The sequence below is a fragment of the Alligator mississippiensis genome, chromosome 1 (assembly GCF_030867095.1).
Source record: "Alligator mississippiensis isolate rAllMis1 chromosome 1, rAllMis1, whole genome shotgun sequence".
NCBI lineage: Eukaryota > Metazoa > Chordata > Crocodylia > Alligatoridae > Alligator > Alligator mississippiensis.
Genome location: NC_081824.1, coordinates 1,665,530 through 1,734,829, shown reverse-complemented (window position 1 = coordinate 1,734,829; position 69,300 = coordinate 1,665,530). Strand labels below are relative to the sequence as shown.

The 69,300-nt window shown below is 57.0% G+C and overlaps 3 protein-coding genes, 1 long non-coding RNA gene and 1 other non-coding gene across 5 annotated transcripts; all 5 read right to left on the bottom strand.

Moving 5' to 3' along the window:
* Positions 1-5,082: 5,082 nt before the first annotated feature.
* TRNAG-CCC (transfer RNA glycine (anticodon CCC)) lies at positions 5,083-5,153 on the bottom strand. Its single transcript has one exon. It is a non-coding gene; the product is annotated as a tRNA-Gly (tRNA).
* A 25,708-nt stretch (positions 5,154-30,861) lies between these two features.
* LOC132250367 (major histocompatibility complex class I-related gene protein-like) lies at positions 30,862-36,724 on the bottom strand. Its single transcript, XM_059727167.1, has 8 exons — positions 36,588-36,724; positions 36,334-36,417; positions 35,559-35,783; positions 34,396-34,659; positions 32,980-33,252; positions 32,293-32,586; positions 32,033-32,119; positions 30,862-31,564 (listed from the first exon to the last, which is right to left on the bottom strand). The coding sequence occupies exons 1-8, from the start codon at positions 36,637-36,639 to the stop codon at positions 31,548-31,550; spliced, it is 1,296 nt and encodes a 431-aa protein (XP_059583150.1). The 5' UTR covers positions 36,640-36,724; the 3' UTR covers positions 30,862-31,547.
* A 7,603-nt stretch (positions 36,725-44,327) lies between these two features.
* Positions 44,328-47,529, bottom strand: LOC132250366 (class I histocompatibility antigen, F10 alpha chain-like). Its single transcript, XM_059727162.1, has 4 exons — positions 47,514-47,529; positions 47,068-47,322; positions 45,764-45,914; positions 44,328-44,364 (listed from the first exon to the last, which is right to left on the bottom strand). The coding sequence occupies exons 1-4, from the start codon at positions 47,527-47,529 to the stop codon at positions 44,328-44,330; spliced, it is 459 nt and encodes a 152-aa protein (XP_059583145.1).
* A 3,871-nt stretch (positions 47,530-51,400) lies between these two features.
* Positions 51,401-52,657, bottom strand: LOC132250738 (uncharacterized). Its single transcript, XR_009462325.1, has 2 exons — positions 51,742-52,657; positions 51,401-51,598 (listed from the first exon to the last, which is right to left on the bottom strand). It is a non-coding gene; the product is annotated as an uncharacterized LOC132250738 (long non-coding RNA).
* A 3,541-nt stretch (positions 52,658-56,198) lies between these two features.
* Positions 56,199-58,010, bottom strand: LOC132250733 (BPTI/Kunitz domain-containing protein-like). The gene is made up of 3 exons (XM_059727854.1): positions 57,919-58,010; positions 57,116-57,592; positions 56,199-56,392 (listed from the first exon to the last, which is right to left on the bottom strand). The coding sequence occupies exons 1-3, from the start codon at positions 58,001-58,003 to the stop codon at positions 56,376-56,378; spliced, it is 579 nt and encodes a 192-aa protein (XP_059583837.1). The 5' UTR covers positions 58,004-58,010; the 3' UTR covers positions 56,199-56,375.
* Between the last annotated feature and the right edge of the window lie 11,290 nt (positions 58,011-69,300).

Sequence of the window (69,300 nt, the reverse complement as noted above, 5' to 3'; positions counted from 1 at the left end):
CGCGTCCCCCCGGGACACTGCTGTGCCCACAGGCATCCCGATGTCTCCTGCCTCAAGACACGCCCCAGCTGCTCCCGTCAGTGTGGACGTGGGAGCCTGGCACGTGGAGAGGCCGGGGGTCCCTGTCTCTGCCGGCCAGCACTGCGGTCAGCGCCGCTCGGGGACCCTGGCACCAACCGCAGCCACACAGACCTCTGTGTTTGTGTGTGTGTGTGTGTGTGTGTGTGTATGTGTGTGTGTGTGTGTGTGTGTATGTGCGTGGTGGAGGGTGGGAGTGGTGTGTGTATGGTTGGTGTGTGTGTGTCTGTGTACGTATGGTGGGGGTGAAGGTGTGTATGGTGGGTGCGTGTATGTGTATGGTGGGGGTGGGGGGTGTGCATGGTGGGATGCGGGGGTGGGTGAGTGTGTATCCTAGAATCAAAGGGCCGGATGGGACCTGCAAGATCATCAAGTCCGGTCCCCTGTGTGGCAGGCCAGTAGGGGGCGCTCCTGTGTTGAGCCGCCCACCTCCCTGCGCCCGCCCACCGTCCAGGCTCCGAGTGCCCCCCTGGGGTGCCTCCCGTCCGGCCGACCCCTTCCCTGGAGCACACCCGCTAGCCTGGGGTCCCGCTGCCACCGTCCCAGGCTCTGGACTCACTTCTGGCTCTGCGCACCTTGGAGAACACAGGCCTGATCGTCCAATGGGTCCTAGACCCAATACAGGCACTTGGGGCATTTCCCCAAGTCAGGGGCTTATTAGGAAGTCTCCCTTAGTCCACAGACCTAAGGGGCCTCCTCGGCATAATTTAGACCCACCCCTCAATAAGTCTCCCACACCGGTCACAAGGAGAACTTCATTGATTCAGGGGGTAGGGCGGAAACAGGGTAAAAGGTAGAGCAGTATGATAGAAATCTTACAGGAATATCAGAGGAATCCCATAGAGCAAACCAGGGTGGCTGAGGTAGCCGTTTAAACGCATCTGAGTTACTGAAGCTGAATATCTAATTGGCTCTCGAGTAGCTTACAACAAACAGGGCTAATTTGTTTCCATACTGCAGCTTTTTCATGAGCAGACTGATGCATCTACACTTACTATGCTGGCTGTTTGCTCATCTGTGTATTCTAGGAAAACATAGGCAGTTACACTGCATTGTCTCCAGTGAGCAAATGTACCCAAAAGACATGTGCACACAGCAATGCCCTCAGGGGTGTCCTGTGTCACAGAGAGAAGGTAGGTGACAGGATGTCTGCACTGCTTTACTGGCAGTCCTGGGGGCACCTTCTCAAGCTTGCTCCATCCACCACTCGCTTGTGCTCCTACTTCACACATGCCAGATCTGGAAATGAGGCGGCATAGCCAAAATGATGACATCCTCTCCCCTTCCTGCTGCTCTCAACAATGCCAGAGACAGATCTCAAGAGTGGTGAAAGGATTGCTGTTCACCTTGCTTCACTTAATTTCCAGGTTTGGTTTGTGCAGAGGGAGAGTGGGTGAGTGGGGTATTGATGAGAACAACATCCATGGGAGTACAGGGAAGATGAAATAGACTTACCTAGAGAGGCCAGTTAATACAGTTACATAGAAGTTGTTGGAAATCTGATCAATCCCACCAAATTAATGCCAAATTCTAGTTAAATAAGAAAATTATATGACAACCTAGATCACTAACAAGGATTACATATGGCAGGTTGTCAAGCATCACAACGCTGGTGAACTCTCCCAGATGGATGTTTGCCAGGATATCATGTTAAGTCTCCCAGTCAAGTGGACCCACATGCTCTTGAGCTTCCTTTGGCCTAAGGAATCTGCAGCAGTTTTCCTTTCCTTAGATCCTGGCACATTTTGTGGGCACAAGCTTCTCTCTCTCTCTTTACCTTTTGTCAGTAGTAGGGCTTCATAATCCAGTTGCCTTAAATTCTCAGAACCTGTGCTGTTTCCCGAGATACCTTGGTAGCTGAAGTTAACTTTGTCTCAGGGTATAAACAGACATTGACTTTGGAATGGGATCAGCTGTGCCAGGCTGTGTCCTGGCACAGAATGTGTCCCCTGTCACCTAGGGCCATTGTCCCTGAGGGTCAGATCCCTGCTGCTTCAGGGACCTAATCCTGCAGGACAGCATGCTTCATTGGCAGATGTGCACCCTGAGTCAGGGTGTAACAGCCTGATATGCATGTTGCAGGAGTCCCCTGCAGGGGGATTCCTGGGACATGCAATAAGCAAATAGATGTCCTTCCCTATTAGGCACCATACACTGTGACGATCTTTGGTCACAGCAATATTTTTGGGCATGTGGAGCATGACAAGGGGCTAGAACATCTGTTTGCACTCTCAGAGAAAAGGATGCAAGGATACACGGTTGGGGTATCCTATCGTGTATGTGCATATGTCGACATGCACTTTGCACAGGATTCTAAAACACCACTGTCCTTTACTTAGATGTGACAAAGGAAAGACCACACAAACGAGTAAACCCTACACGTGCTTCTGTGCCTGAGTTTCTTCTCTCTCTCTCTCTCTCTCTCTCTCCATGATCGTCTCTTGGAGAAACTGGCCAATTGTCGCCTTGGGTTCCCCACGATCCACTGGCTGGAAAATTGGCTCCGGGGTCGGACCCAGAGGGTAGTAATTGATGGAAGTCACTCATCGTGGTGTCCTGTGACCAGTGGGGTCCCCCAGGGCTCTGTCCTTGGACCCATACTGTTCAACATCTTCATTAATGATGTGGACACTGGAGTCAGAAGCGGACTGGCCAAGTTCGCCGATGACACCAAACTTTGGGGCAAAGCATCCACGCCAGAAGACAGGCGGGTGATCCAGGCTGACCTGGACAGGCTCAGCAAGTGGGCGGATGAGAATCTGATGGTGTTCAACGCCGATAAATGCAAGGTTCTCCACCTTGGGAAGAAAAACCCGCAGCATCCTTATAGGCTTGGCAGTGCTATGTTGGCTAGCACTATGGAAGAAAGAGACTTGGGGGTCATCATTGACCACAACATGAACATGAGCCTGCAGTGCGATGCTGCGGCTAGTAAAGCGACCAAAACGCTGGCTTGCATCCATAGATGCTTCTCAAGCAAATCCCGGGACGTCATTCTCCCCTTGTACTCAGCCTTAGTGAGGCCGCAGCTGCAGTACTGCATCCAGTTTTGGGCTCCACAATTCAAAAAGGATGTGGAGAAGCTTGAGAGAGTCCAGAGAAGAGCCACGCGCATGATCAGAGGTCAGGGAAGCAGACCCTACGATGACAGGCTGAGAGCCCTGGGGCTCTTTAGCCTGGAAAAGCGCAGGCTCAGGGGTGATCTGATGGCCACCTACAAGTTTATCAGGGGTGACCACCAGTATCTAGGGGAACGTTTGTTCACCAGAGCGCCCCAAGGGATGACGAGGACGAATGGTCACAAACTACTACAAGACCGTTTCAGGCTGGACATAAGGAAGAATTTCTTTCCTGTCCGAGCCCCCAAGGTCTGGAACAGCCTGCCACCGGAGGTGGTTCAAGCCCCTTCATTGAACACCTTCAAGATGAAACTGGATGCTTATCTTGCTGGGATCCTATGACCCCAGCTGACGTCCTGCCCTTTGGGCGGGGGGCTGGACTCGATGATCTTCCGAGGTCCCTTCCAGCCCGAATGTCTATGAAATCTATGAAATCATCCAGAGGTGGTTGTTGTTTCTTCTGGAGGCAGGGCACTCTTGGAGCATGCGGTGATGAGGAGAGAGCCAGGCTCAGATTCACCTGGATGACCGCATGGCTAATGGCTCCTTCTTCCTGGCCCGGGCCTTTTTATAACCTCACTGACCTCAGCAGCCCAGTCCAATCGAAGCTGCCAGTGCTGGCCACAAGCTGACCAATCTAAAAAAGCATCACTGGTTACCTGGGCCCGCGCAGGGCCGGGCTTTTTTTTTTTCCGCCCCCTCCCCAAGTTACCAGGCTTTTGTCATGTAGACAGGGAGGGAGATCCCCGCCCTGAGGGATTCAACACCAGCCTCTCACGCTGGCAGAGACAGATCTCTGGAGAGGGGCACCGACGGTGGCATTTCTGCCACACCCTGCCGCGGGCAGGACACTATTGGGCTCAGACGAGCTTGACAAGGGGCCGGTCCAGCCTCACCCTGATCACCTCCAGGGATGGTGACTGCACCACCTCTGCGGGGAGTGTGGTCCAGATTCTGGTGACCCTTACAGGGAAAGGGTGCCATGAGATTATTTTTTAATGGTGCCTGTGGCGGACCAGTAGCAGGCGCTCCTGCGTTGAGCCGCCCACCTCCCTGCGCCCGCCCACCTTCCCGGCTCCAAGTGCCTCCCTGGAGTGCCTCCAGTCCGGCCGACCCCTTCCCTGGAGCACACCCGCTAGCCTGGGGGTCCCGCTGCCACCATCCAAGGCTCTGGACTCACTTCTGGCTCTGCGCGACACATCAAGGGTGCATGCAGGTGCATGTGCACATGCACCCCCTGAGAAAAGCGCCATGGCAGTCACTGCTCGCCATGCCCCCCCTCACTGCTGACACTGCTAATGGCATCTGAAATTTAGGATTTAATGTCCAGGGTGCTGGTCTTCCCAGGAGAAATCCAGCTTTGAACTTCACCCTCATTTCCTCCTCCCCTTTCCTTACTGCCAACTGCATTTCTGAATGGACACTGGACCCTTTTTGTCAAGACTGAAATAAAATTAAGGCATTAAATATATGGGGTTTCTCTTGGTTGCACTATTCATTTTCCTTGCTGGGCAAGGCATGGGGTGAAGGCTTCATTTTTGTTCAGCTTCTTTCTATTTGTAGCATCCTCTCAGTGCAGATGAAATAATCTAGAAGAGTAATTTGCAGCCAGGGTGATTGGGCACTTTGGAGGGCCATGAGATTTTATTAATGGTGCCACACACTATTAGCACTGCTCACTGTGTATATATCCATACATGATTCATAAGATAAATCCGGAAGTTTCAAAAAGGAATCAGTAATGTCAGAATATGCTGTGTTGTTCTGCCTTTTCTGAGATCTTTGCATTAGAAGAAGTTTTTTTGAAGTCAAGAAATCAGTGCAAGTTACCAACAACAAATATCTGTGTCAAGAACATTGCGTGACAGCACTAACAAGGAGCTTCTGCACTGGCTGGGAATTGAACCCAGGTCTCCTGCATGGGAGGCAGGAATTCTACCATTGAACCACCAATGCTTGAAAAGCTATGGAAGTAGGAGCAGGACTTGTCCAAGTCCTGAAAAAGAAAAGGTAAAGTTCTCCATTCCCGCCATTCTGGTTCACTCCAATGACAAGCAGACTCAAGATTTTGGGTGATCTTCACTCTCATGATCCAAAGCTGATCAAGCATCACTGGCCACAACTGAAAGAAAAGGCCTGCAGTAGAAAAAAGAGGAAACGCTATAACCGTGGGGACGTGATTGGGCTACCTTTTGTGTGTTTGTTTCTTTGTCTTGGCTGCCACGAGGACCCCAAATCCCTTTCTGAGCTCCTGCTCTCCACGTGACTCCCTCATGCTCACGCACCCATGGCATATCACCTTCACAAAAATGCATGGATTTCCAGAGTTGGGGGAGTTGATCCACCCAGGTGCAGCAGGGCAGGATGGGGTGCTGACCCAGCACAGAGGTGTGGAGGGGTGGGAGAGGGCAATTAATCCTCTCTGACCCGGACGTGTCCATTTCAAGCCCACTGCTGAGGATGCCAGGCAGAATGGGCGGACTGGCGGGATCCCATGGGGCCTGGCTGAGGACCCAGCAGGCAGGCCAGGCTCAGGCGAGGGGATGTGATGGGGCCATGGCAGGTGGGGAGCAGCATCTGGCTGCTGATGCTCAGTGTTGCTGCCAGTGGGGCAGGGGGAAACTGAGTCTGTGGCTGCCCCAGCCCCACTGTGTGCCCGGGGTGGTGGGACTGGCTGCATGTGCCACCGCTTGGACTGCCCCCAGTCTGTGGGCTGGAAAGCATCATGCTGTGGGCCAGATCCAGGACACAGGCTGTATTTTGCACACCCCTGCAATGTGGGGAAGAGCAAAGGAGAGGGAACTTCAAGAGAGAGCCAAGCCAAGCCAGGTCACCTCTTTCCAAAAGAGCTGGTGCTGCAAGAAACACAAGCCAGAGGCTCTGCCAAGACTTGAACTCAGATTACTGGATTCAGAGTCCAGGGTGCCGGCTGTTACACCACAGAACCAGTACAAGAAAAGCCTCACAGATGCATGGAGAAGGCTTGCCAGAAGCCACCTGCCCAGGGCAGCCACTCGCCTCAGGTGAGGCAGTCCAACCCAAATCCACTCCTCCGACTGGGCAAGGCTTCAGAAAGAGGACATCTAGCCATCCATGGAAGGGGAGGAACGGGGAAGTGTGGAGCTCCTTCCCTTGCCCTTAAGCAGTAATCACAGGCCCCAGGCTTCATGTGTGGTTTAGGGTTAAGCAAAGCTGTGCTTTAAAAATTTGTTCTGGGTTTGATTCCTACCCCATGCTGTTCCACTCCCCTTTCTAAACTCCAGCACCCTCCTCCTGTCTTTAGCTTCCCTTCCATACATGTAGGTCATGAATTCCTCAGAAACCACCCAGGAAATCCAATGTCTATAATGTTAACAGCACCAAGTGGGAGCCTGACAATGCCTTGGGCCCCTTTGAGTCCCAGAAGTAGAGACACCCGTCCAGATTCAAGATGGGAGCTTCTCCCTGCCCTCCGAGCTGCCTGTAGAGGGGAGCCACCTCATGCTCAGGAAAGCAGTTTGGGACGCTGCCAAGAGCCTGCGAGGGGCAGGGTTGGCCAGGGATACGCTCGCAGGTGGGAGAGACCCTGTCCTGTGCGGCCCTTTGCGCAGGTGCCCCGAAAGATGAACAAGTGCATGACGGCGGTCTGCAGCTTCCTGTCTCCGGCTTTCCTGGCTGCATCCCGCATCCTGGGAGAGACAGCGGGACTGTTCCCCTGTGCAGACACCCCCGGGGTGTGAAATGACAACGCCTCCCACAACCCATTGCCATCCCCAAGCGCAGTGTGGAGCTGAGGAAGGCTCCTAGCTGACAACTCGGGCCGTGTCCCCATCTGTGGAGGTGAGATACTGGGGGTCAGGAGTGAGGGGCATTAGCGGGGCTGGGGGTGGGGAGTGAGGGGCACGGGGGAGTGGGGGACTGTGGGACGGGGGGACGGGGCACTGCTAGTGCCAGGGGTTGCAGGTTGAAGTGAGCAGGGCCAGGGGGCCGTGTCCTGTGGGGTGGGAGTGAGACCTGCCTGGGCTCACAGAGGACGTGGGCAGGGAGATCCCCTGTGCCAAGCAGAGCCAGGAAACCCCCCGGGCCCTGGGCTCTGACCACAAGACGGGGTGTTTGTAGTACCGACAAGGGCTGCAGCTCCTCTGCCCCGGACCGGGCAGCGCGGCCCCCCAAAGAGGACCCCCACAATGAGACTCTACGACTGAGACACTTTCTTGACCCTGCTTCCCCCACCATTGCAGACCGGTGTACGAGTTTGGGTGTGTCTATCTTCTTTCTCTCTCAGCATCGCGAACCCCTGCAAGGTCTACATGCAGCAGAGCTGAGCTGCAAGGAGGGAAGAGCGAGGTGCCCGTGAGCAGAGCGCCGGGAAGGGAAGGGAAGGGAAGGGAAGGGAAGGGAAGGGAGCGGGCGGGTGCCCCGCAGGGGCCGAGCTGGCCGGAGGAAGCAGCTGCACAGGAACCCCGGCAGGTGCTGAAGCACTCCAAAAGCAAGAGTTGAGCATTATAGGTTATTCAAATTATAATATTGAAGCTGCTGCCCTCAAGAGATTTGCAACCTTTCCCTTCTCCCGAAGGAAAATGCCCTTTCTTGTCAGCGCGGCGCCTGCGGCCCAGGACCGAGCTGGTGAAAGGCTCACATCGTCCGGTCCCACTGTACCAGCACGCTAGGAATAGCTCAGAGGCCTGATCCAGCAGAGCACGGGGGCACCAGGACACGTGCACTGAACATGCACGATGCACACATACCCTGAGGGACTTGCCCACGATCTGTAGCAAAGCAGGGAATACGAGCCCGGGTCACTCTGGGTTATTGCCTTGAACACCGGGTCCCCCTTCCTCACACAAAGTCCCACAAGCTTTCATTACACATGCTCCTTTCGTAGCACATTACAAATTGTCTCTTAAAAATTGGAACAATAACACAGAAATTGAAGCAGATGCTCTCCTTTTCTTCTGCAAAATGTTTTCAGGCTTTCATAAACACCCAGGATCTAAAACTTAAAATATTTTGGTCTTTTGGCATTTTTTGATGAAAAAAAAAATCCATGTCGTTTTTTAAAATATTTTTTTTCAAAGATTTTTACAGGAACATTATTTCCCAAGCATTTCTACTTGCTACTTTATCTGTATTGAATTTTATATTTAACAACCAAATTGACTCCATACTAATGTTCCCTTGCATTGATCTACAGTCCAGCACGTGGATATATAATCAAGCAACAAAATCTTTTCTTAATCAGAGTGACCACAAAACTATTGTAATGATTCTCCAAACTACATCTAACTGGTAGTACAAACCCATTTCATGCATTGCATCCTTGCTTTCCCTCCCTGCAGAGCAGAGCTGTGCTAGGAAAGACGGCAGCGATGACTGAGCAGAGGAGCCGAGACAGGTACTATCAGATGTGTTTGGAAGTTTCTGCTTTAAAATTCCTTAGCAGTTAATAGAAATTGGTTTTCATCCTAGCCAATTCAAAGAAAAAGCCTTCAATAGTTTAATTTTTAAAAAAGCAAAATTTGTGCAACTATCTTTTAGGCAGACAAGGTACTTTGGGTAAGTCTGATATCTTTTATTAGACCAACTCAAAGAGTTGGAAAAATTGTTCTTAGCAAGCTTCCGGGTTTCAGTGCCCTTCGTGGGGCTGAGGAAGCGCAGTCGAGGGGATCTCCAGGTCAGACCCAAGCACACGCATGTGTCAAAACCCAGGCAGCGGAGAGAAAGGACGAGTGAGACCTGGCAGTGCCTCGGCCTCTTTCCTTCCTGCCGCCCTCTCAAAGCTTGGCGCGGCTTTGCTCGCCCTTCTCCTGCTTGTTCACACGGTGGCATCAGAGCTTCACGGGCCACGGGTAGGAGACGTGGGCGCCCGCCCGTGCCACCCACTCCATGCTCGGGTACCCAAAGCCTTTTGGAAAGCGAAGAGCTGAGTTTATTTGGAGAAGTGAGACCCTGTTTGACTTCACCTCCCCCTCCCCGTGGCCTGCCCGCTGCCAGCTCAATCCCTGCCAGGGAGGGACTGGGGCTGGCTCTCCCCCTCCTCTCTGCCCAGCTCCTACCAGTGTCTGACTTGTCAGATACAGACCCCCTGCCACCCCCTGTCACATAATAGAGATGCTTCCCCCACCCTCGTCGGGGGTGAGGAGTAGGATGAGTGACCTGGGGCCCCGATCCCGCAATCAGATCCATGCAGGATGGGTGCGCTGGAGCCCCATCGCACACTCAAACACAGCTGCCTTGCACCCGCAACGGGCTGCGTGCAGACGTGGCCGCAGCACGTGGAAGTAGCCGTCACTGCAGCAATGCAGCACGCAGGCACCAACGGGTCAGGGAAGGGGTCACAAATCCCTATCCCCTCCTCCCTCCTCTGTCTGGGCCTCCAACTCGGCACCTGCATCCACCTGCCCCTTTCCAGCAGCCGCACGACTCACCCAGCTTCACCCTTCCCTGCACGTCCGGCCATCGCCCCGGTGCCGCCATGCCTCTCGCAGCGTCCGGCCCTGGCAGGCTCAGCCCCTTGCGCCCACCTTGCACCTGTTCTCGCACTCCAGGCGGGTCTTAAAGTTGTTAGCATTGCCCTGGCAGCCACCGTAAGTGAACTGTTGGCAAGTTCTGGTGACCCAGTGGTAGTAATAGTGCAGGATGTTCACCTTGCAGGGGCCAGTGTCTGGGGTTAGGGTTAGGGTTAGGGTTAGGGTTAGGGTTTCTTGCAACTGTCTGTGGCAGCGGCGTAGTAACACTGGTGGATGTAGGCCAAGCAGTTGCCGCTGTCCGGGGGAAGCCTGCAGACACCTGCAGCCCAGAGCAGAGACGGGAGGTGAGAAGCAGCACCCCTCGCCCTGCCCTGGCTGGCTCTCCCCGCTTCATGGCACTAGCATAGGATGTGCATGTTGCAGAGCCAAGGTCTCTAGGGAGCGGGCAGACATCGCAGCACCAGGCCAGCCGGGCTATATACTGTCACCCAGCCCTGGAGTCAGGAGGGCCTTGCACAATGCCCCAGCTTGGCCCCTGCCCCTCCCAGGGGCACCAGGAAGGTTGGGAAACAGCCCTGGGCCTCTGTGCAACAGGATCGGACCTGACTAATGGCTGGCACGTGGGGCTCGCAGGCTCCCTGCTCTGCCCCTTCCAGCAGGGCTGGTCCCAGGCAGCACCTAGATCACTTCCCCCAGGCTGCGCCCACCCCGGGGGCTCTTGGGTTCGTGCTGAAGGACTAAAGGAGCCCGGGGCAGGGAAAACACCAGCTCTCTGCTCCCCCCCCCGCACGCAGCCTGGCTGCTGGAGACCGTGGGCTCAGCACCCCGCCAGGGCCTGACCAGCTGCCCAGGGGCTGCGGGCTATTACTACCTGGGGTTGCTGCATTCAGGCTCCATGTGCTGCACATGAATAAACCCCAAAGCATTCTGGCCTGAAGTTTTTAGCTCCTGGGTACATGTTCAAACAGCATGCCCAGGAGCAAAAAACATTGGAGTAATAATCCCTGGAGTTTATTAGAGAGCATTAATTGCATGCGTAGACGTGCCCCGAGTGTTATATGGGAGGTGGAGCAGCCACCGCTGCAGAAGAGCGACAGTGCAAAGGAAACAGCGGAGCCGGAGGGAGTGGGGGCGAAGGCATGACCCGTGGCACGGGGCAGGTGGGCTGCAAACAGCACAGCCCGTCCCGGGCAGGGAGGACGCAGCAGCATCCCCTGCTTCTCGGTCTGCTCAGACCTGCCTCCAGGATCGAGTCTGTGACAGGAAGACTCCCCGATCCCTGCTGCTGCGGAGAGCCCTTGCTCCTGGCCCTGCGTGTGAGACAGGATCAAGCCCGCAGCCCTGGGGTGACTGAGCTCAGACTGGCAGCACAAGTGCGGGTGTCAGCAAATAGGGGTGACCCCTGGTCAGCAGCCCTGGGGGGGCCGGTCGCAGCTGTGAATGCGCTGGGGGTAGGTGGTGACAGCAAAGGGGCTGGATGGAGGGGACATGGCAGAGGACCCCAGCACTGCAGCCAGGGGTGAGGCTCCCCTTCTCCCGCTGCCCAATACCCAGCTCCTGCCTCAGACACCCCCAGCCCTGGGTGGTGTCAGGCAGCTGCTCCGTGCAGCTTTCCCGCATGCCCCGGGGGCAGGAAGGGCTCTGCCAGCTGCTGATGGCTGAATCCAGCCAGGCCCAGGGCAAGGCAGAGCCCCCAGCACAAGTGGGGCGATGTGGAGGGAGCCCCAAGCCTGCGGGGATGGGCTGCCCGGGCACGGGAGCTAGGAGCAGGAAGCTGCCTGCAACACCGGGCGCTTTCCCCATCACCTCTTGTGTCAGGTCCCCGCGCCCCGTGGCCCACAGCAAAGGGGACAGTTGCCCCATCAGGGAACCACCAACGGCCTCGGGATGGGCTGGGGAGCTCCTGGCCCAGGGGGAAGTGAAGCCAGCGGAGAAGTGCCGCAGCCAGGTGGGCATGCCAGCCCCCAGCCCACAGCCCCCAGCACAGGGTGGGTATTTGGGGCAGGATAGGGCTGCAGCCCAGGCAGCTCAGGCGCCCTCCCCGCTGTGCTCACCTTGCTGCCCACTGATCCCAAGACCCATCCTCACTGGGGGACCAGTCCCCATTGTCCCCGCAGATGAACAGGTCGCCCGTGCGGGTGGCGTCATTGCAGTAGCCCAGGGCTGGCAGGCAAGGCAGGGGCCGGGGTCCTGAGGAGCCTGCAGACGCCTGCAGCCCAGAGCACAGTGAGGACGGGGCTGGAGGGCAGCCTTGCCCTCCCCGCTGCCCGCAGCTGCTGCTGGGCACACGTCACTGGCCAGGCCGACTCTGCGGCCAGGGATCCCCCCGCGGCACAGACACGAGGGGCTGCTCACAGGGGCACAACCAGGATGCAGCCGATCAGGGCTCAACCCCCAAGGGTCACAGCCCGGGGGCAGGAGCAGGCCTGCAGACACGTGCAGCAGCAGGACGGTGCTCTGCAGCCTGTCCTTAGGATGCAGCAATGTCCTCCTTGCTGAGGGCATGTGCCCCCCCACCCAGGGATTTCTGCATTGGGCGCAGAGAGCAGGAGGGGATGGATTTGGTCACTCTGAGCTCTGCATCCAGTGCTTCAGATGGGCAGGACACAGCGCGCTGCCCCCAGCCCCACCTGGGGCATCTCAGCACCGCTGATATCCTGCTCCACAGGAGCCAGGACATTGCCCCGGGGTGCCTAGCTGCCGTCCCCGCTCTGCTCCATGCTGCACACGGGAGCCGCCGGTGCCACTTGTGGCTCCCATGCCACCACTTGGTCCCCTGAGCCAGGGCAGCCCTGGGGTTGCCAGGGGCTCAGAGACACATACTATGTTCCAGGAAAGCCTGGGCAGTGCCCTGAGAGATGCCCCGGGATGCCAGGGACCTGCATTCATAAGTGCAAACATGATGGTGACCGCCCCGAAGGGAAGAAGTGCTGCAGCACTGGCTGCGGCAAGGTCTGCATGATGCCCGTTCAAGGTGAGGGGCAGCTCCATGCTGGGAGGTCGCAGAGGGATCCCCGGGTCCTGCCCCAGCACAGCCACGTCCGGCCGGCAAGGCGCATGGGGACTCCGTGCGGGCAGGAGGGAGGAAGCAGAGCTGAATGGCGAGGAGCCAGGGCCCGTGTGAGAGATGCCGGGAGCAACGCTGAAGCCCAGCTCTCCCACCCCGGGCTCTGCCCCGTGCATGGGGCATCCTCTGCCCAGGCTGGACTCCGGCTCTGTGCTTTGCTCCCTCACCTCTGAATAAACGCGCTCTGTATGAACCTGCCCGGCCTCGTGCCCCTGCCTCACAGCTCCTGCCCCACATGCAGGTCCTTCTCCCAGGGCGGGGGCTGGAGCTGCCTGGGCCAGACCCCCCGTTGCACCCGGGGACATCACTGCACCAGGAGAGAGATGTCCCCTGCATGGGACCGTCAAGTTGTCATTTGACCAGGATCTTCCAGACAGCAGGAAGGGCCCGCGCCTGCCTCTGCGAGCAGCTCACGATCCAGCACAGCTCAGTAGACAAGCACTGCAGTCTGGCCTTGCCCGTTCATATTTCTCTGCTGCCCTCCCGGTCCATCCGCGATGCACCCCAATGCAGGGAATCCTGGGGGTTACCTGACAGCCACACTAAGCCCGTGATTCTCAACCAGGGCTTGTGAGATCCTCTCAAGGGTGTTGCAGGGGTTTGGACGCTTTCAGGACTGTTAGATGTGCAAATGCCTACACGTGATGCCCAAGATGCAGGAGGAATCCACTGTGTCCAAACCATCCTGTGCTGCTGGGGGCTTTCTTGGTTCTTTGCAATGGGAGAATTGCTTCAGGATTTTTCTGATCAAGCAACAAGTGAAAGCTCAGAGCTGGCATTTTTCAAGGGAAAGGGAAAGGGCGGCCTTGAGTCTAGCAAGGTTGAGACCTACTGCTCTAGACAACCCATGTGGCATCCATGTACTTCTTGGTCTCTGGAAACTGGGCGAGCTTCCAGTGCCCAGGGATCTTGCTCTGCCCGGGGATCTTTGATCCAAACAGCTTATGCATCTCCTATCTGCAAACTATAGAGATGCTCGTGGTGGTGAGAGCGCTGCTTTGACAGTGCCGAACATCCTCAAATTGGCTTCAAATTCCCCCTGCACCTTGCAAATGCTTGCCCTCGTTTCTCATCCTCAGCTTTCACGAGGCTGTGAGATCCGTGGAGGGTTTTCAAGCCATGCAATGGGCTGGATTATTCTCCACCACAGGGCATGGGCAGTGTGCTTCTGTGAGGCATTGCCATTTCCTGGATGAAATCGTGGATTGGCGTGTTAGCGGCATTTGCAGGTATTATCAGGTGTAACCTGACAGGGGTCACGATGTGAATGCTTCTGCCATGGCCCCCAAAGACAAGGTGAGCACCCAGAACCACATTCGATATAAGCTCGCCAACTGGAAATGGGGATCCAGCCCGTGAACCCCCACACTGCTCTGGCTCGCAGGTTCTCCTCTGCTGAGCACGCATGTGCTGTGTGGGAGACATCCGTACATGTAAGTGCCTTGACCCCGTCCGGAATGACGACTGCCGATGCATCGAGGACGGCTGAAGCCTGCCAGCCCCGACGGTGTGACCCTGCTGCCTGGCACTGCAGGTCTTAGAGGGGGCTGTGGAGCGGTGGGGCATAACCCCACTCCATTTGGGGGCTTGGCAATTCTTCCCCAAGCGGGTTGTGCTGGGGGAGCAGGGGCAGACTTCAGGCCTGCCCAGGCGAAAGGCTTTCCCCATAACCGGGAGCTTTGCGGGGTCCTGGCTGCAGTGTTTGTAGCCCTGGAGTGAGACCATCGGCTCGTAGAGAAGTCCGGGTGGGAGGGACCTCCAGAAGAAGGCAGGGTAGAGCCCTTCAGAGCCAACGAAGCCTGACCTGATTTCAGCTTCCCGCCCGAGGCAGGACCGCAGTGTGGCAGGCCAGTAGGGGGCGCTCCTGCGTGGAGCCGCCCACTTCCCTGCGCCCGACCACCTTCCCGGCTCCGAGTGCCTCCCTGGGGTGCCTCCCGTCCGGCCGACCCCTTCCCTGGAGCACACCCGCTAGCCTGCGGGTCCCGCTGCCACCGTCCAAGGCTCTGGACTCAATCCTGGCTCTGCGCACCTTGGAGAGCACAGATCTGATCGCCCAATGGGTACTAGACCCAATACAGGCACTTGGGGCACATTCCCAAGTCAGGGGCTTAATAGGAAAGTCTCCCTTAGTCCGCAGACCTAAGAGGCCTCCTCGGCATAATTTAGACCCACCCCTCAATAAGTCTCCCACACCGGTCACAAGGAGAGCTTTATTGGTTACAGGGGGTAGGGTGAAAACAGGGTAAAAGGTAGAGCAGTATCATAGGAATATCAGAGGGATCCCATAGAGCAAACCAGGGTGACTGATGTGACCTTTTGATCACGCATCCGAGTTACTGTAAGCTAAATATCTAGTCGGATCTCACTCACTCTTACTCTTACTCTTACTCTTACTCTTACTCTTACTCTTACTCTTACTCACTCGCATCGTCCAGAGGTGGTTGGAGTTTCCTCTGGAGGCAGGGCACTCTTGGAGCATGCGGTGATGAGGAAAGAGCCAGTTTCAGATGGTGAAGCTCCTCTCCCAGGTTCAGATTCACCTGGGTGACTGCATGGTTAATGGCTCCTTCTTCCTGGATTGAACCTTTAAATAACCTTTCTGACCTCAGCAGCCCGGTCCAATCGAAGCTGCCAGTACTGGCCACCAGCCAACCAAATTTAAAAGCATCACTGCTACCTGGGCAGGTGAGTGGGGCTTTCCCTCCCCCCCCCCCCGCACCCAGGTGACCAGAGAATCCACATCCGAGGCACCAGGCTTTTGTCATGTCCGCAGGGACGAAGATCCCCCTACCTGATGGATTCAACACCAGCCTCTCACACTGGCAGAGACAGATCTCTGGAGAGGGGCACAGACGGTGGCATTTCTACCACACGCAGCATCATAGGATCCCTGAGCCGTGGGCCTGGAAGGGACCTGAGGAGCTCACATCGAGTGCAACCCCTGTCCAAACCACCCCGGACAAACCCATGGCCAACCACAGTCACCCCCACCACAACCACAAGACATCACATCAGCCACATGCCAAACCAGGCGCACAGGAGCAGGGAGGGGAGCTGTAGCCCACGCCAGGGAACCAGCAGCCTGCATCGCCAGCAGTGAGTTTGCAGCAGTCTAGACCTGGGAAGGCCGGGTCTGTGCGTGCATCGCTGCTGCCCTCTCCCGTGCACACCCAGCGCTGCAAGCCAGCGGCTCCTGCACCCTTTGCAACCCCCAGGCTCCCAGGGTTGTTCCCCCTCCGCCAGGTGTCAGGGACGGGGCAAGGGGTCGGTGCCTGCTGAAGGCACAGAGAGGTGCTGGGGCCGTCAGTGCAGGGGACACGGAGTCCAGGTCAGCGTGGGAACGGAGACGGGACTCCCTGCCGCCCCTCCTGTGCTCCCACCAGCCCCAATTTCCAACCCCAATCTCTGGAGGGGGCTGGGAGTGGGAGGCAATGCTGGTCCCCGTCTCTGCATGGAGGCTTGGCAGCCCGTCAGCAGGACACCGCACACATACAGGGCCTGCCGCCATCCCCAGGGCACCGGGGCAGCCCTTTGCCCCACAGCCAGGCCGACCCGACGGTCCAGACCCAGAGCCAACACCCGCACGGTGCACACAGACCCCCAGGCTCCTGGCCCCAGCAGGGAGGTCTGGGGCTCACACCGACCTGCAGGCACACGGTGACGTTCCAAGGGCCTCGTCCCCCTCATCTCAGGGCGTCTGTGAGGACAGCCCTGGCGCCCAGCACCAAAGTCCTTGCCCACCTGCTTCTTACAACCTCCTGGCTCCCGGGGGCTGTGTTTCCTGTCCCGGGTCCCAGCTGTAGGTAGCCCTGCCTTTGCTTGCGCGCTGGGCAGGGCCGTGTTACGGAGTGCTGTGTTCCACCCCAGACAGGGCTGCAGGACTGTTTCGGGAGGAGGCTGTACAGCGGTGTGGGACTCTGGGCAGTGGGGGAAGGCATCTCTGCAGCCCTCATCTGGTGCCCGTGCTAGGGCAGCGCTCAGAACGAGGCACTGGCTGGACCGCACAGGGACAGGATCAGACCTGTGTGTCATAAGCACTATACTGCTCACAGGAGATTCCCCAAGAGCACAGGAGGGGTCCCTGCAGAGGCCATGGGGAGGGGGAGGCTGCTGGGAGCCCAGCAGCCAGGGCCCCTCCACATCCACCCAGAATCCCCCGCCAATCTGAACCCCACCTGGAGAAGGCTGGTCCCTTCATGAGTCTGGTCCTTTAGAAAATCCCCTGATGGCAGCCAGAGATGAGAGCGCCCTGCCCCAGGGAAAACCAGGCCCCAAGGACATGGCTGGTCCAGGCTGTGTGACCTCTCCTCCCTCAGCTTTGATTTGTGCCTCAGTTTCCCCACCTGTGGGATGGGAACAAGAAGCCTCCCTGACCCCGCCTTCCCCCACCCACAGGACACGGACGTGTGTGGAGAGAAGAAGCGGCTGCTGAGAGCGCGATGCAGGCTGGCTCTGGTTCTTAGACCCAGCATGGCACGGGCACAGCTCTCCTGGGGTGCAACCTCCCTCCAGCATGCACCTCTGAGCCCCCAGCCACGGACGAGGCGCTGCCCAGAGCCCCCTCTAGCCCAAGGGCAGCCAGTGTGGGGCCCACGGGGGCAGCAGCGCCAGCCCAGCCCAGCGCGGGCAGGGAGTGCAGGAGAGGGCTCCGTCCATCAGGGACTATAGCTCCTGGACTTGCGGGAGGACATGAGGCTGTCAGAGCCCCCCTTCGGCATGGGCACGGCAGGGGAAGGAGATGGGGCAAAGGGGCCCATGCAGCCCCACACGGCCCTGATCCTGTCGCTTCCCCTGCCCCAAAGGCAGCCTTTCATCCTGCCACTCCCCCATTCCCCCATCCTCACCCCCCCACCCACCATCCCCCTGCCCCATTCCTCCATAGCTAAAGCTCCCTCTATCTATCTATCTACTTCCCCCTTGGTCTCCTGCTGCCCATCACTGGTGTCTGCCCACCTCCCCACACAAAGTTATTGCCGCGAGCCCACCCTGGACAGGCATCCTGGACTAATCGGGTCCCTCTCGTGCTCTGGGTAAGATCTCAGGGCAGGAGACAGACCAATTCAATTGCTCTCACATGACAGCTGGCCCTGGCGAGTGGGAACTCCCACCCCCCGGACCAAGGGACTCCTGCCTGCCCGGTGCTGGCCACCGAGGACACCGCAGACCCAGGCTGGGCAGCCCATCGTGTTGCCCCTCCTTGTCACTAGGGATAAAGGATAGTAAGGACAACCCCTAACCCTGCTGTCCTGGGCTCTGGGCACCCCTGCATAGGGCATTTCCCCATGGCAAAAGCTCGTTGCGGAGCAAACCGAGACGGCTGGAGAGGGCATGGAGGGCCAGGTAGTGAATGGCACCTGCTTCCCTGAACCCTCTTCTGCTACCTTCAAAGCTGGGTAAAAGCAGAGGGGACACACACATGCTCCCCAGACAGACTGGGGTCCTGCGCCCCAGCACCATGCTCCCTCTTTCCCATGCTCTTTGCTGCCACCAGCCCCAGGGACACAGCAGACTCATTACCAAGACCCATTTAGTGTAGGGGTTGGTGACCATTAAAGGAAGCAGGGGTGTTCCTGATCCCCCATGCAGCACCCTAGCCCTCCCAGGCCTGTATTGCAACCTCTGCCATGGGCCTGGTGCAGCTGGACCTGCTTTGATGGAAAGTCACACTTGGCCCCGGGGCCATGGGCACCGTTCATCTCAGCCCAGAAACAGTCCTGCCTACGTGCAGGGGGACCCCAGGATGGATGCTCATTCTTCCAGACACGGTCAGTGCAATCCCAGTGAGACGCAGGAAAGCTCCTGTCCCCAGCCCCCTCTTCCAGTGTCCCCTTCTCCCAGCTGATGGTATCCCGGCTTCAAAGTCAGGAGGGAGTCCAGTCCCAGACCTTGCTCGCTGTCCCCATCCCAGCCCAGATGGACCTGCCTGACCCATCCTTGGGAAGCTCCAGGGACGACTTTCCCCCACTTTCCAAGGTGTCTTGGAAGAAGTCTCTTCCCTTTCCTGCAGCAGACCTTGCACATGAGAGTTTGGCCCCGCTTGAAGTCAAGAGGAGAGCTATGCCTGTGATTTCCGTGTGTAGCAGGCTTGTCTTTCGGAGTTTGGGTTCAGTCCCAGGCTTGAAATTTGGCTGTTTTAATTGGTGGAGCCCATCCACCAATCAGGAGGCAGCAAGAGGACTTTAGTCACGCCCCTTTCCTGCGGGCAGGGGGAGAGGAATTCTTCCCTCTCCCAGGACCTGATTGAAGACTGCAATACTCGGGTCTGGAAGACTTCAGGGGCGGGGCCATGGAGCATATTAAAGGAGCTGTGCCCACAGCATGAGAGGGACACATCTGGGACACTGGAGAGAGAAGAGTGGGGCTGGGAAGCGAAGCGAAGCGCCCCTGAAGACTTCCATCTACGGGGAACGGCAGATGGCTCCAGCAGCTGGGCTCTTGGTGTGCAGCACGGCACACGGCATCCAGACCCTGGGAGCTGTGTGAGGTGACTCGGCTCTGCAACCTCTGGCTTGTGGCCAGAGACACGTTGCACAGGACAGTGCATGGAGTAGGACCTTTGGAGAGCTTGGGCGGCTCAGGTCCTCAACCCCTGGAACGAGGCCCAGAGCTCGGTGCAGGATGTGCTGCATGGAGGGTCCAGGAGCAGACTGAGCCTGGTATTGCACAAGGCAGCCCAGGCCGCCGACCCATGGCAAAAGGTTGAGTCCAGAGAGCCAGACGGTGATTGGACTACTGGGCCAGCAGGCAGGGCTGAGCCAGAGGCCCCAGAAGCCCTGCATAGCGGAGCCCTGTTCCAGGGGACAGCGACCTCCCCTAAGCCCACTGCTGGCGAGAGCGCGCCGTAAGTGGTGTGATGTCATGCCTGGTGTTTTGTGAGCTCTCATGTTGTGAATGAGTAGATGAGCAGAGTCCTAGGGCTCTGCTGGGACCCCTGTTGCTATTATTTCACCTGTTGTTTCTTTGTATTGATTTGTGGCTTATTTATTGCTCACCCATACCTGTCTATAGTTGGTCTGTTGGTGATCTATGTTTATTCTGGGTTTATCTGTTTCAGATCAGATACTTACCTGGGACTTCCCTGCATCTGGAGCACTGGTATAAGGTTTTGTGGCATTTACCCAGAGGGTGTAGTTTATGTTATTTGTTCAGATATCTTCTATGTACTGTACATACGTTTGTAGCCATGTTCCTTTCCCTTGTGATACCTTAATGTAAATATGTGTGTAAAGTCCCCTGACTGTCCTGGCCTGGCTGTATGGGGACGGAGGGAAACCGCGCTCTGCATTCCCCCGCAGCACACCTGCCAGCTATCAGTCCCCTTCACCTGGAGAAGGGCAGTTTATACCCGAGTTAGCTGTGCTACACGACATGGCTTCAGCATTCAGATGGGGTGGTTTATTATGCCTGACATTGGTAACCTGTCTAAACAGACCAGGAAAAGGTAGAATCACAGCAGCCAACAAGGCACGAGACAAGTACGAGGGAGAGAAGTGATCTGTTCCATTTCTGGATCTCTGCATTAACTGCTGTATTGAGTTCACTGGAAGACATTGAAGAAGGGAGCTTAGTTGTCCTTCTCCAGAGGAAACATTGGCATTGCCCTCAATCCCAGCAGGGTCTGATATATGGAGAGATGAGAAACAAAAGGACACAGGAGGTTCACTGTCCTGTTAGTACAAGAGCAATTTCAGGAAGCACAAAAGTGAGAGCCCATTAGCCATAAAGAAAGCAAATGTAAAGGGGCTCACAGTGCAGACACCTGCTTCCAAAGGGTGAAATGAAGAGGTCAAAAGCAAGAACCTGACATATTTCCATAGAAAATCTCGAACAGACCTGGAAGTAGAAGGGAGGAGGCCCAATACTCCATTTTCATCGCTGCACCACTCGTCCTCCCAGAGCTGGACTCTAACCACTGGACCCTGCCGCTTCCCAGGCTCGGCTCTAGAGCTCACGGGCTCGAGTCCACTTACTTGGTGTTTAAGTGACTAACTACCAAAGAGAAACTCTTAGTCAAACATTTTGCTATACGTATAAGCGGCGAACTGCACAGACGTTGCTCTAACCACAACTACCCACCTAATAGACATTTAAGTAACAGCAGATTTTTTTTTATTCTAAGTCGACTCAGACAGACTCAGAACTGGTTTCACATTTTCACACTAAACATATTTTCCACATACGTAGGCCCAGAATGACAGGCCCAGAATTTTTATCAACTTTTTTGTTCCTTTTTATTTACAACAGGCCTGACCTACTACTACACTTCCTTCCTGCAGCACTGGCACTTCTGTCCTAAGTTGTTTGCAGAAATTAGACATGTACCCTCCAGTATAAAACCAGCTCCAAGACCTGTAATGAAGTTATCAAGAATCATGTACGTATGGTTATATATTTTAAAGGCCTATTTGTGCTGGGGTTGTCATGGGAGACTTCAACTACCCAGACATCTCGTGGGAAGAGCGCTCAGCTAAATCCGAGCGGTCGCAAAGCTTCCTCTCGTGCGTGGATGAGCTCTGTCTGACACAAGAAGTCTAAGGACCAATGAGAGGTAAAGCGTTGCTTGACACGGTACTGGCAACTGGGGACTGTGGCAGAAATGCCACCGTCTGTGCCCCTCTCCAGAAATCTATCTCTGCCAGCGTGAGAGGCTAGTGTTCAATTCCTTGGGATCCCCCTTCCTCGGGAGGCAGATCTTCCCCCCCCGCCACCAACATGACAAAAGCCTGGTGCCTGGGAGGCGGATGCTCTGGTCACCGGGGGCGGGGGGAGGGAAAAGCCCTGCTCACCTGCCCAGGTAGCCAGTGATGCTTTTTTAGATTGGTTGGCTTGTGGCCAGCACTGGCAGCTTCGATTGGACCGGGCTGCTGAGGTCAGAGAGGTTATTTAAAGGCCTGGTTCAGGAAGAAGGGCAGCCATTAGCCATGCGGTCATCCAGGTGAATCTAAAACTGGCTTTCTCCTCATCACCGCATGCTCCAAGAGTGCCCTGCCTCCAGAGGAAACTCCAACCACCTCTGGATGATGCGAGTGAGTAAGCTACTCGAGATCCGACTAGATATTTAGCTTCAGTAACTCAGATACGTGTTTAAACGGCTACCTCAGCCACCCTGGTTTGCTCTATGGGATTCCTCTGATATTCCTCTGATATTTCTATGATACTGCTCTACCTTTTACCCTGTTTTCACCCTACCCCCTGTAATCAATAAAGTTCTCCATGTGGCCTATGTGGGAGGTTTATTGTGGGGTGGGTCTAAATTATGCCAAGGAGGCCCCTTTAGGTCTGCGGACTAAGGGAGACGTTTCCTAGTAAGCCCCAGACTTGGGGAAGTGCCCCAAGTGCCTGTATTGGGTCTAGTACCCATTGGACGATCAGATCTGTGCTCTCCAAGGTGTGCAGAGCCAGAATTGGGTCCAGAGCCCTGGATGGTGCCAGTGGGAACCCCAGGCCAGCGGGTTTGCTCCACATTTGGTGGTTAGATCTTAGAGATTCTTGGCCTTTCTGTCTGCTAGAGAGAGGTGAACTTAAAAACATAGACCACCTTCCCAGCAACACACTCCTAGCCACCATGGACGTTACCAGCCTATATACTAACATCCCACACCAGGATGGCATCCAAGCCTGCCGTACATATGTACAGGAACAAGATGACAACCCAGAATACAGACCCAAAGATATTACTGAGCTTATACACTTCATCCTCACACACAACAATTTCACTTTTAATAACCAACACTTCCTCCAGATGATGGGAACAGCTATGGGCACCAGAATGACCCCGCGGTATGCCAATCTTTTTATGAGCCACCTGGAAGAAGACTTCCTCAAGAACGGCATCATCAAACCCTTGCTATACTTAAGATACATCGATGACATCTTCATCATTTGGACTGAAAACCTGCAATCTCGGATTGAGTTCCACCAGAAATTCAACAGTCACCATCCCTCCATCCGACTTTCTCTAGAATACTCCAGCACCAGCATCTCCTTTTTAGACACAATAATCAGTATCCAGAAGGGTAAAATACAGACCACGTTATACAAGAAACCTACAGACCAACATACATATCTGCACAGAACCAGCAATCACCCAAAACACACCAAAAAAGCTGTGCTATACAGCCAAGCCCTCAGATACCACCGCATTTGCACTGAAGAGCACATCCGGGATCTCACCTCACCAATCTTAAAAAGGCTTTCACCCAGCAAGGACACTCCTCCAGAGAGGTAGATTGCACGGTTGAAAGAGCCACCCGGATACCACGTGAAGAACTGCTGCAGTACAGAAGAAAACCCCCCACAAATCGCACACCGCTGGTTATGACCTATCACCCCTCCCTTGAACCTGTACGGAAAATCCTCAAACAACTGCTACCCATACTAGACAGAGACTCTATTCTTAAAAAGATCTTCCCAGAGCCACCCATCCTAGCCTTCAAACAAGCACCGAACCTCGCCAACCTCATCACCAGAAGCAAACTTCCTCAAGCCCAGACACGCCAAAAGGATCCAGACTGTGCCAGGACAAGAAATGCAAACCCTGCCAACACATCTTCACCACCCCTGCTATTACTACACCCCACAACAGAGCCATCAGCACCCTAGGATCTTACAGCTGCACCTCCAGAAATGTGATATACCTCATCCAATGCACCAAATGCCCTGATGGAAGATATGTAGGAGGGACCAGACAACAACTGCGCACCAGCATGAATGCACACCGATCATCCATCAAAGACAGAAACACCGAATTACCGGTGGGGGCACATTTTTCACAGGAGGGCCACTCTCTCTCCAATCTCTCAGTCCTGATCCTCAAGGGAAACTTACACAACTTCCCAGAGATGAGCCTATGAGCTCTATTTCATCAACCTCCTGGATACTAGAGATCACAGACTAAACATAGACACTGGATTTTTTATACATTATAATCTGCCTGACACCTGACTCTCCAGCCCAGCCCAGCCCAGCCCCTGGCTTCTTCACTTTTCATCCCATCCCGGACGAGCACACACCGACTGCTGAAACCTCCTTAGCCTGACGAAGGGTTTTTTAACCTGAAAGCTTGCTTAATAACTACTCTCCAACCATTTGGGTTGGTGGAATAAAAGATATCAAATTCACCCAAGCAACCTTGTCTGCCCATGTCCTTAGACCAACACAGCTACAACCTAAACCCCTGTAACATCTTTTGATTTTTTTTTGCTTATATGGCTGTGGGTTTTATACTTACTATATAACATAGCAAATACTTGCACAGTCCAGTTAAATGATATTTGTTTTGCTTTGATTTCAAAATAAATAACGTAGCTGTGTCCCTAGGCCCTCGGCATATTGGCAAAGCTTCTACTATCTTTTTAACTGGATAAAGAATACCTGTTCTATTATATATAATGATTTGCCCCACCATCTGCACCCCTTGCTTCAAAATCCTAGATCCATCATATTGAGATGTGTCTCATTCACTCCTCCCCCGCTATCCACAAATCCCTATAGGCTATTCCTTATTATCGTCTTACCTGTTAGAGTCTGGGTGCTTAGATATAGGTGCGCTGAAGACTTGCTCCACTATCTTCATATGTATCAAGATAGGTAGGGACCTACTGAATTCACGGCAGAAGTGGGGTGCGCTGTGGCTCCTTTAATCTTCCAGGTTTCCCCTTTCCCTCCTGCTCATTGGTGGAGGGTAGGGTGGGCCAGTGGGGGGAGCTCCTCATTGAGCCTCCCACCTCACTACGCCTGTCCACCTTCCAGACTCCACGTGTCTCTCCAGGGGCTCCTAAGCCCTGACAGACCCCCTTTCGAGCTCCACCACAGAGTCCGGGGGTAACGTGTGCTGCCACCACCCCGAGATGGGACTGTCTGGGGCCTGTGTCCTTGAGGAAACACAGGTCTAAGAGTCCTATGGGTACTCGACTCCATACAAGAACATGGGGCACTTCCCCAAGTCAGGAGTCAAAAAGGATAGTCTCCCTTAGTCCGCAGACCCAAGGGGCCTCCTAGGCATAATTAAACCCACCCCTCAATAAGTCTCCTACACCAGTCACAAAGGAGAACATTATTGGTTACAGAGGATCGGGATAGAATAGGGTCCAGGGGAGAGCAATACCAGAGAAATCCCATAGACCAAACTCCTGTGGCGGGGGTAGCCTTTGATCTCGCATCTGAGTTACTGCAAGTTATATATCTAGTTGGATCTCAGTTACCTTACTCACAAGTATCATCCAGAGGCTGTGGGGGATTCCCTCTGGAGGCAAGCAGTTCCTTGATCATGAGTTTTGAGAGAGAGAGCAAGTTTCAGATGGTACAGCTCTTCTTTGTTCCTGAGTATCCCTCATGGCTGCTGCCCCCGTCCTCCTGGGCAGTCCTTAACTTATATAGCCCTTGTGACCTCATATATCTGGTCCAATGGGTTGGCTGTGAGCCAACCAATTTGAAATGCATTACTAGTTGCTGGGCAGACTCTAGCCCACCAGAAAGGAAGCCCCTCACGCAGGTATGTGATGCCAGTCACGGAGGCAGAGGGAGCAGGTTTCCCCCCTCCCTCAGGAACGTATCCAGCTCAGGTTACCCAAAGAGATAAGGTAAGGATGTCTCTCTCTGCTAGGCCCATCCTAATCACAGTTGTCACAGAGCAGAGTTTTGGGGGAGAAGCAAATGTGGCTTTCTGCCACAGGGGGTCTGTAGTAGACTCCCACCATTGTGTCCCCTGTGCCGTGTTCCCCATGGATTTTAACCCAGATGGTCTCCAATCGCCCACCCTAGGTGCCAATGTCAGCTTGCAGAGACACGTATCTTTCCTTGACATAGAGAGCGACACCCCCACCCCTTCTGTCCACTCAATCTGTCCTCCACAGCTTATAGCCATCTGTAACTGTGGTCCAGTTTCTCGTGATGGCTGCCAAACTTTGTATCCTTCTATGACCAGGTAACTAACCATCTGGAGGAGGGACTTGAGTTGATGTCATTTACTTGGACTTCAGTAAAGCTTTGATTATGTTTCCCACATGATTCTCTTGACTCAATTGGAGGCTCCTGGGCTGGACAAGTCTACAGGGAGGTGGGTGGACTGTGGCAGAAGGCCACCTCTGTCTCTCCCCAAAAACTCTTCTTTGTGAGATCTTGGTTAGTATGGGCCCTGCAGGTGGTACACACCCTACCCTATCTCTTTAGGTAACCTGCGCTGGATACATTCCTGAGGGAGAGGGGAAACCCGCTCCCTCTGCCTACATCACTGGCATCTCATACCGGGGTGAGGGGCTTGGGCTCCCTAGGACTCTAGAAACCCTGCCAGTCAGGCGTCCCCGATCAGTGCTGTCCAAGAGGTACTGGGAAGGACCCTGGTATACATTCCTTGGGCTCCTCGAGATCCACAGGCCCACTTATCCAGGTCAACACCTAATTAATCCTTTTCACTGAGCTGTATCTTCCTTCTTAATGATTTCCGGATGTTCCAGCCAATTTATAGCTTCTGAACGGTACTGATAACTTACAGCCACTCAGATTCTTTTTACTTCAACTGTCCTTAGACTGACCAATAGCAGTACAAGCCTTGCATTCCTTTTGATACGGTTAATTTTAACTGCTCCACAGGGCCTTACTACTTCAAGGCTTTGCTAAATTTACTAGGCCTTACTTTATACAAGGCCTTATTACATCTTAAAATTTAATTAGGCTCTTAGCAACAAGATATACCTTGATAGCTAAACAAATACAGAAAAACACTTGGCTTAATCTTCATAGAGCCTTCAGCAAGCACTTTTATCACACAGACATAGTTTTCAGTTGTCAAAAAGCAACCAGAAGGACTGCTCACCTTCACTATCTTTACATGCAATATTGGCTCACTCCTTCGGGTAGCTGAGGCAGCATCTCTTGAGGCAGGAACCCTAAATCTCCTCCTGGCAAATGCAGGACATGCAGGAAGATCTTGGCTTTATGCCCACTTTATGGAAATGGGAGACTCCTCCCTAGTTTGCTCCTGTGGCCGTACGGCTGAGGACAAGTGAAACTTTGGGGCATCCTAACCCCAAGCCTCTGGGCATGGGCCTGCACGCGGGATGCCCGACAAAGGATTTGGAAACATCTGAAGCCCCAGGCCGGCGTGGAGGATGTTTGCCGGTAGGAGGGCCACTTTTGGCTCTGGACTGACTCACCAATTTCAAATTGATTTGCCTGATTCAGGTGGAACACAAACATTTCCCTTAAAAAATACCAAAACCTCATGCCCCAGGCCCAGGCCCAGGCCCCTGCCCTGCACGGAGCACCTCACCTGACCCTGCTGGGATGGAGGCATCCCTCTGCATCCCCGGGGCAGGATGGCCAGGAACGGCTCCAGCACCACCAGCTCCAGGACCTGCTCCTTGCTGCGGCACTGGGGCTCCAGTCAGGGCTTGCAGAGCTCCTGGAGCTCCAGGTCCAGGGGCTTTGTCCCAGCAGAGCCTGCCCGGGACACAGGGGTGCTGAGAGGGACCTGGTGGGATCCCCTTTCCCCACATGTCTGTCTTTGTTGAGTTTGTAGCATTTTAAAAAATTACTGCTGTGAAACACCACGTGTGACTCGGTGTTGGTGCAGAGTTGAACAGCCGCTGGGCTCTCTGGAGATAGCCCCCATGGCTATCCGTTGAGTGGAGCCAGGGCAGGTGCATCTGCACCCCTCATGGAGGCCTGATATTTATTGATTTATTCATTTACTATTAAAAAACCCCAAACATAGCTTCACTCATCCCAGGTAAAAAATTCCGTCCAATTGATAATAAACTGTTTAAAAATGTTCAAAACCGAGTCTAACCTGAACTTTCCTTGCTAGTCAAGCACAAACATGAGGTTCAGACACTAATAAAAAATAATTCAAAAAGAAAAGAAGTCAAGTCTTATCGACCAAAACTGGAAAAAAAAACAACTCTGTCAAGATAACACTACTTAAAAAAATTCAGGCATGGTAAAAATGAGAATATTTTACCTTAAATATACAACAAAAAGTTCTCCAGACTTCTCGCATTATGGTGTCACATCCAGAACAAATCCTGTTCATCACAATTAAACTGAATGTAAACAGGTCAGTAATAAAACCTATACATTGAAACCTAAATAAAAACAACAAATGCATCCACAGATGCATCACGAGCATTTCCAAGGAGGTGATCCTCCCTCTCTATGCGACACTGGTCAGGCCGCAGGTGGAGTACTGCATCCAGGTCTGGGCACCGCACTTCAGGAGGGATGTGGGCAGCATGGAGAGGGTCCAGAGGAGGCCACCCGCATGGTCAGGGGGCAGCAGGGCAGGCCCTACGAGGAGAGTGATGGGACCTGAACCTGTTCAGCCTCCACAAGACAAGGCTGAGAGGGGACCTGGTGGCCATCTATAAACTTGCCAGGGGGACCAGTGGGGAACAGGAGAGACCCTGTTTCCTCAAGCACTACCTGGAGTAACTGGGAATAACGGGCACAAGTTGACAGAGAGTACGTTCAGGCTGGACATCAGGAGACACTACTGCAGTCAGGGCGGCTAGGATCTGGAACCAACTTCCAAGAGAAGTGGTGCTCGCCCCTACCCTGGGGGTCTTCAAAAGGAGGCTAGATAATCTCCGAGCCAGGGTCATAGAATCATAGATTCATAGAAGTCGGGTCGGAAGGGATCTTGTAGATCTTCAAGTCCGACCCCCTGCCTGGGCAGCAGAGAAACTGGGCTCAAGTGACCCCAGCCAGTAGGCATCGAGCCTCTTCTTAAAGACCCCCAGGGTAGGAGCCAGCACCACTTCCCCTGGAAGTTGGTTCCAGATCCTAGCCGTCCTGCTGTGAAGTAGTTCCTACGGATGTCTAATCTGAACCTACTCTCCAACAACTTGTGGCCGTTATTCCTTGTTTTCCCGGGGAGTGCTAGGGGAAACAAGGTCTCCCCCAAACCCTTCTGGTCCCCCCTAGTGAGTTTATAGACAGTCACCAGGTCACCCCCTCCCCCCCCCCCCCCAGCCTTCTCTTGAGAAGGCTGAATAGGTTTAGGTCCCGCAGCCTCTCAGTGTAGGGCCTGCCCTGCTGTCCCTGGATCATGCGGGTGGCCCTCCTCTGGACCCTCTCCGTGTTATCCACATCCCTCTTGAAGTGGGGTGCCCAAAACTGGACACAGTACTCCAGCTGTGGCCTGACCAGTGTCGTGTAGAGGGGGAGGATCACCTCCTTGGTCCTACTTGAGATGCACCTGTGGATGCATGATAGGGTCCGGTTAGCCCTGCCAACAGTGACCTCGCACTGTCAGCCCATGTTCATCTTGGAGTCAATGATGACTCCAAGATCCCTTTCTGCCTCCGTGCTCTCAAGAAGGGAGTTTCCCATCTTATAAGTGTGCTGGTGGTCACTACTGCCCAAGTGCAGCACCCTGCACTTGTCTGTATTGAAACGCATCCTGTTTTTGTCAGCCCACCCTTGCAACCTATCCAGGTCTTGCTGAAGTCTTTCCCTCCCTGCTAACATGCCCACCTCACCCCAAATTTTGGTATCATCAGCAAATTTGAACAGGTTGCTTTTCACCCCATCGTACAAATTGCTGATAAAGAAATTGAACAGCGCGGGCCAAAGACCGAGCCCTGGGGGACTCCGCTTCCCACTTCCCCCCAGGTCGAATATGACCCATCCACCACCACCCTCTGAGTCCGACCCTTCCGCCAATTAGCAATCCATCTAACCGTGTAGCCATTGATGCCACAGTCGCCTAGTTTTTTAACAAGGATGGGGTGGGAGACAGTGTCAAAGGCCTTGCTGAAGTCCAGAAAGACTACATCCACGGCGACACCTGTGTCCAATGCTTTTGTGACCTGATCATAGAAGGCAGTCAGGTTGGTCTGACATGACCTGCCCTAATGAAACCGTGCTGGTTGCCGTTGAGCATCATCCCAGATGCCGGCCCATCACAGATGTGCTCCTTGATGATCTTCTCAAAGAGTTTCCCCAGGATTGAGGTAAGACTGACAGGCCTATAGTTGCCCGGGTCCTCCCTCCTCCCTTTCTTAAAGATGGGGACCACATTGGCTATCTTCCAATCACCTGGCACCTGGACCGAGCACCACGAGCGCTCGTACAGCCGTGCCAAGGGCCCTGCAATAACCCCTGCTAGCTCCCTCAACACCCTGGGGTGGAGAGCATGTGGACCTGCTCACTTGAACACATCCAGCCCCTTCAGTAGCTCTCTAACCCGGTCCTCCTCAACCTTAGGTCTTGGGGCGTTCCCCTCGAGTCTGTCATGAATCACAGTGGGGGAGTCCCGGTCTCTCCCCAAGAAAACTGAGGTGAAGAATTTGCTAATGATGTCTGCCATCTGGGGTCATTTGACCCCAGCATCCTTTCCTGACCATGGCAGGGGGTTGGACTTGATGATCTGCTCAGGTCCCTGCTGTTTTGATTGGTGGAACCCATCCACCAATCAGGAGGCAGCAAGAGGAGATCCGTCGGGGCTAGAAGAGCAGAGGAGAGCTGCTCAGCCGGGTGAAGCCGGACCCAGAAGCGCCCAGAAGACTTCCATCCATGGGGAACAGCACACAGCTCCAGTAGCAGCACGGCACACGGCATCCAGGCCCTGGGAGCCGCGTGAGGTGGCTCAGGTCTGCAACCTCTGGCACGCGGCCAGAGACACAGTGCACAGGCCAGTGCACGGAGTAGGACCTTGGGAGCGCTTGTGGGGCTTGGGCGCTCAAGCCCTGGAACAAGGCTGGGAGCTCGGTGCAGGAGGCGCTGCACGGAGGATGAGAGACCCTGGGAGCTGCTTGAGGTGGCTCCGGTCTACAGCTGCTGACAAGGGCAGCCGCTCAGTGCAGACGACACAGCCCAGAGGGTGCAGGAACAGAGCGAGCCCTGGTGCTGCACAAGGCTGTCCAGGCCTCCGACCCCCAGCACAAAATGAAGCGTCCACTACCTGCAGCGGTGCCTGCGGCCCTAAGCCAGGACGGCGGCAGCACAGTCAGGCAGCAGGAAAACCCGGCGGGGACAGAGCCTGACCTGGAGAACAAGAGCAACCCTCCGGGACTGCGGAGTAGTAGGAAGTTACCCTGGAGAGACGGTCCCCCAGGGGAGGGCTCCCACCCACCAAACTGGTGTGGTGTATATATATATATTGTTTATTGTTTGGTAAACGTGTACAAATATATATAATCTACGTCCTTACCCCTTTAATGGTTTTGTTGTGATAATAAATCTGTACATAGGTAAGTAACTGATTGACTGGACCTGACTCTATAGGGGACAGAGGTGGCCGCTGGGCTGCTGTGTCCCTCCGCAGTGCGCTGCCCCGCCAATAATTCCCTCAATTGGAGAGGAAAGTACAAACCGTGTACACTCAGGCTACATATTAAAAAAATACCATTTTAAAACCATCCCAAACCTTAATTCAAGTGTAATTGATGCAAAAGATGCATTTATGCTAAAAGCACAATGTAAAAACGGGACTATAAGTTATAAGGACTATTAGATCATCACAAAATCTGTGTGCACTTCATACCATCGCTGCGGTCAGGCCCCTGGCAGGGGGCAGCTGGAGGGGAGACATCCAAGGAAGCAAGCAGGGCTCATCAATTATAACACTGTCCTGGCTGGAAAGAGATGCCCTGCGGCATCGTCACGCCAGCCAGTGCCCTCCCCTCCCACCCGGGATGGCGCCCCGGTCACCACTGCGTAGCAGCAGCTGCACCGCGATGCAAGATGTCCAGAAACGTCTCCGAGGTGGCAGCCTTCACGCCTGCGCGGCTGGGAGCAGGGACGATGTTCCCGGCAAGAGCAGCATGTGGTGTCAGCTCCGCTGCTCCTCGGGGGTTTCCTTTTTCCACGTAGGAGCAGCAACATCAATCCTCCTCAGTGAAGGGTACGTCCTTGGTGAGCAAGATATCGGGGATGGGGGGGAAGAGTTTTGGAGGGGTGAGCGTTGGGGGGAAAGGGGGAGAAGACCCCCAGCACCCCCCAGGGAAACACCAACCTGTGACACCCCCTGCCCCACCCCTGCTTAAACCCAGGGAAATCCAGTTCAGCCCAGGGCCAGCCTGGACTCAGCCCTGCCCAGCCTGCATGCTGGACTGGGCTGGAGGTGAATAGTTCCTCCTAGCTCCCACATCAGGCCAGGATGCCCCCCCAGTCCAACAGGCCAAGACCAGCCCTGGGGGCCCCCAGCAAGGCAGCCTCGCACCGCTGATACTGGGGTCTGGCTGCTGCCGCCCCGGGGGCACGTGGACCGGAGAATCCCCCATCCCCCAGGTCCAGGCACAGCGGTGATGAGTCCTCCCTGCTCCCCCGCCCCAAGGCCTGGGCATGGCCTCGGCCCCAGGGCTTCGCCCGGCACTTACTGCGCCAGTGAACAGCTGCGCCCACCCCGGCAATGACCAGCACGACGACACCGATCACGATAACCACAATCAGCATCAGGTTGGGCTCTGGAAGAGGGAAGGGGCCTGTGAAAGAGGGGAACCCCCAGACCTGCCCCCAACGCTGCACAGGTCCGGTGCCCCCTCCCCATCAGTACCCCCTGCACCCTTCGACCCCCCAATTCCTTCCCCACATAGCCCAGGGTCAGTCATCCCCCACTCCCCGTGCAGGGGTCACTCACTGCTCCTGCCTTTGTCCCAGGACACTGTCAGGGCTGCACCCAGGCTCACGTGCTCCACGCGGCAGGTGTAGTCGTGGTTGCTGCTCGGGTCGATCTCGATGGTGGCCCAGGTCTGGTAGGTCCCGTCTCCGCTGGGAAGGACCCATGAAGACCTTGTCTCCTGGGGCTGCGCCTCCCCATTCTCCAGCCAGACGACGGCCACGTCCCTGGGATAGAAGCCGTGCACCCGGCAGGACAGGGCGGTGCGTCCGTCCCGGGACAAGGGCCTGTGGCTCACCTCTGCCATGGGGTGCTCTGGGAGGGAGGGAGGGAGGAGACCCCCGTTAGAGTGACCGCCCCTGCTGAGCCCTCAGCACCCCTACCAGGAGGTCGGCTGGGCCCTGCAATGGGCCACACAAACTGGCTCCAGTGCCCATTTCAGGCAGGACCAGATGGTGCTGGGTGGGGGCACACTGGATGGGACACACCGCTGCGCTGGGCTCGGGGCTGCAGGAACGGGGTCCCATAACCTGATCCCTGGTTCTCAGACACGCAGCCAGGGACAGGGGCACCGTGTCCCACAGCAGCTCTGGGGCCTTGCCCAGTGGCAGGACCGAGACACAGCAACCGCCACCGTGGACAGAGGGGGTTCCCCAGGGTGGGGGTGCCCCAGTCAGTGCTGCCCTGGGCGGTGACACTGGGACTCACTGCTCTGCAGCGCTGCCTCCCCGTGCTGCAGGTACTGCCGCAGCCACAGAATGCAGGTCTCCTCCAGGTAGGATCTTGTGAGCTGAAGAAGGATCTTATCCTCATTCCAGGTCTGCTGGGTGACCCGGGCCTGTGTTGTTCCTGCTACCCAGGTGCACGTTCCCAGGTCATAGCTGATGAAGTCTCCCCCGTCGTAGCCAACCTGCATGTAGCCTCCAGTGCTGCCGTCTTCACCAACCTCACAGCCGTACATGAACTGGAGAGTGTGAGACCCTGAAACAAGCACAGATCCAGGCCCTGGTCAGGGTCACAGCCCCAGGGAGCAGGTGCCTGAGGGCTGCCGGGCTGGGCAGGGGCAGAGCCGACCCTATGGTGGAGCAGCATGAGGACAGGTTGAGGGTCTAGTCATGGAGAAGAAGGTGGAGGGGACACAACTGCAGACACTGCACACCTGGGAATGACCCCTGGAAGTGGAAGGGCAAGGTTGGGTGGAGGAAGGGGCAGGTGAAACCGGCCAAGACAAGCCCAGGATGGAAAGTAGAGCGGTGCTTCTCTGTGCAGGAGCAGCACGGGGCAGGGCAGCCTCTCCGCGGGGCAGCAAGACCCACGAACAAAACCTGAGCAGTGGACGCTGCAGCTGCCTGGAGCAGGGCCTGGACTGTGTCCCTGGAGGTGCCCCCAGGGCTGTGTCCCATCAGCCCAACCCCTGTCTGTACCCGGGGGGTGACAGGGCCTGGTCCCTGTGCCCCACATCTCCCCCCGCACAGACATCTGAGTCCCCGCAGTCACTGCCCACCATGGCCGCACACTCCTGGGGATCCGGTCCTTCCTCCTCGGATTCCCAACTCCTGCTTTGGCCTCTGCCTCCCTCCCTCCCTCCTCTTGTCCCTTTCTCCGCGCCTACCAACACCTGCTCCCATCGCCTGGTCCCTTCCTGCCCTGCAAACCCCTCCCTGCCCTGCTCCAGCCCTGGCACAAAACCAGCTGTGAGGGCTGTCTGAATCACGGCAGCAGGAGCCCAGCCCTGCCCCCCAGGCTGGAGCCAGACACCCGGGGGTGGGGGGTCTGTGTAACAGGTGCCGAGGCATCGACCTGCGGGGCTGGGGATGCACCAGAGCCTCGGTGTCCTGGGCACAGGCCAGGGGATGCCGCTTACATGGTACCCATGGGAGAGGGAGACGGCTCCCTCCGCAGCCCCCTGAGCCCCTGGCCAACGACTGATCCATCACCACTGCCCCTGGCCCTGCCCAAGGCGAGTGCAGGGAGGAGCTGCCTGCAGCGACACGTGGACCAGACACGAGACATTGCAATGCACTCCCAGCTCCCTGCCCCGTGCCTCCCGCACGCCCTTTTCAGTCACGCTCAGGCCCCGGATCCCCCACGGCCTCCTGCTCACACCTGCCTGCTCACACTCACCCCTGCTCTGGTTGTACCGATGCTGCAGGGTGACCAGGTTCTGTTTAAATCTCTTCTGCCACTGCTGCAAGCTCCTGGTTTCTGTGTCCCAGAAGTCTGGGTCGACGGCCCCCTGCACCCAGTCTCCGCGCGGCTCCTGTCTCTGCCTCTCGCTGTCGTAGTGGAGAATTTGCTGGTCGTCCATATAGCTCATTGCAGTGAAGTTGGGCACGTCTGGGCGGGGGTCTGACACCCCGGTGTAGAAATGCTGGTAGGAGTGGGAGCCTGCGAGAGTGACAGGTCAGGATTACTGGGGCAGACACCAGTGCCCCCAGTGCTCACCGCCCCCTCCCGCAGGGGCCGCAGAGGAAGGACACGGGGCTGCACCAGGCTGCAGCAGAGGGGCAGAGCGAGGGAGCGGTGGGGCCAACAGGACAGGGCAGAGCCGGCTGAGTCGGGGCAGGGGCCGGGGAGGAGGGACAGGACCGACCCCGCAGGGCACAGGCCTGGTCTGGAGGGGCCACACACCCTGTCCCACAGCCGAGTCATGCTGCCTCGTACCCTCTGTCCCAGGCACGGCCCCGGCACTCGGCCTACCCTGGTCCTGGGGAGCCGTCGTGCACCAGAGTGAGGGCGAGGCCCTTGCAGCAAGGGCCTGGGCTCAGCCCATCTCGGGCTCGGTCCTGCTGCCTGGTCAGGGCCTGGATCTGGAGAGACCCTGCAGAGCAGACGAGAGTCTGGCTTTTCCTCGGCTTGCACCCATCTGCCTTCCCTGTCACAGCCAGCGGGTCCTCCCTTCCCAGTCCCAGCAGCTCCCCGGGCAGCCGCAGCCCAGCCATGGGAGAGGGGAGGTGCGGGGTGCCCGTCCATGGGCTGGTGGGCCCAGGGGCGGCTCCAGGGACCGGGCAGCGCTGTGCTGATGCCCGCTCTGCGCACAGGGTTTGGACCGGGCCTGCCAGTCAGCACCGAGGGAGCGAGACTGGGGCAGTCCCCAGCCAGTCCCCGACCCCCGCACGATTTCTGCAAGTCGTTTTTCCCTGGCAATGCCCCGGGCACAGGGCCACCAGGGCAGATCCGAAAGAGAAGAGCGAGCAAAGCCCAGAGCAGCCTCTGGCTCCTTCCAGCTGCTCTCACACCCAGCGCCGTCTCCCTCTGCCTCCAACCCCGCCACGGCAGTGCTCAGCCCCAGGCCCGAGCCCCCTCAGCAAACACCACCTCCTCCTTTCTACTCCTTTTGCCCCAGAAAACAGGAGAGCAGCTCCCACGGGGCAGAGCCTGCAGACCCCTTGCCCACTGCTTACGGGCACTGGAGGAAGGCACAACGGTGCTGTTCGGCTGCGGTGTCTCTCGTGTCTCACGCAGCCCCGCTACCAGACATGGCACCAGGATCCCCAGCCCTACGGTGCAGCCTGGGGGGAAGCAGGGGTCAGAGGAGGCTCCAAATCAGCGAGGGGAGCAGAAGCAGCTCCCTCCCTGCTCCTGGACACCCGGCTTCCTCGTCCCAAATCCCAGAGCCGGGGCTGGAAGGGACCCCAAGGGCACATCCAGCTCAACGCCCCCCATGAGGCAGCAGGATCAGGCCCCTGCACCCCAAATGCCCCCATCCCCTAACCACTTCTCACAGCTGCCATCACCCAAGCCCCAGGGAGAGCAGTGGGGGTGTGCTCCCCACATCCTGCTGCTGCAGGGGGTCGGAGACGCCCAGGCCCCAGGCCAGGCTGAGCAGGGAGCAAATCCCTGACCCTCAACAGGGAGCCAACACCCTCCTGCCAGGACCCTGCGGGGTTGGTGCCAGCATCGGCGCAGCCCAGGCCCAGCCCCAGCCTGGGCTGCAGCAGCACCAGCGCTCCGGGGCAGAGGAAACCCCCCGACACACGCAGCAGCAAGGGGGGCACCCAGCACAGGCCTGGAAGAGCGCCAGGCAGAGCCCGGCACCGCGACGCTCGGGTCGCCCCGTACCAGCGCACATCCAAACTGCTTTTGAACGGAGGCAGGAATGGATCTTGTGCCGTCTGGTCCTGCTGCTGCTGGGGGCTGGGGCCTCTGTGGGAGAAAGACAGGAAAACCCATGGCACGAGTGCTCCCCGCACACACCAGGCCAGACAGCCCAGGGCTTTGGGCTCCAGCCCCCTGCTCTCACCCCCAGAGCCAGGAGAGAGCCCAGGCCCCGGGCCCCAGCCCCGTCCGCCTTCCTCCCAAAGCCCCGAACTCACCAGGGGAGTTGGTGCCACTCGGGCACTGGGTGCCCACCTGCACCATCTCCATGTCCCCGTCCTGCGCTGCCTGGGTCCCTACTGCAGCACAGGAGAGGTAAGGGGGGCTGCCGCCCCCTCCCCACGCCCCACAACAGGGAGATCCCAGCCTCCCTCCCGCCCCCGCCAGGCCCCGCTCTGCTCCTTTCCCCGCTCTTCCTCCACGTTGCTGCCTCCCAGAGCGCAGTGGAGCCCCTCACCGGCACTGGGCTGCGGCTGGCTCTGGGGGTAGGGGGCTCTAGATGCGGCTAGCTCCAGGGTGGGCTCCAGGGGAGGTTGCTGGTGCCCCCGGCCCTGCCCCAGCCCCTCAACAGCGGGAGAATATTCTCATCACCCCCCTGCTCTCACCCCACCCCCCTGAGCACCCAGGTGTCCAGGCTCCTGCCACCCTGCACCCTGCACGGTACCCAGGCATCCGGGCTGCCCCCCCCCCCCCCAGGTGAGCTGCTGAGGTTGTCTGCGGTGGGGGGGGGGGGAACAGCTGGGTCAGAGCAGCTGGGTCTGGACCAGCCCCTGTTGTATGAGGGGCTTGTTCAACGAGGACAAGTGCAAGGTCCTGCTCTGAGGAGGGGGCAATCCCCTGCACCGGTGCAGGCTGGGGCCACGGGCTGGCAGCTGCTCTGCAGAAAGGACCTGGGGGACAGGGGACAAGGCGCTGAACAGGAGCCGGCCGTGTGCCCGTGGTGCTGGTGCCAGCAGGTCCAGGGCAGTGATTCTTCCCCCTATTCAGCACTGGGGAGGCCACATCTGGAGTCCAGTGTCCAGATGTGGGTCCCCACGACAGAAAGGACGTGGACAAGTTGGAGAGAGTCCAGTGAAGGGCAAGCAAAATGGTTAGGACAGGACTGGGGAGGAGAGGTTGGGGGACCTGGGCTGATGGAGTCTGGAGAAGAGCAGACCGAGGGGGATGAATAGCAGCCCTCAGCTCCCTGCAGGGGCTGCAAGGAGGTTGGAGCTGGACTGTTGTCAGCAAGGGCAGGTGACAACCCCCACGGACCCTGCGGGACACGTGTCGGGCCCCCACTGCCGCCCTGAGCTCCCCCCCCCCGCACACCGCGTCCCCCGCAGCGGTCACACGCCGCCGCGAGCCTGCGCTAAACCGCTGCACAACGTTACCGAAACAGCGCCGTGCTCCCCGGGAGCCCGGACCCAGCGAGCTCTCCCGGGCGGGCCGGGCTGGTCCAAGCGGAGTGCGGCTGCCTCCGACTGCTCCCCGGGCTCGGCACAGCCCGGCCCGCCCGGAGTGCCACACGGCCGCTCCTCCGGCCCCTTGTTGCGATGGGAAGTCCCTGAGTCGGGGTGGGGGGAATTTCTCTGACTCGCACGTCTCATCCGTTTGCCGACAAGAAGCACTTGGCACAGGGAGGAAATCTCTTACCCCGGGAAAGGGGGCATTTCTCAGGCTTGCCTCTCTCGTCGGTGAAGTGATTGGCTTGAGAACCCGGGGCGGGGACTCCCTGCTGCGCCCGCGGCTGCTCTGACTCGGGCCAGGAGGGCACAACCCCGCGTGCTTCATGCAAAGGCCTTTCCTACCGTGCCCTTTTCTTTTTCTTTTTCACCAGAAGTAAAACTATTTGTGCATTGTTTTTAATTGTATTTGTCTCTGGGTCTTTCTGGGGCTGCTTTAATTTATAATGTGGGCCTTTGCTATATAGGGGGTGTGTGCGTGCGTGCGTGCGTGTCGGGGCTCACGGCCCCCTCAGTACATGGGGCCCAGCCAGGATCTACACCAAGGGCCAGCAGTGTTTCAGGGCAGAGTGCTAACACCACCTCCAGCCTGGACTGGTGACAGGCTGGCGTGCCAGGGCAAAGCACAGGGCAGCCCCGAGGGGCCCGACCCTTGTTGCAGCAGAGCAGCCCTGGCGCCTTCCCCACTGCCCACCCCAGGGCGCACGTACCAACCAAGATGCCTTCGCGTACCATACTCCTTAGACCCGTGCTGGGGTTCCTGGAGGATAGGTCCTATAGGGAGAGACGCCGGGAACTGGGCCTGCTCAGTCTGAGTACGAGAGGGCTGAGAGGTGACTTGTAGACACCTACAAGTACGTCGGGGGGAGCACCAAGATCTAGAGGAGCAACTCTTCAGGAAGGCAGCTCACAGGAGGAGGAGAGCCAACGGGCACAAGCTAGGAGAGGGTAAATTCAGGCGGGGCACAAGAAATAACGTTTTCTCCGGAAGGGTCACCAGTATCTGGACCACACTCCCTTTGTGGGGCCACTCTCATACCGCCCCTCCATTCCCCGGGGCCACATTCACCCTGCCCTCACCCAAAGGGTCCTGGGGCTTGTTTCCCTGCACTCTCCAGCCAGCAAGCGCGCGGCCTCTTGGGCCTCTCACGTGACCCTCATCTGACCGAGCACCGGACGGTTAGCAGAACGTAGAATTGACTACGCCTCGAGTCCCTCACCAGGTCATTCATCCAGCTGCTCTAAATTAGGGGCTCCTGACTCATCCCAATGTTTCCCCGTGGCTCTTCAGCCGTCTCATCCAATCGGCCTCTGGGCCACTTGTGGCCTCAGGCTTCCCTGGACCTAACCTGGCCCTCATGGCAGCAGGGCCTGCCCTTGAACCCCCTTGCTCGCCGGGGCCCACTTCATGCCCTTTCCTCTCAGGGCCTCATAACTCGCCCCTCTCCGTGGGCTCTGAGCCCCTCACTCTCATGGGGCTTCTTGCCCTACATGCACGCACGGTCGGGGCTCCCAGCCTCTGGAAGGAAGTCTACCCATGGTGAGATTGGTATGGACTGTAGGGGTTTTCCCTCCCCTGCCCAGGATCTCTTGAGCAAACACTGGCAATATTTCATAGAGGCAGGACAGTGGCTGCTGTGGTTCCCCTACTTTACCTGTGGCAGGGTCAGGCGTTAGGTCTGTGTTGTGTCGGGGTTGGTGCTAGTCCTATGTAGAGTTTGGATCATGGTTTGGACAGGGCTGATCCTCGGACTAGGTGTGACCTCTGGAGGTCCCCTCCAGCCCCACTGCTCTGACTCTGTGATTCAATCACTGTGCAGATATTGGTAGACTATGAAATCTGATTGTCACTCAAACTCTGTTAACAGCATGATAAAATGCTATTTATATCTTGGGACTATAAACTATTGGTGCAATACAAGAATCCTTCTTTAACTTCTAGATGTTATTCCTATCCGCTACAAAAAGAAAGCTGTTTTGTTGTAAGTGGTTAATCTCTACAGGTACAGAGAGGTAGGGGGCTCTAGATGTGGCTAGCTCCGCGGTGGGCTCCAGGGGAGGTTGCTGGTGCCCCCTGCCCTGCCCCAGCCCCTCAACAGGGGGAGAATATTCTCATCACCCCCCTGCTCTCACCCCCCCCCCCCCGAGCACCCAGGTGTCCAGGCCCCTGCCCCCCCTACCCTGCACGGTACCCAGGCATCCGGGCCGCGCGGATGCAGAAGCGGTGTGTCCGCCCCGCACACCGCGTCCCCCGCAGCGGTCACACGCCGCCGCGAGCCTGCGCTAAACCGCTGCACAACGTTACCGAAACAGCGCCGTGCTCCCCGGGAGCCCGGACCCAGCGAGCTCTCCCGGGCGGGCCGGGCTGGGAGGGGCCCGGCCCTCGCGGGGCTGCAGGGCCGCAGGCCAAGGGCGGGCTGGGTCCAAGCTGATCCCAGCTGCGGGTGCCCAGGCCCTGGGCTGAGATGTCGGCTCCCCCCACGGCACAGCCCCCCCCCCGCAATCACGCGCCCGTCCTCCCATCTGTCCCGCCCCGCCCGCACCCGCTTGTTTGTGCGGGAAGTCCCTGAGTTGTGGGCGGGGGCGGGACAGATGGGAGGACGGGAGCTCTCCGACTCCCCCAGCATGATTTCCCGGCACAGGCAGCATGCAAATCTCTCCCCCGGGGCTCCCCCTGCGCCAGCGGCTCCTCGTCCCGCTCTGACTCGCTGCCAGGAGGGCACAGCCCCGCGGTGCTTCATTCAGGAGCCTTTCCTACCCTGCCTTTTTCTTTTTTCTCACCAAGACAAGTAAAACTATTTGTGCATTGTTTTTACTTCTATTTGTATCTGGGTCTTTCTGGTGCTGCTTTAATTTATAGATTCATAGATGCTAGGGTCGGAAGGGACCTCAATAAATCATCGAGTCCGACCCCCTGCATAGGCAGGAAAGAGTGCTGGGTCTAGATGATCCCAGCTAGATACTCGTCTAACCTCCTCTTGAAGACCCCCAGGGTAGGGGAGAGCACCACCTCCCTTGGGAGCCCGTTCCACACCTTGGCCACTCGAACTGTGAAGAAGTTCTTCCTAATGTCCAATCTAAATCTGCTCTCTGCTAGCTTGTGGCCATTGTTTCTTGTAACCCCCGGGGGCGCCTTGGTGAATAAAACCTCACCAATTCCCTTCTGTGCCCCCGTGATGAACTTATAGGCAGCCACAAGGTCGCCTCTCAACCTTCTCTTGCGGAGGCTGAAAAGGTCCAGTTTCGCTAGTCTCTCCTCGTAGGGCTTGGTCTGCAGGCCCTTGACCATACCAGTTGCCCTTCTCTGGACCCTCTCCAGGTTATCCGCATCCCTCTTGAAGTGCGGCGCCCAGAATTGCACGCAGTAGTCCAACTGCGGTCTGACCAGCGCCCGATAGAGGGGAAGTATCACCTCCCTGGACCTATTCATCATGCATCTGCTGATGCACGATAAAGTGCCATTGGCTTTTCTGATGGCTTCTTCACACTGCCGGCTCATGTTCATCTTGGAGTCCACTAGGACTCCAAGATCCCTTTCCACTTCCATGCCACCCAGCAGGTCATTCCCTAGGCTGTAGGTGTGCTGGACATTTTTCCTCCCTAGGTGCAGCACTTTGCATTTCTCCTTGTTGAACTGCATCCTCTTGTTTTCCGCCCACTTGTGCAACCTGTCCAGGTCTGCCTGCAGCTGTTCCCTGCCCTCCGGCGCGTCCACTTCTCTCCATAGCTTTGTGTCATCTGCAAACTTGGACAGAGTACACTTCACTCCGGGTTCAAAGGCAAGGGAGCAGCATAGGGCAGGTTTTCCTTTTTCCGGCTTGAAATCCCGGCTGCCCGGGAGAACACATCGATATCTACGTCCCCATCCCCATCCCCATCCCCATCCGCAGAGCCAGTGAGAGAGAGTAACAGGATCACAAGGGAACACGTCCTGGTTGGACACATCTCTGCACAGTGCCGGGTTTCTCAAAGCGAGTACGCAATAAATGACACCGGCAGGTGAATCCCCTGTTCTCACTACTACCGTATCTGACACCAAAGATCCCAAACTCTGCCGCAGAACTGAACGGACGTCTCGTGGTGCTTCCTCCACAACAAGGGCTTCATATCCACGTCTCTTCGGAAAAGAGAGAAGCGGGGCTTTGCCAAGTGCTCTCCAGGGAGGTTTCCGCGTCAGCCCAGCAGCAAACAGTCCTTCTTGGGGGCCCGCGTGCACGCCCTCAGCCCAGCACCCGGCACGGCGAGGCAGGAGAGAAGAGGGGCACTGGGGCAGACACGGCTTCAAGCCTCACCACCCACCTCAGACGAGAGAGAGCCGGCTGCCAGGCAAGCTCCCGCACGACCCGGCGCGGTGTGAGCACAGCCTGCGCAGCGCTGCGCTGCGCTGCGCTGCGCTGCGCTGCGGGGCCGCCCGGGTGCCCGGGCCGGCTGCGGGACGTGGCTCTGGGCACGGCCGAGCCCGGCACGAGCGGCTAAGAGCACTGCTGAGCGTGCAAGGCAGCGCTTGGCGTGCCCGCGCGGCCCTCCTCTCGCGGCTGCGAAGCCCGCAGGGAAGGAAGCACAGCCAAGGAGCGCGGGGGAAGCTTTTCTGTTCTCCGGCTTGAAAACCCAGCTGCAGCGCGCAGGTCGGAGCGCGGGGAGGGCTTTGTTGCGGGCTCCAAGCGCCGCTCCAGCCCCAGGAGGGCAGCGCGGAGCCGCCTGGCTTTCCTCCGGGGGAGCCGCAGCACGGCAGCACGGGGCCGGCTCGTTCCCGGCGCTCCCTCCGCGCGGCACGGACTGCCCCTCCGCGCCTTGATCCGGCGGCGGCTGCGCCCGGCTCGGAGCACGGCAGCCCGCGCCCACACGTGTGTCTCTGCCGCGCGCTACACGTGGGTGCACAATGCCCTGTGCTACATGTGGGAGCTGCGCGCATTAGTGTAGGTCGGGACGCAAACGACTGTGGACAGCAGTGGGGTCCCTGTGCCGGGAGCGTGTGTCCGCCCCGAGCAGCGCGAAGCCGGGGTTGTTCCCGGCCCTCAGCGCCGGGCTCCAAGCCCCGCTCCGGCCGCAGGCGGGGCCCGCCGCACTGCCCCGCGCGGCCACAGGAGGGCGCCTCTGAGCCTGCACGTGCTGGCTGCATGTCCCGACCGGACCACAGGAGGGCAGCACTGAGCCGGGACTGTGCTCACGCGCGGCCCGGCTGCACGGCACACCTAGTGTGGCTGTATTGACGACAGGCACTAGCAGCCGGTTACACACGAGTGTGACGGGTGAACATCTCTGTCACTACCCCCGCAGAGAGACGGACACAGAAGGCTAGTAACAGGGGCACTGTGTTACGTGCGCTGTGTATTATACAGACGCACCCTTAGTGGGTACATCTCTGGACAGATTCAAGGTTTTCAGAGCGACTACACAAGGAGTAACACCCTCACTTCCACCCCGTTCTCACTGTTACACTGTTTTCCACAAGCAAGCCCAAACTCTGCCCTGGCACTGACCTGCTGTCCTGTGGTGCTTCCTCAACAACAGGGTTTTCAGTTCTTTTTCTCTTTAAAAATGAATATTTGGCGTTGTGCAAGGTGGTCTCTAGAGAGGCTGCAATATCAGTCCAGAACCAAACAGTCCTTCCTAGGGGTCCCTGCGCACCACCTCCCAGCATACCCAGGAGACAGAGCGGCTATGTGAGCGGGACGACGGAAAAGGAGCACCGGGACAGACAAACAGGTTCAAGATAAGAGAAACAAAGAGCGTGGGAGCAAGGAAAGCTCTTCCCCGCTGGCCTCCCAACTCTCCGCTTGCAGCTGGGAAATAGCGGTGGAGCCATGCTACAAACTGGGACGGGACAAGGGGCTTCATGGGAGGCTTCCGGGACAAGTGGGAGTCCGAGGCTGACAGAAACAGTAGGCTCGCAGGCCCTGTGGTGTTGGGCACAGGAAATGAGGCCTGAGTGCGAATAAGTTCAGCCAGGTCTCTTACTTGACTAAGAGGAGAGGCAACGAGAGAAAAAGAGAAGAGAAAAACACGCTGATGCTGTGTGTTTCAAAATGTTCTCAGATAAGAAAAACCTTCATGCCTTGTTCTGACTTATGATACGAAGCTCTGTGTGCAGCTGTTAACCTCCTCCTTCCCCTCCAACCCGAAGCTGACAACTGTTCCCAAAACACAGTGTGTTTTTCTGAATAAGTAAACTGCTTGTGCGTGACAAACGAATGATCAACTTCTTTCTGTTTCTCTCAAGGTTGCTTTGCCTGAGCCCTGCATCTTCTCTCGCTGTCTGAAGTATAAATACGCTTGTAAACTTGTCGAGGTCAGAGTTGCTCTGAGAGCCCTCCTTGTAGTCACTCGTGTAGCTCTCAATAAACCAGGAGGGCTCTGCCAGTTCTGATACAACCACAACGCAAAGTTGAATGTCTTCCACACCTCTTCCGCAGCAGCCCACACAGGGACCCATCCTTGCAGCTGTGACAGCTGTCGCGGGCCCTTAAACCCCAGGCCTGTAGGTGCCAATGGTCACGCTGAACCTCCTCACCTCTAAGCTGGTTCCAAGGACAAGCGCACAAGGACTGGCCTGGGAGAAAGGGAAGATCCACATCAGACACTTGCACACGAGGGAAAATGCTCATCCTGTTAACCATCAGTCCGTGAACCATGGAGGAGGGTAAGATGACCCAGCTGCCAGCCTCAGCCTGAGCCATTTTCAAGGCATCTACGCTAAGCTGGAGAAGTGCTGCAAACAGAAGGTCCGAAGCCTTGTTCTGACCGACTGCAGCATGAACCTTTGCAGATGTGACAGCTAAGTTGGTCACCAAGTAAAGGAAGCCATCAAATAATTAAACAAAGCACCAGGCCTAAAAGGAGCTAAGGAAAGTGTATACATTAAAATGGTCCACACTTGCAACATCGTAGCTTTATCCTTAAGTAGTAGTAGTGGTAGCGACTGATGTAACTCAACGTGCACCTATAGATATTGGCATAGGCTGAAGGGAAATTTGGAGAACTCAGCCAATTCAAGAAAACTTGCTGCCAACCTGTGCCCCGCCACCCACCCCCACTCCTGAGTTTCCCCAGCCAATGTAAGCGAGCACCTGTCGTGTGTATATCACACATACACACCTATCTATACACATACACACACATATATATATACATATACATACACACCTGTATACATATACATACACACACACACACCTATCTCTCTCTATATGTATACACACACACCCCTATATATATATACACACACACACACACATCCACACGCACCTATACACACACACCCTGTGTACACACACCCCTATATCTATCTACCTATCTACACACACCTATATATATATACACACAATCCTATACACACACACACCTATATATATACATACACACCTACATACATACACACACACACACACCCTTTATATATATCTATATATATCTATATATACATATATATCTATATATCTATATCTATATATACACACACACCTATATCTATCTATCTGTCTATCTATATATACATACACACACACACACACACACACACACCCCTCTATACACACCCCTATACACCTATACACACACAGAGCCTATATGTGTGTGTGTGTGTGTGTGTGTATATATATATACATAAACACCTATATATATATACACATACACACACACACCTATATCTATCTATCTAGACACACACCTATATATATATATATATATATACACACACACACACACATACATACCTATACACACACACACACCCCTATATCTATCTATCTATCTATCTATCTATCTATCTATCTATCTATCTATCTATACACACACAGCCATAGATATATATACACACACACACACTCCTATACACACACACACACACCTATCTCTCTCTCTACACACACACACACACACACACACACACACACCCTATATATATATATATACACACATATATATATACATATATATATATGTAGATATACATATATATATGTTCCTTGACCATGTTCCTTGACCATGTTCCCAGGTCATAGCTGTTGAAGTCTCCCCCGTCGTAGCCCAACTGCATGTAGCCTCCAGTGCTGCCGTCTTCACCAACCTCACAGCCGTACATGAACTGGAGAGTGTGAGACCCTGAAACAAGCACAGATCCAGGCCCTGGTCAGGGTCACAGCCCCAGGGAGCAGGTGCCCGAGGGCTGCCGGGCTGGGCAGGGGCAGAGCCGACCCTATGGTGGGCAGCATGGGGACAGGTGGAGGGTCTGGTCATGGAGAAGGCAGCGGAGGGGACACAACTGCGACCCCTGCACACCTGGGAATGACCCCTGGAAGTGGAAGGGCAAGGTTGGGTGGAGGAAGGGGCAGGTGAAACCGGCCAGGACAAGCCCAGGATGGAAAGTAGAGCGGTGCTTCTCTGTGCAGGAGCAGCACGGGGCAGGGCAGCCACCCCGCGGGGCAGCGAGATTCAGGAACAAAACCCGAGCAGTGGATGCTGCAGCTGGCCGGAGTCAGTCCTGGACTGTGTCCCTGGAGGTGCCCCCAGGATCATGCCCCATCCAGCCCAACCCCTGTCCACACCTGGGGGGTGACAGGGCTTGGTCCCTGCACCCCACATCTCCCCCCGCACAGACATCTGAGTCCCCGCGGTCACTGCCCACCATGGCCGCACACTCCTGGGGGTCCGGTCCTTCCCCCTCGGATTCCCAATTCCTGCTTTGGTCTCTGCCTCCCTCCTCTTGTCCCTTTCTCTGCACCTACCAACACCCACTCCCATCGCCTGGTCCCTTCCTGCCCTGCAAACCCCTCCCTGCCCTGCTCCAGCCCCGGCACCAAACCAGCTTTGCGAGGGCTGTCTGAATCACGGCAGCAGGAGCCCAGCCCTGCCCCCCAGGCTGGAGCCAGACACCCGGGGGTGGGGGGTCTGTGTAACAGGTGCCGAGGCATCGACCTGCAGGGCTGGGGATGCACCAGAGCCTCGGTCTCCTGGGCACAGGCCAGGGGATGCCGCTTACATGGTACACATGGGAGAGGGAGACGGCTCCCTCCGCAGCCCCTGAGTCCCTGGCCAACGACTGAGCAGTCACCACTGCCCCTGGCCCTGCCCGAGGCGAGTGCAGGGAGGAGCCAGCTGCAGGGACACACGGACCAGACACGAGACAATGCGACACACTCCTGGCTCCCCTCCCCGCGCTCCTGACGGGCAGGTGCCTCCCCCACGCCCTCCTCAGTCACGCTCAGGCCCCGGATCCCATGTGGCCTCCTGCTCACACCTGCCTGCTCACACTCACCCCTGGTCTGGTTGTAGCGATACCACAGGGTGACCAGGTTCCGTTTAAATCTGTCCTGCCACTGCTGCAAGCTCCTGGTTGCCATGTCCCAGAAGTCTGGGTCGACAGCCCCCTGCACCCAGTCCCCGCGCGGCTCCTCTCTCTGCCTCTCGCTGTCGTAGTGGAGAATTTGCTGGTCATCCACGTAGCCCATGGCAGTGAAGCCAGGCACACCTGAAAGAGGGTACGTGTCCAAGCAATATTTTGGAGGTTGCTCTGTATATTTTGTACACCATTGCTAACCAAATTGTTTATTGTTGTCTTACCATATATATATATATATATATATATTCTTGGTTACTTGCTACTTTTTCTGTGTGTGAACTGACCCTTGCACTGCCATATTCTGTTTATTGTCCCATTGGGCCAATGTTATTCACCTGCTGTGTTAACTTACCGGTGCTTACCTATTTCAGGATCCATCACTCCTCTGTGCCTGGGTGACTACAGGACTCCCCTTGCTTGTTGTTTATAGGGTCCCCCTATCAGGTGTTGGTGCTGGGTGTGACACCCCAGCAGAGGGTCAGTTCCTGGACCAACAATGATTTTGGAGTATTGTTCATTGTCTATCCTTTGTAAATACTTATTCTTATATTTCAGTGTATCTCTATATTTCTATTATGAATCGATACATTGTATTTACTTAAGTCGCATTGGCCTGGCCTGGGGAGAGAGGGATCTGAACTCTAGTTTCATAGTAGGTATGGCTGGAGGGGACCTAAGCAGATCATGTAGTCCGACCCCCTGCCCTGGGCAGGAGAGGATGCTGGGGTCAAACGACCCCGGCCGGGTGGCTGTCTAGCCTCCTTTTGAAGGCCCCCGGGGTAGGGGCGAGCACCACTTCTCTTGGAAGCTGGTTCCAGCTCGTAGGCGCCCCGACCGTGAAGTAGCGCCTCCTGAGTGAGTGACAGCCTCCCTCTCACAGCGCTATTGTCGGTCCACCTATCCCATCCAACTGAGGACGTACCCAAGTTACACTGGGTACAGTTCATTGCCATCCCCAAGCGCGGTGTGGAGCTGAGGAAGGCTCCTAGCTGACAACTCGGGCCGTGTCCCCATCTGTGGAGGTGAGATACTGGGGGTCAGGAGTGAGGGGCATTAGCGGGGCTGGGGGTGGGGAGTGAGGGGCACAGGGGAGTGGGGGACTGTGGGATGGGGGGACGGGGCACTGGTAGTGCCAGGGGTTGCAGGTTGAAGTGAGCAGGGCCAGGGGGCCGTGTCCTGTGGGGTGGGAGTGAGACCTGCCTGGGCTCACAGAGGACGTGGGCAGGGAGATCCCCTGTGCCAAGCAGAGCCAGGAAACCCCCCGGGCCCTGGGCTGTGACCACAAGACGGGGTGTTTGTAGTACCGACAAGGGCTGCAGCTCCTCTGCCCCGGACCGGGCGGCGCGGCCCCCCCAAAGAGGATCCCCACAATGAGACTCTATACAACTGAGACACTTTCTTGACCCTGCTTCCCCCACCATTGCAGACCGGTGTACGGGTTTGGGTGTGTCTATCTTCTTTCTCTCTCAGCGTTGCGAACCCCCTGCAAGGTCTACATGCAGCAGAGCTGAGCTGCAAGGAGGGAAGAGCGAGGTGCCCGTGAGCAGAGCGCCGGGAAGGGAAGGGAAGGGAAGGGAAGGGAAGGGAAGGGAAGGGAAGGGAAGGGAAGGGAAGGGAAGGGAAGGGAAGGGAAGGGAAGGGAGCGGGCGGGTGCCCCGCAGGAGCCGAGCTGGCCGGAGGAAGCAGCTGCACAGGAACCCCCGGCAGGTGCTGAAGCACTCCTAAAGCAGAGAGTTGAGCAATATAGGTTATTCAAATTATAATATTGAAGCTGCTGCCCTCAAGAGATTTGCAACCTTTCCCTTCTCCCGAAGGAAAATGCCCTTTCTTGTCAGCGCGGTGCCTGCGGCCCAGGACCGAGCTGGTGAAAGGCTCACATCCTCCGGTCCCACTGTACCAGCATGCTAGGAATAGCTCAGAGGCCTGATCCAGCAGAGCACGGGGGCACCAGGACACGTGCACTGAAGATGTACGATGCACACCTCCCCCTCCCCGTGGCCTGCCCGCTGCCAGCTCAATCCCTGCCAGGGAGGGACTGGGGCTGGCTCTCCCCCTACTCTCTGCCCAGCTCCTACCAGTGTCCTGCTTGTCGGACACGGACCCCCTGCCTCCCCCTGGCACGTAATAGAGACGCTTCCCCCACCCTCGTCGGGGGTGAGGAGTAGGATGAGTGACCTGGGGCCCCGATCCCGCAATCAGATCCACGCAGGATGGGTGCGCTGGAGCCCCATCGCACACTCAAACACAGCCAGGACACGTGAGCTCATTCGTCTCTGGAATTGGTCTCCCCAGCTAGTTCAATGACAGGGCTGTCAAATGTGGGGGCGGTGACACACATTGCATGTCTCTCATCAGCTTCCAGCCTGCCGTGCATCCGCGCTGCGCATGTCCGTGCTGAGCTGGACACGGAGGGTCTGAACATCAATAATGCAGTGACGCCGACTGGATCGGACCCTCCACGCTCTTGTCATGCTGCATCCTGATCTCCAGAGCACTGGGGCCGAGACATGGGGCCAAGCTCACAGTCCAGACCCCTCCCGTGAGACATTTTGCCTAACAGCAAGGCCCGAGGGGTCGGTGGGATGATATATTTTGGGTGGGATGATGTATTTTGGGCTGGTCCTGCTTTGAGCAGGGGGCTGGACTACATGTGACCTCCTGAGCTCCCTTCAACCCTCACTGTCTGTGAGTCTAGGGCTCAGCCACACCTGATCTGCCCCAGGCTCAGGCAAACCCAGAGGCACGAGCCCTTCTGGGGTCCCTGTCCCAACAGGCTCCCAGCACCCCCCTGGCCTGCCTTGCAGCTTGCCCTCAGGCTGCTGCAATGACCCCTGCAGCTTGCAGACGCTGCAGCCTGGGTCCACGTGCCTGCCCCGTCCAACCGGGCACAGCCCTGGATCCGGGCCTTCCCTGACCAAAGGGGAACACTTTGCTGGCCTCACCCTGCCAGGCCCCCCCTCAGCACTGTCACTTCCCATGAAAGCACAGCACAGACGTCTCAAAAACGGTGAGTTGAATTCAAGTCCCAGTACAAGACGTGCAGGTGCAGCTCCCCCGCGTGCAAGCCTCTGCTCTGCACACTGGACAGGTCTGGCTGCCGCGTGCCCTGCCCTGGACGAGAGCATCTCCTTTCTCGCTGCGTGTAACTGTGACCAGGCACAGGCAGGTGGACGTGAGAGCTGGCCGCCCCAGGGAGGTGTGGGGGAGGAGTGGAGACCCCTTGTCACTCCCAGGCCCTTCTGCCAAGCTGTCCAACAGCCGGTGCACACGTGGCTGTAGGGACCGTGCAGCGACACAGGGCCGAGGTCCTTCACCCCTCTCCTGGGCGCAGGCACCTGAAGCAGGTTTCTCTCTGCGTGGCCCGTTCACTTGCAGTGACTAGACTCAGGCTCCAGCTCTCCCCAACACTCCCCACCAGGCAGGGGGCTAACAGGCCTCACCCAGCCCCTGCCTCCCCAGCACACATCACCTGGCCTTAGGAAACCCACCTCCTCCAAGCAGAGGCCTGGGGCTGCTGGTGAGATGGCCCCACTCACCGCTCGGGGATGCAGGGGCACGGCGTGGTCGCGGTCACTGCTCAGCAGCAGCCCGGGCCCCCACCTGGCTCTGTGCTGCCAGAAAGATGGTATTTCCACCTGCCTGGGGAGCCTCCCCCAGCCCTCGCCTTGCTGAAGTCAGCAGGATGGGGCAGGCCCGCTGGGCACGGCCGGGGCTCCAGGCACTCCCACCTGGACCCTTCTCGGAGGGTCACTGCACCCCGCTGAGACTTCTCCTCTGCGCAGCCCCCATCCAGACCCCCACTGCACCCCCCAGCTGGGCTGCAGCTGAGCTTGTGCTCCCCCGTACCAGGGGCCAGGCTGCCCCATGCGTCTGCCCAGCTGCTCTCCAACCTGCGGGCAGCGAAACAGTGTCCCTGCAGCTTTTCAGTGTCTCCAAAGCAGCCCCTCTGGAGCTGGGGGCTCGGCAGCGGGGAGCAGGGCCCAGGCTCGGCTGAGACTGATGCAATGTGGTGGGCCCAGTGGTGGACTGGGGGTCCCCGGGGAGGCCATCAGGGACATGCTGGGGCTGGTGCAGGGAGGGGTAGGGGCTGAAGGGAGGCAGGGAGAACAAATGATGCAAGTGATTGTAACCCGGGCAGTACTCCAAGACGTACCCCTCTCCAGCTGAAGGGATCAAAGCAGGTGCACAAGCACTGTGGGAGGTGCGGGGACTCTCCTCCCCTATAGAGCACAGCCAGACCACCACTGGGGACTTAACCATATACCTGTTAATGAGGGAACAATACTGGGAACATAACAGGCACAATCAGGGGGTATAGGGGACACTACAGTGCCCCAAGGGGGCAGGACTCAACAGAGGTTAGACACTTACCATCATAGACATTCATCCAGTTGACAAAAGACAGGGTTAGCCGACACGTAGAACACGAACAGCAGAGCAAACAATACTGGTTGGGGAAATATAAAAGGCACAAAATACAAAATGTCAAATCACAAGGATTATTGGGCCTAGGTAGCAGGAGGGGGAGAAATGGGGAAAAGACAACGGCCCCTTTCCACTGCAAGAAGTTCTTGCTGCTAGCTCACTCACCCCAAGTCCCCACAGCTGGGATTTGATCTCAGACCTGCCAGGTGGGAAGCACAAACTCTACCACACAGTAAGCACTGCTGGGGCTGGGCCAGGCTGCGAGGGGTCTTGGCCTTCCTGGAGCCCCGGCCTCACGTCGAGCTGCCTGGGCTCAGACTGGAGGAGCTGGAAGCCGAGCTGGGAACCTCTCAGGTCGCTGCTCTGATCCTTGCTGAGCTGGGGGGCGGGGGGAGCCTCTCATGCTGGCCACAGCCTCTCCTAGGGGATCCTGGAGCCCAGCAGGAACCTCTCCTGCCGGCCACACGCCGTGCTGCTGAGGGTCCAACTGCTGCCCGCAGGTCCTGCTCCTTCAGGGGCTTCTGGGGCAACTGCTCCCGCCCTGTTGGGCCAGATCCTACCAGCTCCTTGAAGCTCCTTCATACTGGTCTCTCCTGAGTCCCTTTTATCCCCCTCCAGGTGACCCAAGGGGCCAATCAGGGGACACAGAGGGTGAGTCTCTGGGGCCTGATTGGTGAGGAAAGGGAATCCCAAGTCCTCCAATCATCTTCTACCCCTTCAAAACCCCTGGGCTAGGTCACTGCCAGCCAGCCCGTCACATCAGCAAGCATCCTCCATGCAGACCAAAGCCCGGAGGTTTGGGGTTTGGATGCTCCCGAGCTTCGCTTGCCCTTAGCCATCGGCTGAAGGTGAAAAGTAGGGAGAAGACTCCCATTTCCATGAAGTTGGTGCAAAGCCACGATCTTCCCCCTGGAAGTGAAAGTGGGAGGCTAACTGCATTACCGGGGCACTGCCCCCTGCCAAGAAAGTGGTCTTGCCCTGCAACTAGGAAAACCGCCTTAGTGGTCATGATGTTTCCCCTGTTGCAGACCTGAGACGGGAGCTGGGAGGAAGCCCGAGGGCCACAGCCCTGAGCCCCGCGTGCCAGCTCAGGACAGACACCTGCATCCACGAGCAATGGGCGCAGCGACCCCCGAGACATCCCAGCCCAGCTCCCCAGCCCTCTGCACCTCCCAGAGGGGCCTTAGCCCAGGCCAGGACACCAGCCCTCCTCTTCCCACCCTGTGTTGGCACCCGGCAGCTCTCACAGGCACAGGCCACGTCTCCCCGGGCCCCGGGTGCAGCCGGCTCCCCCAGCACCTCTTGTGCAGGGAACCGATGCATTGCCCCACACCGAAGGGGAACAGTTGCCCCATCAGGGAACCACCAACGGCCTCGCTCAGGCCCTGGTGGTTCCTGCTTTGGGAGCGGGGACATTGCCCCTGGCCCCCCCATAGCACCGGGAAGCTGTGGGTCACAGCACGCACCCACCACCGGGGCCGGGAGGTCTCTGCCACCCGCCAGTCCTGGGACCCCGTGCCCCTGGCAGGACAAGCAATGTCCCTTTCTCTCTGCCCAGGGCTGGGGCTGGTGCTGGAGACGCAGGGACAAGAGACTCAGGAGAGAGATTGCAGGAAGCCGCAGAGTGGGGTCCTCGTTGCATGGAGCAAGGATCTGCTATGGTGGGTGGGGGTGCTGGAAGCAGACCCCCACTCCTGGGGGTCACGTGTCCCATCCATGTCTGGAGCCACAGGAAGAGTCCATGGGAGGGTCCAGGACCCTGTGGCCCGGCTCCCACCCAGGGTCACTCTCAGGGCTGCCCTGAGCGAGGAAGGAAGAGTCAGGGCCCGGGGAGCTCAGCCCAGTGCCCCACAGCACCCATGACAGCAGCACACAGACCCCCATGGCACGGCCCCAACTCCATCCACCAGCCCCACCAGCCCAGCCCCTACCCAGCCATGAGATGCACAGGGCTCGCAGCCCGGAGAGCTGCAGCAAGGGGTGGGGGGCAGAAACCCCTCCCTCTCTACTTGACACTCCTGCAGACGGTGCCACAGCCGGTGCCGCAGCATAAGTAGCCGTGGCCACAGGGCCTCTGACAGTCACACATCTGTACGCAGGCCCCAATGCCCCTGGGCGGGGGGCACCCGCTGGGTCTCCCTGCAGGAAGAGGGCTCCGTGTCAGGCCAGCAGCGCTGCCCCACCTCAGCCCCCCAGCCCAGCCCCTGCCCAGGCGCAGAGACCACCCGGCGGACAGGCTCCAGCACATGCCCTCGTCCCCCCTGCCTGGGGGCAGCGTCCGGGCTTCACTGAAACAGTGCGTCACACGTTGAGCTCGGTGGTGCGGGGCTGCCCAGGGAACGCGGCCGGCAGCGCGGGTCTGAGGGACGACGGCTCTAGGATGACGGGGCCCCTTGCCCTGTTTCCCGCTCCCTGCCCACCCAGGGACCCCCTCCGGGAGCAGCACCAGGGTCCCCTGCAGCTACAGCAGGGCGGGCCCAAGGGCCTTGCACATCCCTGTCCCTGCCCGAGCAGCTCGGCCATCGCTCCTCGTCCCACCTTCAGCTTGCTGCCCAAGGGCCCACGCACACGCCTGCTCCTGGGGGAGACAGTCCCCATTCCTGGGCACCCCACAACCCAAGGGGCGAGCATCATAGTGGTCCTGCCGGCTGCAGGGGAAGCAGGGGCTGAGGTCCTGGGGGAGCCTGCGGACCTCTGACCAGGGCAGAGACGGGCACAGAGGAGAGGGCAGAAGCCCTGCCTGGGAATGCAGCCCCTTGCCCACTCCCCCAGCCGGGCCTGGGTCTCTGTGGTGGGGCTGGGGGAGCAGATGGGTCAGGGAAGGGGTCTCAAATCCTTGTCCCCTCCACCCTCCTTCACCTGGCTTCACCTTGGCCATGGCCCACACTAGTCATCCAGCGTCACGCTTCCCCTTGTCTCCAGCCATTGCCCTGGTGCCGTGATGCCTCTCGCAGCCTCCAGCCCCTTGCCGCCCACCTGGCACCTCTTCCTGCAGGACCAAAGTCTCCAAAATCTGTTTCCATTTCCACGGTAGCCGCCATAAGTGAACGTTTGGCAGCTCCCGGAGACCCAGTCATAGTAGTAGCGTTTGAGGTGTAGCTTGCAGGGGCCATGGTCCGGGGGGAGCCTGCAGATGTCTGACCCAGAGCAAACACCAGCAGTGAAAAGGGATATAGCCCTGCCCAGGGTCGCAGTCCCTTGCCCTCTCCTCCAGCCCAACTGGGTCCCCCCAGGGCCGTGGCAGTAGTGTGGGATGTGCATGTAGCAGAGCTGGGGCCCCTGGGGAGCTGGCAGAGGTCCCCCGGGCAGAGGGATGCGGCTCACATGGAGCTGCGCCTGCTCCTCATCCAGCAGGATCAGATGCCAGGGGGCAATGCCCTCGCAGCGTGGCAGCTCCCACCCACCTGCCCGGTGCTCACACCACCCCCGGAATAGGGGGCAGGAGAGAGGCGCTGGGGCAGGTTTGGGGGCTCAGAGGTGGGGGCTGGAGGGGAGCACTCACCTGGAACGAGCTGCCCAGACGCAGGCTGCAGCCTGGCCAGGAGGGCGAGGAGCCCCGCCAGCACCAAGAAGCTACCCTAATTCATGGTGCCGCCGTCCTGCCGTGCCCAGCGCCAGGCCAGCCGGGCTATATACCATCACCCAGCCTGGGAGCGGGGGGACCTTGCACAATGCCCCAGCTCGGCCCCTGCCCCTCCCAGGGCACTGCAAAGGTTGGGAAATGGCCTGGGCCTCTGTGCAATGGGGCTGGGCCCAGCTAACAGCCGGCACATGGGGCTCGCGGGCTCCCTGCTCTGCCCCTTCCCGCAGGGCCGGTCCCAGGCAGCACCTAGCTCACTTCCCCCAGGCTGCGTCCACCCCAGGGGCTCTTGCGTTCATGCTGAAGGACTAAAGGAGCCCGGGCTGGGGAGAAGATGAGCCCTTGGCTTCCCTTTCCTGCTCCTGGCCGGCTGCACGGGGGCTGCTGCAGGCGGTTTCCTGGGCACAGGTGTGACGAGGGCAGGCGCGCTGGGCTGGAGCTCCCGTTCCCACAGCATCGTACGGGGGGCAGGAGAAAGGGGCAGTCGGGGAGAGGCCCCGGGCAGGGACCACGCAGGCAAGGGGAGGCCTGACCCTGCATCCACACACAGGGGTGAATCCAGCAGCGAGGCAGGTGCCATCAGGGGTGTGGACGGCACCATCGTGGAGGAGGGCGCGAGGGCTGGACGCGGGGCAGGGAGTGGAGCAGCCCCCGCTGCAGGATCCCGACGGCGCGGAGGGAACAGCACAGCTGGAGAGCGCAGGAGCTCACGGGCGCGGGCTGCGTCTCCCCGGGCCCTGGGGGCAGCCGGCTCCCCCGGCACCTCTCGTGCAGGAACCGCACTGCGGTGCCCCACAGCAAAGGGGAACGGTTGCCCCATCAGGGAACCACCAACGGCCTCGCTCGGGCCTAAGGCTTTGGGAGCGGGGACATTGCCCAGCCCCATGTAGCCTCGGGAAGCTGTGGGTCCCGGCACGTGCCCAGCGCTGGGGCCTGGAGGCCTCTGCCACCCATCAGCCCTGGGACCCCGTGCCCCGGGCAGGGCCAGCCATGCCCCTTGTCTGTGCCCAGGGCTGGAGATGCAGGGACACGAGAGCCAGGGGAGGTTGCAGGAAGCCGCAAAGCGGGGTCTTTATTGCTGCAGGAAGGAGCTGCGATCGTGTGGGGAGGGCGGTGCGGGAAGCAGATTGCTGGTGCTGGGGTCACGTGCCCCATCGGTGTCTGGAGCCAGGACGGTCCGTGGGAGGTCCAGGACCCGCAGGCCCCGCTGTCCGTGAGGTCACTCTGGGGGCTGCCCTGATGGGGAGGGAAAGGCAGTTAGAGCGGAGAGGGAAGAATCAGGGGCCGGGGGCTCAGCCCAGCCCAGCACCCCACGGCACCCGCCCCAGAGGGCCCCAGCCCAGGGGTGGCACAGAGACCACCACAGCACGCCCCATCTCCCACCCGGCCCCACCAGCACAGCTGGGTCCAGGCCCCTCCGCAGCCCTGAGACAGGACAGGGCTCGCAACCCCGAGAGCTGAAGACATGGGGGGGATCTGCACCTCTTCATACGGCCCCCATGCAGACATGGCCACAGCCATTGCTGCAGCATTTCTGCCCCCGAGCACACTGATCATCGTTCCTGCACAGATCCACGCAAATCCCAGGGCCCGTGGGCCGGGGGCACCTGCCGGGTCTCACTGCAGAGAGAGCACCCCGTGTCAGACCAGCACTTCTGCCCCAGCCTCAGCCACCCCCACCTCGGCCCTGCCCCGGGCGCAGCGACCACGCGGCAGACAAGCTGCACCGCACGCCCGTGCCCCCGCTCCCCGCCACAGAGCTGCCTTGCACCCGCAACGGGCTCCGTGCAGACGTGGCCGCAGCACGTGGAAGTTGCCATCACTGCAGCAATGCAGCACACAGGCACCAACGGGTCAGGGAAGGGGTCACAAATCCCTATCCCCTCCTCCCTCCTCTGTCTGGGCCTCCAACTTGGCACGTGGATCCACCTGCCCCTTTCCAGCAGCCGCACGACTCACCCAGCTTCACCCTTCCCTGCACGTCCGGCCATCGCCCCGGTGCCGCCATGCCTCTCGCAGCGTCCGGCCCTGCCAGGCTCAGCCCCTTCCCGCCCACCTTGCACCTGTTCTCGCACTCCAGGCGGGTCTTAAAGTTGTTAGCATTGCCCTGGCAGCCGCCGTAAGTGAACTGTTGGCAGGTCCTGGTGACCCAGTTGTAGTAATAGCGCAGGATGTTCATCTTGCAGGGGCCGGTTTCTGGGGGCAGCCGGCAGAGGTCCACTGGGTAGAGGAGGACGTCCCCGCCCAGCCAACTCAAGTCGCCTCCCGGCTTGCGCCCACAGGCCTGGAGACAGGCTGCTTCGGTGAGGAACCGGTTCCCATTGCCCCCACAGCCCCCATAGATGAACTCCTTGCATCTGCGTGTGGCGGTGTCGTAGTAGTACATGGGCATGTAGGCCTCACACTTGCCGCTCTCCGGGGGAAGCCTGCAGACACCTGCAGCCCAGAGCAGAGACGGGAGGTGAGAAGCAGCACCCCTCGCCCTGCCCTGGCTGGCTCTCCCCGCTTCGTGGCACTAGCATAGGATGTGCGTGTTGCAGATCTGGGGTCTCTAGGGAGCGGGCAGACATCCACTGGTCCAGAGGGATGCAGTGTCACCGGGCAATGCCCTTGCAGCGTGGCAGCTCCCACCCTCCTGCCCAGTGCCCATGCTGCCTACTGGGAGTGACCAGGACACAGCCCCACTCAGGGGGCACAGAGTCCCCAGGGCAGGGGCTGTGGAGGCAGGAGAGAGGGGCTGGGGCCGGGCAGGGAGCACTCACCTGGAGAGACCTGGCCAGACGCCGGCTGCAGACCAGCCCAGAGGGCGAGGAGCCCCGCCAGCACCAAGAGGCTGCCCCACTTCATCGTGCCGCTGTGCCCAGCATCAGGTCAGCCAGGCTATATACTGTCACCCTGCCCGGGAGTAGGGGGCCTTGCACAATGCCCCAGCTCGGCCCCTGCCCCTCCCAGGGGCACCGCAAAGGTTGGGAAACAGCCATGGGCCTCTGTGCAATGGGGCTGGGCCCCACTAACGGCCGGCACGTGGGGCTCGCAGGCTCCCTGCTCTGCCCCTTCCAGCAGGGCCGGTCCCAGGCAGCACCTAGATCACTTCCCCCAGGCTGCGCCCACCCCGGGGGCTCTTGGGTTCGTGCTGAAGGACTAAAGGAGCCCGGGGCAGGGAAAACACCAGCTCTCTGCTCCCCCCCCCTGCACGCAGCCTGGCTGCTGGAGACCGTGGGCTCAGCACCCCGCCAGGGCCTGACCAGCTGCCCAGGGGCTGCGGGCTATTACTACCTGGGGTTGCTGCATTCAGGCTCCATGTGCTGCACATGAATAAACCCCAGAGCTTTCTCCCCTGGAGTTTTTAGCTCCTGGGTACGTGTTTAAATGGCACACCCAGCAGCAAAAAACACTGGAGCAATAATCCCAGGAGTTCATTCAGGAGCATTAAATGCATGTGTAGACGTGCCCAGAGTGTTATATGGGAGGTGGAGCAGCCACCGCTGCAGAAGAGCGACAGTGCAAAGGAAACAGCGGAGCCGGAGGGAGTGGGGGCGAAGGCATGACCCGTGGCACGGGGCAGGTGGGCTGCAAACAGCACAGCCCGTCCCGGGCAGGGAGGACGCAGCAGCATCCCCTGCTTCTCGGTCTGCTCAGACCTGCGTCCAGGCTCGAGTCTGCGGCAGGAAGACTCCCCGATCCCTGCTGCTGCGGAGAGCCCTTGCTCCTGGCCCCAGGTGTCAGCCGGGATCAGGCCCGCAGCCCTGGGGTGACTGAGCTCAGACTGGCAGCACAAGTGCGGGTGCCACCAAATAGGGGTGACCCCTGGTCAGCAGCCCTGGGGGGCCGGTCGCAGCTGTGAATGCGCTGGGGGTAGGTGGTGACAGCAAAGGGGCTGGATGGAGGGGACATGGCAGAGGACCCCAGCACTGCAGCCAGGGGTGAGGCTCCCCTTCTCCTGCTGCCCAATACCCAGCTCCTGCCTCAGACACCCCCAGCCCTGGGTGGTGTCAGACAGCTGCTCCGTGCAGCTTTCCCGCATGCCCCGGGGGCAGGAAGGGCTCTGCCAGCTGCTGATGGCTGAATCCAGCCAGGCCCAGGGCAAGGCAGAGCCCCCAGCACAAGTGGGGCGATGTGGAGGGAGCCCCAAGCCTCCGGGGATGGGCTGCCCGGGCACAGGGGCTAGGAGCAGGAAGCTGCCTGCAACACCGGGCGCTTTCCCCATCACCTCTTGTGTCAGGTCCCCGCGCCCCGCGGCCCACAGCAAAGGGGACAGTTGCCCCATCAGGGAACCACCAACGGCCTCGGGATGGGCTGGGGAGCTCCTGGCCCAGGGGGAAGTGAAGCCAGTGGAGAAGTGCTGCGGCCAGGTGGCCATGCCAGCCCCCAGCCCACAGCCCCCAGCACAGGGTGGGTATGCAGGGCTGGACGGGACTACAGCTCAGGCAGCTCAGGCACCCTCCCCGCTGTGCTCACCTTGCTGCCCACTGCCCGCAAGACCCATCCTCACTGGGGGACCGGTCCCCATTGTCCCCGCAGATGAACAGGTCGCCCGTGCGGGTGGCGTCATTGCAGTAGCCCAGGGCTGGCAGGCAAGGCAGGGGCCGGGGTCCTGAGGAGCCTGCAGACGCCTGCAGCCCAGAGCACAGTGAGGACGGGGCTGGAGGGCAGCCTTGCCCTCCCCGCTGCCCGCAGCTGCTGCTGGGCACGTGTCGCTGGCCAGGCCGACTCTGCGGCCAGGGATCCCCCCGCGGCACAGACACGAGGGGCTGCTCACAGGGGCACAACCAGGATGCAGCCAATCAGGGCTCAACCCCCAAGGGTCACAGCCCGGGGGCAGGAGCAGGCCTGCAGACACGTGCAGCAGCAGGACGGTGCTCTGCAGCCTGTCCTTAGGATGCAGCAATGTCCTCCTTGCTGAGGGCATGTGCCCCCCTGCCCCGGGATTTCTGCATTGGGCACAGAGAGCAGGAGGGGATGGATTTGGTCTCTCTGAGCTCTGCACACGGGAGCCGCCAGTGCCGCTTGTGGCTCCCATGCCACCACTTGGCCCCCTGAGCCAGGGCAGCCCTGGGGTTGCCAGGGGCTCAGAGACACATGTTGTGTTCCAGGAAAGCCTGGGCAGTGCCCTGAGATATGCCCCGGGATGCCAGGGACCTGCATTCATAAGTGCAAACATGATGGTGACTGCCCCAAAGTGAGAAGTGCTGCAGCACCGGCTGCGGCAAGGTCTGCATGATGCCCGTTCAAGGTGAGGGGCAGCTCCATGCTGGGAGGTCGCAGAGGGATCCCCGGGTCCTGCCCCGGCACAGCCATGTCCAGCTGGCAAGGCGCGTGGGGACTCCCTGCGGGCAGGAGGGAGGAAGCAGAGCTGAATGGCGAGGAGCCAGGGCCCGTGTGAGAGATGCCGGGAGCAACGCTGAAGCCCAGCTCTCCCACCCTGGGCTCTGCCCCGTGCATGGGGCATCCTCTCCCGGGGGCTGTGTCTCCTGTCCCGGGTCCCAGCGGCAGGTAGCCCTGCCTTTGCTTGCACGCTCGGCAGGGCCGTGTTACGGCGTGCCGCGTTCCACCCCAGACAGGGCTGCAGGCCTGTTTCGGGAGGAGGCTGTACAGCGGTGTGGGACTCTGGGCAGTGGGGGAAGGCATCTCTGCAGCCCTCATCTGGTGCCCGTGCTAGGGCAGCGCTCAGAACGAGGCACTGGCTGGACCGCACAGGGACAGGATCAGACCTGTGTGTCATAAGCACCATACTGCTCACAGGAGATTCCCCAAGAGCACAGGAGGGGTCCCTGCAGAGGCCATGGGGAGGGGCCTCAGCTTTGATTTGTGCCTCAGTTTCCCCACCTGTGGGATGGGAACAAGAAGCCTCCCTGACCCCGCCTTCCCCCACCCACGGGACACGGACGTGTGTGGAGAGAAGAAGCGGCTGCTGAGAGTGCGATGCAGGCTGGCTCTGGTTCTTAGACCCAGCATGGCACGGGCACAGCTCTCCTGGGGTGCAACCTCCCCCCAGCATGCACCTCTGAGCCCCCAGCCATGGATGAAACCCTCCCCAGAGCCCCCTCCAGCCCCTGGGCAGCCAGTGTGGGGCCCATGGGGGGACCAGCCCCCTCCCCAGCCCAGCGCGGGCAGGGAGTGCAGGAGAGGGCTCCGTCCATCAGGGACTATAGCTCCTGGTCTTGCAGGAGGACATGAGGCTGGCAGAGCCCCGCTTCGGCATGGGCACGGCAGGGGAAGGAGATGGGGCAAAGGGGCCCATGCAGCCCCACATGGCCCTGATCCTGCCCCTGCCCCTGCCCCAAAGGCAGCCTTTCATCCTGCCACTCCCCCATTCCCCCATCCTCACTCCCCACCCACCATCCCCTGCCCCATTCCTCCATATCTATCTATCTATCTATCTATCTATCTATCTATCTATCTATCTATCTATCTATCTATCTCTTTCCCCCTTGGTCCCCTGCTGCCCATCACTGTGGTGTCTGCCCACCTCCCCACACAACGTTATTGCCGCAAGCCCACCCTGGACAGGCATCCTGGACTACTCGGGTCCCTCTCGTGCTCTGGGTAAGATCTCAGGGCAGGAGACAAACCAGTTCAATGGCTCTCAGATGACAGCTGGCCCTGGCGAGTGGGAACTCCCACCCCCCGGACCAAGGGACTCCTGCCTGCCCAGTGCTGGCCACTGAGGACACCGCAGACCCGGGCTGGGCAGCCCATCATGGTTTCCCCTCCTTGTCACCAGGGTTAAAGGATAATAAGGATAACCCCTAACCCTGCTGTCCTGGGCTCTGGGCACCCCTCCATTGGGCATTTCCCCATGGCAAAAGCTCATTGCGGAGCGAAGAGAGATGGCTGGAGAGGGCATGGAGGGCCAGGTAGCGGATGGCACCTGCTTCCCTGAACCCTCTTCTGTTACCTTCAGAGCTGGGTACAAGCAGGGGGGACACACACGTGCTCCCCAGACAGGCTGGGGTCCTGCGCCCTGGCGCCATCCACCCTCTTCCACATGCCCTTTGCTGCCACCAGCCCCAGGGACATGGCAGGCTTGTTACCGAGACCCATTTAGTGCAGGGGTCGATGACCATTAGCGGGGGGGGGTGTTCCTGATCCCCCATGCAGCACCCTAGCCCTCCCAGGCCCGTATTGCAACCTCTGCCATGGGCCGGGTGCAGCTGGAGCTGCTTTGATGGAAGGTCACACATGCCCCCAGGGCCATGGGCACTGTTCATCTCAGCCCAGAAACAGTCCTGCCTACGTGCAGGGATGGACTCCGGGTCTCCCAGACATGGTCAGTGAAATCCCAGTGAGACGCAGGAAAGCTCCTGTCCCCAGCCCCCTCTTCCAGAGTCCCCTTCTCCCGGCCGACAGGATCCCAGCTTCAAAGTCAGGAGGGTGTCCAGTCCCAGGCCTTGCCCGCTGTCCCCACCCCAGCCCAGATGGACCTGCCCGGCCCATCCTAGGGAAGCTCCAGGGCAAAACTGGATGCAGTACTCCAGTACCCTCTCCATGCTGGCCACATCCCTCCTGACGTGTGGCGCCCAGACCTGGACACAGTACTCCACCTGCGGCCTGACCAGTGTTGCACAGAGGGGGAGGATCACCTCCTTGGACCTGCTCGAGATGCTTTTGTGGATGCTGACAAGGTGCAGTTAGCCTTCCTGACCGTGTCCTCACACTGTTGGCCCATGTTCATTTTGGATTCAATAATGCCTCCAAGATCAACATGAGTTCATTAGAGGCAGGTCCTGTCACCCTTTTGGCCTTCTACGACCAGGTCACAAAATCCTTGGATGCAGGTGTTGCAGTGGACATAGTCTTTCTAGACTTTAGGAAGGCCTTTGACAATGTCTCTCACCCCATCCTCATTAAAAAATTAGGTGACTGTGGTGTCGATGCCTACACAGTCAGATGGGTCACAAACTGGCTGGAGGGCCGCACCCAGAGAGTGGTAGTAAATGGGTCATATTCAACTGGAGGGCTGTGGGCAGTGGGATTCCCCATGGTTCGGTGCTCGGGCCTGCACTGTTCAATATCTTCATCAGCGCCTTGGATGCAGGGGGTGAAAAGCACCTTGTACAAATTCACGGATGACACCAAGATGTGGGGAGAGGTGGGCACGCTACAAGAGAGGGACAGGCTACAAGTAGATCTGGACAGGTTACAGGGGTGGGCGGATGAGAACAGGATGGGTTTCAAAGCTGACAAGTGCAAGGTGCTGCACCTGGGGAGGAAGAACCAGCAGCAGACCTACAGGCTGGGGAACTCCCTTGTCGTCAGCACAGAGGCAGAAAAGGATCTTGGAGTCATTATTGATTCCAAGATGAACACGGGCCGACAGTGTGGGAACGTGGTCAGGAAGGCCAACCGCACCTTGTCGTGGATCCACAGATGCGTCTCGAGCAGGTCCAAGGAGGTGATCCTCCCCTCTATGCGACATTGTTCAGGCTGCAGTTGGAGTACTGTGTCCAGGTCTGGGCGCCGCACTTCAGGAGGGATGTGGACAGCATGGAGAGGGTCCAGAGGAGGCCACCCGCATGATCAGGGGACAGCAGGGCAGGCTCTATGAGGAGAGGCTGAGGGACCTGAACCTGTTGAGCCTCCACAAGAGAAGGCTGAGGTGGGATCTGGTGGCCGTCTATAAACTTGCCAAAGGGGAAGAAGCAGGCAATAAATCCCCATAAATGACAAATAAATCCCCCATAAATGACAAAGCAGGCAATAAATCCGCATAAATGACAAAGAAGGTTTGTTAAATATGAACCTTAATGGGAACACATACCGATGGAAGGTATGTCCACAGGGGTATAAAAATTCACCAGCTATAGCTAATAGTTGTATAAGCAAAACCCTTATCAAATTTCAGGCAAACACAAATTATTTAGCTGAAGGAATAAAGATCTGGCAATATGTAGATGACATACTAATAACTGGACCCACTGAGAAACAGGTTAATGAAACCCTAAAGCTGTTAATTAAACATTTAACTCAGGAAGGTTGGAAGGTAAATTCAGACAAAACAAAATGTGCAGCTACAAGTGTCACCTTCTTGGGGAGAAAAACGAATGAAAAGGAAATAACCCCAGAAGATAAATGGGTAACAGCTTTAAAAAAAGCAACAGAAAAACCTCCAAAGACTGTAACTGAAATGCAAGCAGTATTAGGAATTATTACTTGGTTAAGAGACTGGACTGAAAATGCCACAGTACAAACCAAGCTAATCAGGGCAGCAATAAAAAGTAAGCACTGGTCAGCAGCAGCTCAAGGCCAAGTAGAAAGAATAGTAGCAGATTTAAGTTCAAAACAATTAACTTTACATCGAATACATAATCAGTTACCAGTGGAATTATACATCAGGACGGGTATAGATTGGGTAAGTGGAAAGGCAGTCCAAGGAAGTAACGTGGTAGACTTATGGAGTCTCACACTTAAAGGATCTGAAGCTAGGTATGGAACTTTAGGTAAAGTATTACGTGGGTTACACCACTGCTATAAAAGGTACAGCCGAGAGTTAACAGAGAATGCAAAGATCCACCATCCTGCAGGGGCAGAGCTTGGAAATCTTAATGCTCCTCCTGTTGATTTTGAAGGAAACCAGAACACTTGGGTAAAGTTAGCCTCTAGCCTGATGCAAAATTGGGGAAAGAATTGGCAAGGGCGAAGAACCCCAAATGACAGCCAACAAATAATGCCACAATGGACACATGATGGAGGCATGTTTATGGAAGGATGGGGATTCAGTGATGGTTCCACCAAAAATGGGTATAAATTTGGTTGGAAGTGTACCAAGTGTCAGGTAACTCACCTGACCAATAACATTAATAATTGCAATGCCCAATTATTAGAATTGAAGGGGATGCAAGCATTAATACGACATTGTATGTTGAATCCTGGTTCAGACATCTGGGAGCTGGTAACAGATAGTAAGTACATTTGGCAAGTGCTAACAAAGGGAGCTAAGCCAGCAGTACATTTAGAAATTTGGGAAAATATCTTGAAGGTGTTAACTACACGTAGAATCCCAACATTTGTTACCCACACCAAGAGTCATACAAGAAATACTAACCAACATCATACAGCTTTGGATAAAGAAGTACAACATTTTAGCATAGAAAAGAACCAAGAAGCTGAATTAGAACCATACCTCACATGGTTACATGAATACAGTGGGCATTGGAACAAGTACGGGAAAACCGAATTTTAGAAGTTAATGGATGGGGGCCAATAAATGCCTATAATCTAAGGAAAAGAATTAGACAACAGTGTGAAGTATGTAACCAGTCCAAAATTTCACCCAAAAATCAGTATGCATATAATTATCTTAAAAGTGACTATTTCAACCCAGGTGAAACATGGCAAGTGGATCTAATGGGGCCATTAACAGATGCAAAAAGGTTCCCAAGTGGACTGGTAGTAGTGGATATGGAAACAAGAATGATTAATTGTGTTCCACTAAAACATACCACAGCTAATGATGTTGTAAGGGCATTAGAAAAAATTGGTGGTTCATGGAAGATCCCAAAACAAATTGCTACAGATGGTGGTCTGCCATTTCAAAGTAAACGATTTACTGAATGGTGCCGAATTAACAATATAGAACACCATTTGCACACTCCTTATCATCCACAATCTAATGGGGTTGTGGAGAGACACATTGGTATTTTGAAGACACAATTGAAAACAAATTTAAAATCAATTTCCTTTAAAAACTGGGATGCAGTATTGCATGTCACCTTAATTCAGTGCAATAATGATAAGACCATGTGGTTGAAACACGAAAAGAAAGAGTTTCCAGTGTGGACATATAAGTATAACGAAGGTGATAAAGTGTGGATACACCTACCCAAAGAAGGAAAAGTAACAAAAGGTGCAATCGATCAACTGGGGAAACATCCCAACACTTATTTTTGTTTAACTGAGGAGAATCAAACAATATTAGTACACCAAAGTTGGCTAACCTCACGAAGCTGGGCCTCACAAGGACCTAAGCAATCATTTAATTTTGTTACAGGTGTCAAGGATTGAAGTGGCAACAGTGGGAGATCAAGGATGAAAATGATCCCAGAGATGAAAACTGGATGTGGCTAACCCATGCAACATTATGCAGACCAGTACATAGACCCCCCCCCAATGTGACTCTGGGATACAATGCTGATGTATGGAATCTCACAATACCAGGTTATTCCCTTAAATGTAATATTCCTTGGGAAGGACCATGGAACCCCTCCAAATTATTAAATCCTCGTAATGTAATTAATGGACCGTATCCACATGGCATTAAATTAACAGAAGCAGGGATAAATGAAACTGAGTACTATCCAACACCATGGGGTTTTGTGAGAACACACCCAGAAAAGGGTGTACTTGGGGTAAAATTAACTATTATCCCAGTAGGGTTATTTGACAATGCTACAATAGACCCCTATGGTATCATCCAATGTAAGTGGAATAAACTTTTCTGGAAACCTAACACTGTCCAGAACAGTGGCCGGCTTACCACTAGCACTTGGTGTCGGACTATAGTACATACTAGAAAAGGGATATTACCTTATCTCTTAATTATAAGGGATCCACCGCACCAAGAACAAAGCACAATAGCCTGGCATTTAAAATCTCCTGAATGTTCCCGCACTGCCACGCGCATTACATATAACATTAACTGCACGCAACCACAAAGAAAGCGCAGGTCAGTCTGGACGGACTGGGCACAGCAAAATCAAGATAAAGAATGGGAAGAAACAGTAAAACCTGAATTCATGTCACTTTTGGGATTTGCCACTACACATGTGACCATTACAAAAAACATTACACAAAGAATGCAAAATTTCATAACATTAACTGAAATGACAATATCACTAATTCTAACATGAGGCAAATCCAAGCGAGATTACAGCTCATCACCTGTACACAATTTCATGAATCCAGCACCTTTGAACAACTTATTGTAACGAATTCAAAGAAGAAATTCACAGATGCTGGACATACACCTCATGTAGAATGTCACAGTCAAATAATTATGCTATTGAGTCACGAAAATCAGGGAAGTGTACAATGGCTTTGTTCAGTGAGCCCACTAATGGGTTGGACAGTACATACCCGCACTGGAGGAAAACATACAGGTACATTACCCACCGTGCGGTGTACCAAGCATAATTGCACACAAGTAAACACCAACCAAGTAAAATTCAATGATAAATGTTCTGAATTGGAAGCGTGGAATCAAACCCATATTGTGCAATGTGCTGATTGCAAATGCAAAATCTACACTAAAACTGTTCAAGTAAACATATTAAACTATGATTATGCTTTTGACTTAACCCCCCAAGATGGAGCAGCCCAGTATTATGAAATAGCAGAAATGGGATATGATATTCCTCAACTCCAGCCCTGTAAGCAAGAGGGTCAGTTCTGGAGAGATACAGGGGAAATAATGGAAATAAAATGTAATACCCCTCAAGTCTCACCCTGTGAGCCTGGAGCTCAGTTATGGAGAGAGACATTTGCAAGGAAATGTGTGTGCATAATAGAGCCAAAAATTAATGATCTACACTCCAGTATGGAGCACCTGAAAGGGAATGAAGGAAGGGGACTTAGTCCTATCAGTATCGAGGCCAGCTCATTGAACCGTACTACTGAGGCCAACCCATTAAATTGTACTACTGAGGAATGAAACCATATTTAGGTGTTTGGCTTCTTGGAATTCTAGGATTGTAAGTATATCATGAAAATAATAGTATTGATTCAAATTTAACTTTGAGTTGTAATTGTAGTTGTTTTTGTAATACTAATTCTTATAGCATTGTTTGGGAAGGAAGTGCATTTGGAGCATTGCTTCTGATCTATGTAATTATTGTGTTCTTAATGTTTGTGGTGTTTCTTAAAGCTAAGCAGTGTTATATACGTAGCAAAGAGTTTTAAAATAAAATTGTGTTGTATAAATTAAGTGTGTAATCATTGTGAAATCGTGCAATCAGCTAACTACTCCCCCAGCCAGTGCATCAAAACGAATCAGTAAATTGTGTGGGATTTTCTCTATTCCATAACCCACTAGAGACAACTACCAGGACTAACAAGGAGTAATGGCCGCAAGTTGACTGACAGTAGATTCAGGCTAGACATCAGGAGGCAGTACTTGGCAGCCAGGGCGGCTAGGAGCTGGAGCCAACTTCCAAGAGAAGTGGTGCTCGCCCCTACCCTGGGGGTCTTCAAAAGGAGGCTAGATAATCACCTAGCGAGGGTCGTTTGACCCCAGCATCCTTTCCTGCCTGTGGCAGGGGGTCGGACTTGGTGATCTGATTATGTCCCTTCTGAATCTACCAACTGTGAAACTATCTCTTTCAGCCACTGTGCTTTCACTGTGCTTTCAAGAAGGGAGTTCCCCAGCCTATAGGTCTGCTGCTGGTTCTTAAAGCCCAGGTGCAGTACGCTGCGCTTGTCAGTACTGAATCTCATCCTGTTCTCATTTCCCCACCCCACGTTACCTTGTGCCTTCTTCATACTCCCTGTGTATTTAAAAAAGGACTTTTTGTTGTCCTTGATCTTTAATGCTAGCCCTAGTTCTGTATCTGCCTTAGCTTTCTTAACAGCCCCCCTACAGACCCGAGCGATGGAGGTATACTCCTCTTTGGTGATAGCCCCTCCCTTCCACTGGGTGTACGCCGCCTTTTCGGCTTTCAGTCATTCTTGAATGCCTTTGGTGAGCCAGCGGGGCTTTTGAGCACTCTTGCCCCCTTTGATTCTCATTGCGACTGTCACTCCTTGGGCTCGGAGGATCATCTCCTTAAGAAACGACCGCTCTTCTTGGACACCCAGTTCCCCTACCCTCCAGGACCCCAGTGCCCCTCCTACCAATCTCCTCAACTCATTGAAGTTGGCCCTCTTGAGTCAAGGGCTACTGCCTTGCTGCAGGCCCTTGACACCCTGCGCTGGATGGTGAATTCCAGTAGGCGATCATTGCTGTCACCCAGGTGGTCCAGGACCTGGAGTCCCCTCACCAGGTCATTGCCTGGTGAGTCCCCTCAACAGGTCCAGCAAGGCATTTCCCCTGGTGGGACTGCGCTCCTCCTGGGTTAGATGGAAGACCTGTAGCTCAGCAAGGAACCTTTGTGAGCGGTCCGACCTGGCTCACTTTTCCTCCCAGCAGATGTCCGGATAATTTAGGTAGT

Bases quoted from the DNA above. Each gene is read 5' to 3' on its own strand.
- LOC132250367 (XM_059727167.1), bottom strand. From the start codon at position 36,639: ATGGAGATGGTGCAGGTGGGCACCCAGTGCCCGAGTGGCACCAACTCC. The intron at 36,418-36,587 runs GTGAGTTCGGGG...TTTCTCCCACAG, and splicing joins GAGTGGCACCAACTCCCCTG to AGGCCCCAGCCCCCAGCAGC. The intron at 32,587-32,979 runs GTGAGTCCCAGT...CCTCCCTCCCAG, and splicing joins GGAGGCAGCGCTGCAGAGCA to AGCACCCCATGGCAGAGGTG.
- LOC132250366 (XM_059727162.1), bottom strand. The intron at 45,915-47,067 runs GTGAGTGTGAGC...TGCTTGTTTCAG, and splicing joins TCGCTACAACCAGACCAGGG to GGTCTCACACTCTCCAGTTC. The intron at 44,365-45,763 runs GTATATCTACAT...CCTTTCTCCCAG, and splicing joins GTCAAGGAACATATATATAT to GCCAGTCCTTGTGCGCTTGT.
- LOC132250733 (XM_059727854.1), bottom strand. From the start codon at position 58,003: ATGAAGTGGGGCAGCCTCTTGGTGCTGGCGGGGCTCCTCGCCCTCTGG. The intron at 57,593-57,918 runs GTGAGTGCTCCC...TCTGGGCTGCAG, and splicing joins GTCTGGCCAGGTCTCTCCAG to GTGTCTGCAGGCTTCCCCCG.